Source organism: Giraffa tippelskirchi, chromosome 9 (genome assembly GCF_054371585.1).
Source record: "Giraffa tippelskirchi isolate mGirTip1 chromosome 9, T2T-mGirTip1v1.2.pri, whole genome shotgun sequence".
Taxonomy (NCBI): Eukaryota; Metazoa; Chordata; class Mammalia; order Artiodactyla; family Giraffidae; genus Giraffa; species Giraffa tippelskirchi.
The window spans coordinates 85268563-85340651 of record NC_137283.1 but is presented as its reverse complement, the minus strand read 5'-3'; positions in this window follow the sequence as shown (position 1 = coordinate 85340651).

Sequence of the window (72089 nt, the reverse complement as noted above, 5' to 3'; positions counted from 1 at the left end):
GGAGGTTTACCTACCTATGTGTAGGTAAATGGTTCAAGGGAAAGTGTGACGCCAGGAGAACGCTTCACATACACTTGAATAAAGTAAGTCAAATAGCTAGCTAAAGGGGAGAGTTTTTAAGGAAAGACATAAACGGCTTAAGTTAGTTTAGAACCACTGTGTAATGATTCATGTATGAAGATGATGCATGCATTTCTGAGGCACTATGCATTATCTGGTTTTCAGCTGTGGACATAAATTTCCCCTGATCCGGTGCTCTTCCATGTTACATTTTGAAGGTAAAATGGTTGGACCATTAAAAGTTTTCCAAATCCCAAGGTACTCTGACTCAATTGCATGTTTTGAACATGCCTGACTTAGATGAAGGACAGAGTCTGTTGCTATACATAAAAGGGTATTAACTAGTAGAAACAGCTATCAAAACTGTGTTCTTGATTTTATTAATAAAACTATTTAATTCAGATATCACCAAAGTGGGTTCACAAACTCCTCAGGAGTACACAGTATGAAGGCTGGTGTCAGAAAAATAGTCGTGCTTCTATTTCTGTTCATTTTAATCTCATATTTTGGTGAATATTCTGTAATATAAATAACATTAGCAATTATGTGCATATAATTATAAACAAATATATACTTATGAGATTACGTTTAAAGTATTTACTAACAGGGCTGTACAACATAAAAGTTTGAAGGCCATTGGTTTAATCAACTGTATTATTCTGTAGATGAAAGACTTGAATGATTTAAATGATCTTGAGTGGCATTTCTCAGGAGTTGAAGAGAGCTGAAGAGCTGAATGATAAAGTCAGACTATTTCTCAGAGATCTCATTCTAAAGACTCACTGGAAGACAGGTCTAAAAGGACAATGAAAAGCAGGGTGAGTACTTAGTTCCTCTCTCCAACTAATAGATAACGAGGGTTTGACCTGGAGAGGAGCTCAATAAAGACTGAGAGAAAAGGACTGAATCAAGAAGTAATTAACAGCCAAAGTGCGCTGGATGTGTTGCCAGATTGAATGGGAAGTGTGAAACAAAAAGGATGGAGGACTCTAAGATTTTTTGACCAGATAAAGTTATCTGCAATAGAAAATACAATTAAGAAATGTTAAGAGGTATTATATAATTTGTGCAGTTATAATGAGAAACTCATGTGTTTGGCAGGTGAAGCTACACAGAGAAGAGCTGGGATCTGAGGGTCAGAGGACAGGTCTGGTTTGATGCATGAATTTGAAAATCAGAAGAGGTAGAATGAAAGGGTCTAGAAATTAAAAAGTATGAGGATATAAAATGAAAAACCAACAGCAACAGGAACTAGCACACTGGAAATATTAAGAGTATTCATATGCCAGAGAGGCAAAGGCAAGGCACTTTTATTTATCTGAAAATGTAGTGGTTTGAATTTCTTTTTTTTTATATTTTCTATTTTTTAACTTTAAAATATTGTATTTGTTTTGCCATACATTGACATGAATCCACCATGGGTGTACATGTTTTCCCCTTCCAGAACCCGCCTTCCACCTCCCTCCCCATCCCATCCCTCCAGGTCATCCCAGTGCACCAGCCACGAGCACCCTGTATCATGCATTAAACCTGGACTGGTGATTTATTTCACATATGATAATTTACATGCTTCCATGCCATTCTCCCATATCATCCCACCCTCGCCCTCTCCCATAGAGTCCATAATACTGTTCTATTTATCTGTGTCCCTTTTGATGTCTTGCATACAGAGTTATCTTTACCGATTGACTAAATACCATATATATGTGTTAGTATACTGTATTGGTGTTTTTCTTTCTGGCTTACTTCACTCTGTATAATAGGCTCCAGTTTCATCCACCTCATTAGAACTGATTTGAATGTATTCTTTTTAATGGCTGAGCAGTATTCCATTGTGTGTATGTACCACAGCTTCCTTATCCATTCATCTGCTGCTGGGCATCTAGGCTGCTTCCATGTCCTGGCTATTATAAACAGTGCTGCGATGAACATTGGGGTACACGTGTCTCTTTCAAGTCTGGTTTCCTTGGTTTGTATGCCCAGCAGTGGGATTGCTGGGTCATATGACAGTTCTATTTCCAGTTTTTTGAGGAATCTCCACACTGTTCTCCATAGTGGCTGTACTAGTTTGCATTCCCACCGACAATGTAAGAGGGTTCCCTTTTCTCCACACCCTCTCCAGCATGTATTGCTTGTAGTCTTTTGGATACCAGCCATTCTGACGGGCGTGAAATGGTACCTCATTGTGGTTTTGATTTGCATTTCTCTGATAATGAGTGATGTTGAGCATCTTTTCATGTGTTTGTTAGCCATTTGTATGTCTTCTTTGGAGAAGTGTCTGTTTAGTTCTTTGGCCCACTTTTTGATTGGGTCGTTTATTTTTCTAGAATTGAGCTGCAGGAGTTGCTTGTATATTTTTGAGATTGTTTGTCCGTTGCTTCATTTGCTATTATTTTCTCCCATTCTGAAGGCTGTCTTTTCACCTTGCTTATAGTTTCCTTTGTTATGCGAAAGCTTTTAAGTTTAATTCGGTCCCATTTGTTTAATTTGAAAATCAGAAGAGGTAGATGAAAGCGTCTAGGAATTAAAAAGCGTGAAGATATAAAGTGAAAAACCAACAGCAACAGGAACAAGCACACTGGAAATATTAAGAGTATTCATATGCCAGAGAGGCAAAGGCAAGGCACTTTTATTTATCTGAAAATGTTGTGGTTTGAATTTCTTAAGTGAATGGTTGAGACAGAAAAATGAAGATTCACAAGTGGTGATATTTTTCAATCTTTGAAAGCATCTGCTATGCAACATGACATCATTGAGATGTGAAAGTAAACTTTTATTATGAAAAATTAATGGAGTGATAATTTAATTTGTATTTTACAAAGAATAATAACTTTAGAGTTGAATGTTGAAATTAAATTAATTATATGTGAATCTATCTTTCTTATAGAAAATATTGGCCATGCTTTGTTAAGATAAATGAAAAATAGCTTAATCTAAATTTTATCTTATCATATTCTGAGAAAAATATTATGTATTGAAAAAATAACAAATATGTTATTTCATCTCAACTAATTAATAAACACATCATTCTTTCACATTTTAAATCTTCTAATAGTCTTTTCCTTCATCTTGAATGTTCTCCATGAACGTTTCATCCTAGTGAGCTCAACCTGCAACACCCAATTAACAATTTCCTCAGAAAGCTTTATTGTCTTCCTTATATGTTATCTCTCATATCTATACTTTTATAGAGCATTTTCTTTTATATATTACCTAATTTATCATATTTTACTGTAACTATTGTTTTCTTTTATTGTAGACTGCATTTACTTGTTTACATTTAACAGAGTATTTTTTCCTTTAGACTCTTGGATACAGAGGATTGTCCTAATAATATTCTTGTTTAAGGTATATCATCATCATTTTCGGAGTTGACTCTCCTCTCCTTATGCACAGGTGATATTCTCAAGTATCTGTGACATGTATTTTCTTTATATTATTCCAAATACAATATAGCATAAAATATGCATATTGTAGCTGTTTCTTCTTTTTCCTCTAAGCACCATATTTTCAAAAAATTATATCCTTATTGTATTACATATATTGTTGAATCTGAAGCTTTTGAGAGTTCCAAGGATTCATAGCATGCTCCCTCTGCATTTTTCTGAAGGACTCCTGTCTTACCCCTAGTTTGGAGTTAACACGGAGACTGATGAAATATATTTTCTTGAATATAGCCTCTTACAGATATAGTTGAAATATTTTTCAACAGTTGGATTACTGGGCTCTAGAATATGTATAATTTTAATGTGAATAATTATTAGAATAGCCTCAAAAGGAAAACTGGAATAATAAATATCTTATATTGTTACATCTCTACTAATACATGGCAACATAGGACTCTAATTTTTGCCAAACATGTTAGCTATTTTGGTTTTATTCTTCTAATCATGAATGAATTTGAGGATGGCACTTGGATTATCTTGTGTTAATTGATTTATTTTAGAATTCTGTTGATTTGTAGGTGCTTAGATATATTTCAGATATTGTTTGTTTGTCAGTAATAGACACTGCATGTGTCCCATCAAGTATATTTCCTGTCTGTTAGCTTTGTTCATAATGTCCTTCATTGAAGAAGAAATCATTAATTTTATGTAACCATCATTAAATACTTTCCATTATATTTTCATATACAATAGAAAATGTATTCACTACATTTATTTTAGAAAATCCAGCCAGATTTCTGATTAGTACTTCCTGCAACAATCTTGTAACACTTGAATTGTTTATATTATGAACATTCGAAAATTCCCTATAAGGGAACATAGATTTTCTCTCCATTAATCTGGAAGCTCTTTTCTATAATAAAATTGAATTTTGTAATACTTTCCATATCTCTGTTATATTCTTTGTTAATTCCTAGGTACTTTAATATTTTTACTGCTATTACAAACTGTATCTTGCTCTTCGATATATTTTCTAGTTTGTTGTTGCCTGAGTATAGAAATGGTATTTATTTTTATACGTTGATCTTATTTCAGGAAATACACTGAAACTAATTCCAATATACTATTAAGGCTGTTAGATTTTTTAACTTTATCGTCTCTAAATAATAATATTATGTCTTCATTTTCAAAACTTACACATGTTATTTTCTTTTCCTATGATATTTTCCAGGACCTCAGTACTCTGTTAAACAATATAAGTAATAATGGTCATCCTTGTCTTGTTCTATCTTTTAATAAGGGTCTACATTTGAATGCCTTTTAAAAGTGAAGTGTATGTTATTGGGTTTTTTAGAGAGATTTACCAGATCAGTGAAATGCCCCTATGATTATAATCTCTGTTTCCCACTTTATACTATGTGCTGATCCATATCAGATGATTTTCTGCTTCTGTTAAAGTAATCATGAGTTCGCTGCTTATATCTGTGGCCAATTACATTGATATGTTTTCTGAATTATCCTTGAATTATTGAGACAAACAATACTTAATTCTGATGTATTTTAATGGCATGTTACAATCTGAAAACTTCAGATAACCAATATTTCTTAAGAATATGTGCTTCTGTGATCATACTGTAATTTACCCTTTTTGTATTAGCTCTATCCAGGATTGGAATAAAAGGTCCAGGAACCTCATGAAAAAACAGTGTTTAGCATATTCCTCTGTCTCCCTCTCTCTCTCACTTGGTACATAAATTAAAAGATATTGTTCTTCAGAATGATACTATCTGTATATCTGTATATGTAAAGTTTTGATATTGTTTGCTTTCCTAATATTATCTAGGGTCATTTTAAAGGTATCTTTTGAATGGTAATGGAATTTGTTGTTGTTCAGCTTCTCAGTCATATCTGACTCTTTGTGACCCCATGGTAATGTACTATTTCATAAAATAGGTCATATTTCAAAGATAATATATTTAATCTCTGACTTTTTGGGGAAATATTTCCTTCTAAATAAACCTATACTGCTAACTATGTGTTTTTGACAAGCAAAACTTCATACTAGATAGTGAGTTCCCTATGCCTCAAGGGTTATGATATCATAGACTTTCTATATTCAGTTTATGGAGCAGTGTAGGGCTCATAGGAAGTGCTCGATACATGTTAGATGAATGATTGAATGAGTGGAGAAATGGTCATTGTCCCCCAGAAGGATGTTGATTTGGCTAATGACATTTAGAGTGGAATAGGCACTGGCCAATAGATTGACTTAAAAAGCACAGAAACATGGAAACTCTAGAAGAAAAATTCTATCATTTCCCCCTCTCAACCCAAGTAAGACGATAGGTGTTGTGAGAGGGCATCAGAGGGCAGACACGCTGAAACTATAATCACAGAAAACTAGCCAATCTGATCACACAGACCACAGCCTTGTCTAACTCAATGAAACTAAGCCATGCTGTGTGGGGCCACCCGAGACAGACGGGTCGTGGTGGAGAGGTCTGACAGAATGTGGTCCACTGGAAAAGGGAATGGCAAATCACTTCAGTATTCTTGCCTTGAGAACCCCATGAACAGTATGAAAAGGCAAAATGATAGGATACTGAAAGAGGAACTCTCCAGATCGGTAGGCGCCCAATATGCTACTGGAGATCAGTGGAGAAATAACTCCAAGAAGAATGAAGGGACGGAGCCAAAGCAAAAACAATACCGAGTTGTGGATGGGACTGGTGATAGAAGCAAGGTTCGATACTGTAAAGAGCAATATTGCATAGGAACCTGGAATGTTAGGTCCATGAATCAAGGCAAAGTGGAAGTGGTCAAACAGGAGATGGCAAGAGTGAACATTGACATTATAGGAATCAGCGAACTAAGATGGACTGGAATGGGTGAATTTAACTCAGATGACCAGTATATCTACTACTGTAAGCGGAAATCCCTTAGAAGAAATGGAGTAGCCATCATGGTCAACAAAAGATTCCGAAATGCCGTACTTGGATACAATCTCAACAACGAAAGAATGATCTCTGTTCATTTCCAAGGCAAACCGTTCAATAGCACAGTAACCCAAGCCTGTGCCCCAACCAGTAACGCTGAAGAAGCTGAAGTTGAACAGTTCTATGAAGACCTACAAGATCTTTTAGAACTAACACCCCCAAAAGATGTCCTTTTCATTATAGGGGACTGGAAAGCAAAAGTAGGAAGTCAGGAAACACCTGGCCTAACAGGCAAATTTGGCCTTGGAGTACAGAATGAATCAAGGCAAAGGCTAGTGGAGTTTTGCCAAGAGAAGGCACTGGTCATAGCAAACACCCTCTTCCAGCAACACAAGACAAGACTTTACACATGGACATCACCAGATGGTCAACACTGAAATCAGATTGATTATATTCTTTACAGCCAAAGATGGAGAAGCTCTATACAGTCAGAAAAAAACAAGACTAGGAACTGACTGTGGCTCAGATCATGAGCTCCTTATTGCCAAATTCAGATTTAAATTGAGGAAAGTAGGAAAAACCTCTAGAACATTCAGGTATGACCTAAGTCAAATCCCTTATGATTATACAGTGGAAGTGACATATAGATTTAAGGGACTAGATCTGATAGACAGAGTGCCTGATGAACTATGGGTGGAAGTTCGTGACATTGTACAGGAGAAGGGATCAAGACCATCCCCATGAGAAGAAATGCAAAAAAGCAAAATGGCTGTCTGAGGAGGCCTTACAAATAGCTGTGAAAAGAAGAGCAGCAAAAAACAAAGGAGAAAAGTAAAGATATACTCATTTGAATGCAGAGTTCCAAAGAATAGCAAGGAGAGATAAGAAAGCCATCCTCAGTGATCAATGTAAAGAAATAGAGGAAAAAAACAGAGTAGGAAAGACTAGAGATCTCTTCAAGAAAATGAGAGATATCAAAGGAACATTTCATGCAAAGATGGTCTCGATAAAGGACAGAAATGGTATGGACCTAACAGAAGCAGAAGATATTAAGAAGAGGTGGCAAGAATACACAGAAGAACTGTACAAAAAGATCTTCACGACCCAGATAATCACGATGGTGTGATCACTCACCTAGAGTCAGACATCCTGGAATGTGAAGTCAAGTAGGCCTTAGGAAGCATCACTATGAAAAAAGCAAGTGGAGGTGACGGAATTCCAGTTGAGCTATTTCAAATCCTAAAAGATGATGCTGTGAAAGTGTTGCGCTCAATATGCCTGCAAATTTGGAAAACTTATCAGTGGCCACAGGACTGGAAAAGTCAGTTTTTATTCTAATCCTAAAGAAAGGCAATGCCAAAGAATGCTCAAACTACTGCACAATTGCACTCATCTCACACGCTGGTAAAGTAATGCTCAAAATTCTCCAAGCCAGGCTTCAGCAATACATGAACCGTGAACTTCTAGATGTTCAAGCTGGTTTTAGAAAAGGCAGAGGAATCAGATATCAAATTGCTAACATCTGCTGGATCATGAAAAAGCAAGAGAGTTTAAGAAAAACATCTATTTCTGCTTTATTGACTATGCCAAAACCTTTGACTGTGTGGAGCACAATAAGCTGTGAAAAATTCTGAAAGAGATGGGGATACTAGACCACCTGACCTGCCTCTTGAGAAACCTGTATGCAGGTCAGGAAGCAAGTTAGAACTGGACATGGAACAACAGACTGGTTCCAAATAGGAAAAGGAGTACGTCAAGGCTGTATATTGTCACCCTGCTTATTTAACTCATATGCAGAGTACATCATGAGAAACACTGACCTGGAAGAAGCCAAAGCTGGGATCAAGATTGCCAGAAGAAATATCAATAACCTCAGATATTCAGATGACACCACCTTTATGGCAAAAAGTCAAGGGGAACTAAAAAGGCTCTTGGTGAAAGTGAAAGAGGAAAGTGAAAATGTTGGCTTAAAGCTCAACCTTCAAAAAACTAAGCTCATGGCATCTAGTCCCATCATTTCATGGAAAATAGATGGGGAAACATTGCAAACAATGTCAGATTTTATTTTGGGGGGCTCCCAAATCACTGCAGATGGTGATTGCAGCCATGAAATTAAAAGACGCTTACTCCTTGGAAGGGAAGTTATGACCAACCTAGATAGCATATTAAAAAGCAGAGACATTACTTTGCCAACAAAGGTCCGTCTAGTCAAGGCTATGGTTTTTCCAGTAGTCATGTTTGAATATGAGAGTTGAACGGTGAAGAAAGCTGAGTGCAGAAGAATTGATGCTTTTGAACTGTGGTGTTGGAGAAGACTCTTGAGAGTCCCTTGGACTGCAAGGAGATCCAACCAGTCCATCCTAAAGGAGATCAGTCCTGGGTGTTCATTGGAAGGACTGATGTTGAAGTTGAAACTCCAATACTTTGGCCACCTCATGCAAAGGGTTGACCCATTGGAAAAGACCCTGATGCTGGGAAGGATTGGGGGCAGGAGGAGAAGGGGACGACAGAGGATGAGATGGCTGGATGGCATCACCAACTCGATGGACATGGGTTTGGGTAAACTCCGGGAGTTGGTGATGGACAGAGAGGCCTGGTGTGCTGCGATTCATGGGGTCGCAAAGAGTCAGAGACAACTGAGTGACTGAACTGAACTGATTAAGCTCCTCTTCTGAAACTGTGGCTATATTGACATCTGTCTGTGACTAATGACTGACCAGCCCCTGAAGAATGGGGTATTTAACAAAAATAATATTTTGCTTACCAGCAGAAAGTCTATTTTTTTTAAGGTTATGCTGTTTCTATTTACTTACTTATTGGCTGTGCTCGTTCTCCATTGGTTTGTGAAAGTTTTCTAATTATGGTGAGTGAGGATTATTCTTGGTTGTGGTGTTCAGGCTTCTTATTGTGATGACTTCTCTTGTTGCAGAGAACAGTCTCTAGGCAAGCAGGCTTTAGGAGTTGTAGCTTATGGGCTCAGTAGTTGTGGCTCATGGGCTTAGTTGCTTCATGGCATGTGGAATCTTTCTGGACCAGGGATTTCTTCTCCATGGCTTTTTCAATGATCATTATAATCTTTGTTCTATTGGTTGGATGACATGGAAATTTGCTTTCGCCGAAGTTTTTATGTTTTTTTTTTTTCCTTTTTCTCCTGTTAGCATTACTCATTAAGGGTCCTTTTTTGCTTCAGAGTAGTTGCCACTTCACAAGGCTGGCATTTCCATTTTGTAACATGACTTTCATGAGAGGGACTCTGTTACTTTTAGTCACTGATGAAATGTTTCATTAAATATTGTTAGACATAACTTCATACATTGTCCTAGCTGCAGGAAAGCAGTCATACTCCAGGGCTCTGAATCTGATTCGTTAGTGCATAAAGAGCAGGCTTCCTATGGAAGGACAGGTCTTTAGCTGAGCTTTTGCTGGCTGTTTTTTAAAAAGTTAAAGATTAAATTCAAATGAATTTTTATATCTACAAAACTCTTTCAGAGTTGTACTCGCAGGTTCTTTTCATGGATGAATTCACAAAAAAGACGTGAAGAAAGTATTTCAGAAGCTCCTAGCAAGTATAGACAGACATAGTGATGTCTGATATATATGTGGAGGCTTACATTTATCATTATAGTTAGAACAATTGAATCTTTCTGTAAAATTTGATGTCAATGAAAGGAAAAGGTATAAGAACCAGATATAGACATGTTTTTAGCTGAAAAACAGTAACTTCTATTTTACCTTGTAAATCCATTAATTTCCCAACTTTATTGAGATATAATTGACATATTGTGTAAGGTTAAAAGGTACAACATGATGAGTTGATGAATATACTCTTAAGGAACCTGGAATTATACCTACTGTATATGTGAGACCTGACACTTCCTTTTTTCCTCTCTCTTTCTGTTTTGTGCCCATATCCCTCTATGAGCTTGACAAAGAAGAAATAAATTTACAACCTCCACTCAGAGTAAGTTCACATCTCCCATATGGTGAAAACACTGTGTGGAACTGCAATGGGAATACATTTGAAATGACTTCCCTGGTGACTCGGTCAGCAGAGTCTGCCTGCAATGCAGGAGACCTGGGTTCAAACCCTGGGTCAGGAAAATCCCTTGGAGAAGGAAATGGCAACCCACTCCAGCATTCTTGCCTGGAGAATTCCACGGACAGAGGAGCCTGCTGGCTACAGTCCATGGGATTGCAAAGAGTAGGACACAGCTGAGTGACTAACACTTCCACTACATTTGAAGTAGGCTTTGTAAGAGTAGAACCAATTAGGAACAGGGAAACTTTTTTTTGCATTTTTGTATTTTATGTTTAATTTTCTAAAATTCAATCCAGAAATTTTAAATATTTTGTATATGTATCTATATATAAAGAGATATATAGGAACTTCCCTGGTGGCTCAGACTGCAAAGAATTGGCCTGTAGTACAGGAGATCTGGAGTCCATCCCTGGGTCAGAAAGATCTCCTAGGGAAGGGAGTGGCTATGCATGCATGCATACTAAGTGGCTTCAGTTGTGTCTGACTCTGAGACCCTTTGGACTGTACATTGCCAGGCTCCTCTATCCATGGGGATTCTCCAGGCAAGAATACTGGAATGGGTTGCCATGCCCTCCTCCAGGGGAACCTTCCCAACCTAGAGATTGAACTGATGTCTCTTGTGTTTCTTACATGGGCAGGCATGTTCTTTACCACTAGTGCCACCTGGAAAGCCTATACATATGTATATGGTGGTTCAGACAGAAAAGAATCTGCCTGCAATGCAGGAAATGCTGATTTGATTCCTGGGTTAGGAAGATCCTTTGGAGAAGGGAATGACTACTCACTCCAGTATACTTGCCAGAGAATAGGAACCCTATCCTATTGAAGTATTCAAAAAAGAAGCAACCAAGGTCCCCATCCTCCCCATGCTTTCTATGCAAAATATTAACAAATGTACAAGGTTTCTATTTTATGGATTTTGATCAATATCTCTATTAGCAATTTTATAGGCCGAGACACACAATGTCTAGAGAGAATATATACATTATAGTTAATATTAAAATGTGTCTGATAAATGATGAGGCTATGCATCAACTGGGCTTGCTGTTTATATTTTCAAGCAACAAAGGAATGAAACTATGCTGCTAAGTAGCATCTCCGTGAAGAATTTTACTCTATGGTCTAGAGACAAATCTTTTTTTCCTGGGGGTCCTAATCACTTTTTAAAAAATTAAAATGCAGTTAATATATAATATTGTATAAGTTACAGGTGTACAATATAGTGATTCATGATTTTTTAAGATGCTCCATTTATAGTTATTATAAAATTTTGATAACATTTCCCATTTTGTATAAGATATCCTTGTAGCTTAGTTTACATCTAATAGTTTTACCTCTTACTCCTGGTTACCAGTGCAGAGAGAGAAGTGTGGAGGGGCAATACAGAGCTAGGGAAGTAAGAGATATTTATTTATTCCCTTAATATCTATTTCTCCCTCATCTTACACACACAAATGCATACACATGCCACAAAACTCTAGGAGCACAGGGTCTTTGGTTCACTGCTCAATTAACAATGCCTGGTGCATGAAAAATGTGAAAGTGTTAGATGTTCAGTTGTGTCCAAATATTTGCAACCCCATGGACTGTAGCCCGTCAGGCTCCTCTGTGCATGGAATTCTCCAGGCAGGAATACTGGAGTGTATAATCATTCCCTTCTCCAGGGGATCTTCCCAAACCAGGAATGGAATTCAGGTCTTCCACATTGTGGCAGACTTATTACCATCCGAGGCACCAGGGGAGCCCAGATGATGAACAGTGAACACATTATTAAATTAACTGCTTGCATAATATTTCATTTCATAGATAAGTAAGCCTTGTACTGCTTAACTCTACGGTTGCACAATTATCTAATAAGTAATGTGATGTTTGGTGAGTTTTTGTTATCTATCAAGTTTATGTCCATAAATGTAGCAAAAAAAATTATTTGGATAACATTATCAAATTTTGAAAAATTCTCTTTAACAGGATAGTTATAATTAACCTCTTTATAAAAATTTGTAAGCAATTTATACAAATTTTCAAATTGCCATTGGAATCAGTTCAGTTCAGTCCCTCAGTCGCGTCTGACTCTTTGCGACCCTACGAATCGCAGCACACCAGGCCTCCCTGTCCATCACCAGCTCCCGGAGTTTACCCAAACCCATGTCCATCGAGTTGGTGATGCCATCCAGCCATCTCATCCTCTGTCGTCCCCTTCTTCTCTTGCCCCCAATCCTTCCCAGCATCAGGGTCTTTTCCAATGAGTCAACCCTTCGCATGAGGTGGCCAAAGTATTGGAGTTTCAACTTCAACATCAGTCCTTTCAATGAACACCCAGGACTGATCTCCTTTAGGATGGACTGGTTGGATCTCCTTGCAGTCCAAGGGACTTTCAAGAGTCTTCTCCAACACCACAGTTCAAAAGCATCAATTCTTCAGCACTCAGCTTTCTTCACCGTCCAACTCTCACATCCATACATGACTACTGGAAAAACCATAGCCTTGACTAGATAGACCTTTGTTGGCAAAGTAATGTCTCTGCTTTTTAATATGCTATCTAGGTTGGTCATAACTTTCCTTCCAAGGAGTAAGCGTCTTTTAATTTCATGGCTGCAATCACCATCAGCAGTGATTTCGGAGCCCCCAAAAATAAAGTCTGACACTGTTTCCACTGTTTCCCCATCTATTTCCCATGAAGTGAGGGGACCAGATGCCATGAGCTTAGTTTTCTGAACGTTGAGCTTTAAGCCAACTTTTTCACTCTCCTCTTTCACCTTCATCAAGAGGCTTTTTAGTTCCTCTTCACTTTCTTCACTTTAGTTCCTCTTCACTAAGTGTCATCTGCATATCTGAGGTTATTGATATTTCTTCCGGCAATCTTGATCCCAGCTTGTGCTTCTTCCAGCCCAGCGTTTCTCATGATGTACTCTGCATGGAAGTCAAATAAGCAAGGTGACAATATACAGCCTTTACGTACTCCTGTTTGGAACCAGTCTGTTGTTCCATGTCCAGTTCTAACTGTTGCTTCCTGACCTGCATACAGGTTTCTCAACAGGCAGGTCAGGTGGTCTAGTATTCCCATCTCTTTCAGAATTTTCCACAGTTTATTGTGATCCACACAGTCAAAATCACTGGAATACTCTATACTAATTAATACTTTTACTGTTTTGCATATAAATGGCTATTTTAGTAGAGTCTAGCCAGGAAGAATATTGATTTTTTTTAAAGCTAGAGTAGTTAAAAAAATTTTATTCTAAATAGGAAAATAGCAAAATGTGTTCTCATATGTTTTAATGATGTTTTGTAATTATTCTGCTTTCTCTATTGAAGCTTTATAGTTTAACTTCTGTTTTCTTCACAAAATATAAGTATATAGAGATGATATATGTATATATTTTCATAGTTAAAACAGATGAATGTTATCACAAAATATCCACCTATGTAAGTAATAAAATTAAAGGAATATCTGATATTTAAGAAACCCCTTTTATTTAAGTTGTGCAGTTTTTCTTGTATGTAATCTCTAACTGCTAAAATAGCATGGAAACTTGTATTTTATTATTGCTATTTTTTAGTGATATTTTTCATAAATTTATTTGTTTTTTCTTTTAAAAAATTGTTTTAAATTTTTATTGAAGGATAATTTCTTTACAAAATTTTGTTGTTTTCTGTCAAACCTCAACATGCATCAGCCATAGGAATACATATATCCCCTCCCTCTTGAAACTCCCTCCCATCTCCCTCCCTCTCCCATCCTTCTAGGTTGATACAGAGCCCCTGTTTGAGTTTCCTGAGCCATACAGCAAATTCCCGTTGGCTATTTTACATATGGTAATGTAAGTTTCCATGTTACTCTTTCCATACATCTCACCTTCTCCTCTCCTCTCCCCATGTCCATAAGTCTATTCTCTATGTCTGTTTCTCCATTGCTGCCCTGTAAATACATTCTTCAGTACCATTTTTGTAGATTCCATATATGTGCATTAGAATACAATATTTATCTTTCTCATTTTGACTTACTTCACTCTGTATAATAGTTTCTAGGTTCATCCACCTCATTAGAACTGACTCAAATGTGTTCCTTTTTATGGCGGAATAACATTCCATTGTGTATATGCACCACTTCTTCATCCATTCATCTGTCGATGGACGTCTAGGTTGCTTCCATGTTCTAGCTATTGTAAATAGTGCTGCAATGAACAATGGGATACACGCGTCTTTTTCAGTTTTGGTTTCCTCAGGGTGTATGCCTAGGAGTGAGATTGCTGGGTCTTATGGTGGTTTTATTCCTAGTGTTTTAAGGAACCTCCATGCTGTCTTCCATAATGTCTGTAACAATTTACATTCCCACCAACAGTCCAAGACTGTTTTTTTCTTCACACCCTCTCCAGCATTTATTGTTTGTAGACATTTTCGTGATGGCCGTTCTGACCAATGTGAGGTGATATCCATTGTAGTTATTGTGTTGTTTGCCTCTAGGTGTTTATTCTTTAATTCTTCTAGGTCTTTGTTAATTGATTCTTGCATTTTCTCCATTTTGTTTTCAAGGTTTTTTTTTTTTTTAAATCATCTTTACTATTGTTCTGAATTCTTTTTCAGGTAGTTTGCTTATTTCCTCTTCATTTATTTGTACTTATCTTTGACTTTGAGCTTTTAAATCAGGAATGACTATTTCAGTTTAACATGTAATTTTAAATTTTACGTATATAATTCATTGTATCACATAATAAACCTACTCATAGGATACATGGAATTTTACCATAAAATTCTACCTCCTGTGGAATTGCTTTATCCTAAACAAATGCCATTGATTGTGAAATCCTGCTTTTGATCAGAGTACCTGAGTTATATGATGATTTGCTAAGAAGTTTAAAAGTACTATTCAGGAAAATTCAGCTGTATATCTTTCTTAAATACAAAAAAAATCAACACTTTGTCACAGGTCTTAGAAAGATTACATTTTGTTTTATATAAATTATAGCTCAATAAAGACAATTTAAGAAAAACACAGAAAATCATCATGTTTAAACTTTTTGGTATTAATTGATTAATTTAATTGTGGATACTACACTAGGCATTGGGACACAAAGGTGAGCTATCAATATTAGCAATGAAAAAGACACTTTCTCTTTCTTTTCCTGGGATATTTATTTTGTTGGGGGAGAGGTGTTGCACACATCAAACACTGACATTATGAAAAAGCAGTTTATAAATCCTATAAATAATTTAATGGCAAAGAGAGGTATGTAGAAACAGAGGCATAATGAATTGATGAATTAGGGGTGGTCTGGGGAGATTTTCAGATTATTCTTAAATGAATGCTAAGAGCTGACTCACTGGAAAAGACCCTGATGTTGGGAAAGATTGGGGGCAGGAGGAGAAGGGGACGACAGAGGATGAGATGGCTGGATGGCATCACCGACTCGATGGACACGGCTTTGGGTGGACTCAGGGAGCTGGTGATGGACAGGGAGGCCTAGCATAGTGTGGTTCACGGGGTCGCAAAGAGTCAGACAAGACTGAGTGATTGAACTGAGCTGAACTGATGCCTCTATGTGTGTTGTTCAAAATAATCTGATATCCTACTCTCCATTTGCATCTGTTAAATTACTACACATTTATCAAGATCTTTCTCAGGTAGCTCCCTTTATAAGGCCACTATATAAGTTCAGCTTTGGTTATCCTACTGATAATAATATATTTAGTCTTTGAATCCCCATAGCATTTTATGCTTTCTGGCTATATCATACTCTGATTTTAACGTAGCTATTTATTTTATTTATTAAACAATTTAGTGAGCATAAAATTATACTGCAAATAGAATTTCAAAGTAAATGTAAGACTTCATTTTGCCATTATTATTATCGATATTAATCTTCTTGTCTTGCCGCTCGCTGCAAGTCTGAAAGTTCATTAAACATGCGTTATAATGTACTCTTTATCTGTTTGAGGTAGTTATGGTGACACAGATATAACTAGCCAATTAATAGATGTGCTTTTAATTGAATTAATACCACCTCTTATGTTGAAATAAAAAATACATACTGAGGTATAAGTGATTTACAGTATTTTATGTTTCAGGTATGCAAAATATTGATTCACAATTTTGTATAAAATATGTTTACATATGAAAATTACTTACTTCAGAGTCTAACTTCATCATCAGAAGTATGTTTTATAGGTTCTATTTATAATTCATTTATAACAGCAAGTGAAGCTCTTTCCAACAGATTAGCTCTCTTCCCTTGACTATAAAACACATAAATCAAAAAACTTCTTTGCATAAAAGCTAGGTTAAGCAGTGGCTCAAAACTAGTAGTTACTGCATTGAAATAACATTATCATTCCCTGGGGAACTGTTGAAACTCTCAATGCCCAGGATATATCTCAAACCAATTAAATCAGAATCTCTGTGGATTGTACCGAGGTATTAGTGTTATTTAGATCATATCCATCAATGTATAAAAAGAATAATGTGCCATGACCAAGTGAGATTTACTCCAGATATGCACAACTGGTTCAATATTAGAAAATCAATAAATATACTTTACTATTTTCATAGTCTAGTGAAGAAAAAACACATGAACCTATCAATTGATTCAGAATAAATCATTTGATGAAATCTAATGCACATTCAAGACAAAAACTCTAAGTCAATTAGAAAGAGGAGGTAACATCTTCAAAATGAAAAAAATAAAAAGTGTCTACAAAAAAGTCCTAAATGAAATGATCGTGAAATCAAAATGCTTTCTTTTAAAATTAAAAAAAAAGGTGAGGACAAGAATATTTTGTTTCATCACTTTTATATAATACTGGAAGTCTTAGTCTGTGTACTAGGGCAAATATAAAAATAAAAAGCATACAACTTGAAAAAGAATAAATATTTCCAGATGACAGAATTATCTATGTAGTAAATCTCAAGCAATCTATAACAAAATTAGAACTAATAAAACAGTTAAATAGTGTAGTATGATACAAGATGAACACACAGAAATCAATAAGTATATTAGTAGTGAAAAAATGAAATAAAATTTTACATTGTTGTAATTGTTTAGTTACTAAGTTATGTCCAGTTCTTTTGTGATCCATGGACTTTAGCCCTCAAGGGGATCTTCCCCATCCAGGGACTGAACCCCTATTTCCTGCAGTGGCATGTGGATTCTCTACCACTGAGTCACCAGGGAAATCCCAAATTTTAAATACAATATAATTTAAAATCACTCCAAAAAATAAAATGATGTATAGGTTTAAAAATTCATAGTAGCCATATACTAAAAATTTTAAGTGCTGAGGAAATAAACTATATTTAAACAAGTGTAAAGGCATATCATGATTATGTATTAGAAGAATCAGCATAGTAAAGATGTTAATTACACCTATAAATTTATATATGTGTATATATATATATATATGCTCAATGAATTTCTATTTAAATTCCAGCAACTATCTTTTTGAAATATAGACAAGTTAATTCTAAAACTCATATGAAAAGGCAAAGGGAGTAGAATAGCTTAAATAATTCTTTAAAAAAGAATAAAGCTGAAAGACTCATACTACCCAATTTTAAGGCCATATATAGCCATAGTAATTAAGGTAGTATTGTATTGGAGGAGTGACAGACACAGTAATTGATTATATAGAAATAGACCCACACAAATGTACTGAACTGATTTTTGACAAAGGAACAACAGTAATTCAATGAAGAAAGCGTGGTATTTTAATAAATTATTTAAAAATAAATTTTCATAGACATATATGAATTTGACTTAAATTTCACTCCATATAAAAAATTAACACAAAATGAATAAAATATTTAAAATATAAAATCCTAAATAATTTAGAATAAAATGCAGGAGAAAATCTTTGTGATGTAGAGTTAGGTGAGGAGTTATTGAACATGACACCAAAGATGCAATCTAGAAAAAAAATGATAAAGTACATTTTTTCAAAATTAAAAATATATTTTCTTTAAAATATCCCATTAAGAAGACGAAAAGTTAAGCTACAGACTGGAAATAATACTTGCAAAACACATAAGAAATCAAAAGAATTCTATCCTAAATACAAAAGAATAATATATGTTATCCAAAAGCATATGCAGATGTGAAATAAGTAAATAAATAATGATCAACATCATAAGCCAAACCAGAGCACAAATTTAAGCCACGACAAGATAATACATCCACCAAATAAAATGTCTGAACCAAAAATACTGACAATACCAAATGCTAACAATGATGCAGAGAAACTAGTGCCTTCTTAAGCTAGTGGGGATGGAAAATGATATGGCCACTCTGCAAAACACTTTGACAAGTTTCTCGTGAAGTTATATATGCACTTGACATACTACCTAAGAATCACTTCTGTGTGTATATTTATTCTAGAAAAATAAAAACAGCCATTTATTCAAAGCTCAGGAGACCCAGTTCGATTCCTGGGTCAGGAAGATCTACTGGAGAAGGGATAGGCTACCCACTCCAGCATTCTTGAGCTTTCTTTGTGGCTCAGCTGGTAAAGAATCCACTGGCAATGCGGGAGATCTGGGTTAAATCCCTGGGTTGGGAAGATCCCCTGGAGAAGGGAAAGGCTACTCACTCCAGTAATCTGGCCTGGAGAATTCCACGGACTGTAGTTCATGGGGTCGCAAAGAGTCGGACACGACTGAGTGACTTTCACTTTTTCATTCAAAGCTCTGTATACCAACGTTCACAGGAGCTTTGTAAGAGACAAAAACTGGAAACAACCCAATTGTCTCTCAGTGGGTGAATGGATGCACAAACTGTGACATGTACATACCATGAAATAGTATTCAGCTATTAAAGAAATAAACTTGGTATATAAAACACCAACCAGGATGAACCTAAAGGGCTTTGTGTGAGTGAAAAAAAAAAATCAAAAGGTTACACACTGTATGATTATACTTATATAATTATTTCAAAATTAAAAAATATCCTGATGGAGAGAAAGTAGCCAGGGCCAGGTTAAGGATTGGAGAAGGGTCTGATTATGCCCTGGTCATAGCAAACAGCCTCTTCCAACAACACAAGAGAAGACTTTACACATGGACCTCACCAGATGGCCAACACTGAAATCAGATTGATTACATTCTTTCCAACCAAAGATGGAGAAGCTCTATACAGTCAGCATAAACAAGACTGGGCGTTGACTGTGGCTCATATCATGAACTCCTTATTGCCAAATTCAGACTTAAATTGAAGAAAGTGGGGAAAACCACTAGACAATTCAGGTATGACCTAAGTCAAATCCCTTATGATTATACAGTGGAAGTGAGAAATAGATTTAAGGGACTAGATCTGATAGACAAAGTGCTTGAGGAACTATGGACAGAGGTTCATGACATTGTACAGGAGACAGGGATCGAGGCCATCCCCAGGGAAAAGAAATGCAAAAAAGTCAATTGGTTGACTGAAGAGGCCTTACAAATAGCTGTGAAAACAAGAGCAGCGAAAAGCAAAGAAGAAAAGGAAAGATATACCCATTTGAATACAGAGCTCCAAAGAATAGCAGGGAAGCTTTCCTTAGTGATCAATGCAAAGAAATAGAGGAAAACAACAGAATAGGAAAGACAAGAGATCTCGTCAAGAAAATTAGAGATACCAAGGGAACAGTTCATGCAAAGATGGGCTCAATAAAGGACAGAAATGGTATGGACCTAACAGAAGCAGAAGATATTAAGAAGAGGTGGTAAGAATACACAGAAGAACTGTACAAAAAAGATCTTTATGACCCAGATAATCACAATGGTGTGATCACTCACCTAGAGCCAGACATCCTGGAATGTGAAGTTTAGCGGGCCTTAGGAAGCATCACTATATGAACAAAGCTAGTGGTGATGGAATTCCAGTTGAGCTATTTCAAATCCTAAAAGATGACGCTGTGAAAGTGCTGTATTCAATATGGCAACAAATTTGGAAAACTCAGCAGTGACCATATGACTGGAAAATATCAGTTTTCATTCCAATCCCAAAGAAAGCCAATTCCAAATAATGTGCAAACTACTGCACAATTGCACTCATCTCACATGCTAGTAAAGTAATGCTCAAAATTCTCCAAGCCAGGCTTCAGCAATATGTGAACCGTGAACCATGAATTTCCAGATATTTAAGCTGGTTTTAGAAAAGGCAGAGGAACCAGAGATCAAATTGCCACATCCGATGGATCATCGAAAAAGCAAGAGAGTTTCAGGAAAACATCTATTTCTGCTTTATTGACTATGCCAAAGCCTTTGACTGTGTGGATCACAATAAAATGTGGAAAATTCTGAAAAAGATGGGAGTACCAGACCACCTGACCTGCCTCTTGAGAAACCTGTATGCAGGTCAGGAAGCAACATTTAGAACTGGACATGGAACAACAGACTGGTTCCAAATAGGAAAAGGAGTACGTCAAGGCTGTATATTGTCACCCTGCTTATTTAACTTATATGCAGAGTACATCATGAGAAACGCTGGGCTGGAGGAAGCACAAGCTGGAATCAAGATTGCTGGGAGAAATACCAATAACCTCAGATATGCAGATGACACCACCCTTATGGCAGAAAGTGAAGAACTAAAAAGCCTTTTGATGAAAGTGAAATAGGAGAGTGAAAAAGCTGGCTTAAAACTCAACATTCAGAAAACTATGATCATATTATCTGGTCCCATCACTTCATGGGAAATAGATGGGGAAACAGTGGAAACAGTGACAGGCTTTATTTTTTTGGGCTCCAAAATCAGTGCAGATGGTGACTGTAGCCATGAAATTAAAAGACACTTGCTCCTTAGAAGGAAAGTTATGACCAACCTAGACAGCATATTAAAAAGAAGAGACATTACTTTATCAGCAAAGGTCTATCTAGTCAAGGCTACGGTTTTCCCAGTAGTCATGTGTGGATGTGAGAGTTGGACTATAAAGAAAGCTGAGCACCAAAGAATTGGTGCTTTTGAACTATTGTGTTGTGGAAGAGTTTTGAGAGTCCCTTGGACTGCCAGAGGATCCAACCAATCCATCCTAAAGGAAATCAGTCCTGTGTGTTCATTGGAAGGACTGATATTGAAGCTGAAACTCCAATACTTTGTCCACCTGATGCGAAGAGCTGACTCTCTGGAAAAGACCCTGATACTGGGAAAGATTGAGGGCAGGAGGAGAAGGGGACGGCAGAGGAGGAGATGGTTGGATGGCGTCACTGACTCAATTGACATGAGTTTGGGTGAACTCAGGGAGTTGGTGATGGACAGGGAGGTCTAGCATTCTGCAGTTCAAGGGGTCACAAAGAGTCGGACATGACTAGCGACTGAACTGAACTGAATACAAAGGGAAACAAAAGAAAATTTCTTTTTGGCAATGGAACAGATTTGTGTCATGGTTACGGCGGTGGCTGTATAATTCTATTCATGTGATACAATTTCATTTCACTGCACTCTAAAAAACAGCAAAAATGAGAGTATGTAGAAGTTGCTGAACTACATGTGAAGTTTTCAGTTTAGTTAATAGTGTTATACCAATGTCGATATCTATGATTTAAAAACGTATTTTGGCCAACTAAGATGTTATCGCAGGGGAAAGATGGATAAAAACTGAATGAAAATTCTACTAGTTTTGTAGCTTATTATGAGTCAACTATCTTCAGAAAGAAAAGTTAAAAACAAAAATGAAGATTCCATTATTTCCAAAGTTAGGTTTTATGGCTAGAGAGAACAGCGGTATCCTTCCCATTAAGGGGCTCACAGTAAAACAGTGTTGGAATTTTAACTAAAGTAGTAAACACAGGAGGGGAAGCAGGTTTGAGAGTGGGATTTTGGAAATGCTTGTAAAATCTAAGTGTAAGTACAGGAGATAGTTGGATGGAAGTAAAATTCAGAAGAGAGCATGAATATACAGGTGGGAGTCATCAGCATAGGATGAGAGTATCAGGAGAGCCTGTTTTATGAAAGATGACATGGAAAGGCACCCTCATAATAGCTGGCCTGTTCTCTTCAACTGCACAGCCACACAAGCTTGAGGTGGTGTCACCTCTCCTTCCATTAGCATACTGATGCTGTGGCAGATGTCACAAACTCAAATGCCAAGAAATGACATAAATATGTGGTTTGAGTGCAGCAGGAAGAAGACAGAAGACCAGAGGGCCACTGGAGAATGGTCAGAAGCCTGCCTGTTTAAAATCTTTAAACTCAAATTTTGTGCAAATGTGTTTATACTAGCCAAACAAAAAAGACTGCAGCCAGATTCTGCCAAGAGCTGCTGATTTGCTAATTCTGTCAGGCACGTAGCTGCCTGGCTTACTAATCTCTGATTTATTGATGATACATTCACGGCTTAATATGTTAACTGTCTAGGATGCTTACATTTCAGCAAATTGTTTCATGAGATGCAATTATTTTAGCTCTTGGGAATTTCACATCAAGAAGCACTATAAGATGGCATAGGAGAGTTCTTTAAAGCAACGCTCTCTAAATTACAAAGCAAAGAGCAAATAGTGTGGAAAAAATAAGCCCATATAACACAAAGTAAAAGTGACCCTTGGAAATTCTCTGTTTATCTGATCAAGATCAGTTATTTTTTCTAGGCATCTATTTGTTGACTGATTTATCAGAAATGCTGTGTAAGCACAGGCAAACCTTATTCCTCGCATGTATTAATTTTTAAAGCCGAGATTTCCATTTATCAATTCAGATAGCAAGCTAATCAACTAAAAAGAATTTGACACATGGAATATGAATCAATCAATTTTACAATTATGATTGGAATCAGATACTTCACATTTTATGCTAATATTAGTGTTTCAGGTGACAGTAATTAGAAATAAATTATTTTCTGCAAAGATTCATCTCAACAGATAGCAAATCAGGGGCTAGGAATAAGCTAATTTGTTTAAGGAAATCAGATTGTAGCAAATATCTAATGAGAAGCATAATAATGTATAATATATTAAGAAAGAAAATGTGATGTAAGATGAAGTCTGAACATAAGCATGGGTCTTCGTAAAAGCTCCTTACCCTGGTTTACAAAGTCCTGTCTGAGTTGGTTCATGTCTGCATTGCTAAGCATATCTGCTTTTTTTCATCTATTATGCTCTAGCTATGTGATTTTCTTTTTCTATTATTATTAGACATCTTTTTATTGACTGACTTATTAGAAATGCTGTGTTAGAACAGGCACACCTTCTTCCTTGCACATGTTGGTTTTTAAGACAGAGATTTCCATTTATCAATTCAGATAGCAAGCTAATCAACTAAAAAGAATTAATATTCTTTTTGGTAAAATTGTTTTAGCTTTAGAGCCTTTACATCAGCTGCTTCCTTTGCCTGGGACCCTCATTCTCCAGATACTTAAACTTTTAACTCCTTTTTTGTCATTCAGATTGTTAATATTATTAAGATATTACTAACTCAGAGAGTTGCATCTAGAACAATTAATTTAAAATAGTCACCTGATAGCCCTCTATAACATTATTTTATTTTAATTATCTGCATGCACTGGTCACTAGCTGATATTTTTTAATTTCTTCATTTGTGGTTTTTCTTCCATTTGAACCCATCCCTAGACTTTATGAGTGCTGGCATATAATACAAGCTCTATGTAGATGGCTGAATGGTGTCTTAAAAAAAGATAAGTTCTAATCTCCAGAATCTGTCAATGTGACTTTATATAGCAAAAGATACAAAAAGTTAAGGATGTTGAGAGGAGGAATTTACCCTAATCTATCTTGGTTGGCCCTAACCACATAGAGAGAAGAAGGTGATATGGAGGTAAAGGCAGGAATTGGAAAGATGAATCCATGAGCCAAGGAATGCCAAGGCAAGTCTGAAGCCACTAGAATCCAGAAGAGGACAAGAATTCTTTTCTAGACCCTCCAACAGCAGCACTGCCTTGATGCAAACTTGATTTCAGACTTCTGGCCTCCAGAACTCAAGTTCAGTTCAGTTCAGTCACTCACTCATGTCTGACTCTTTGCGACCTCATGGATTGCAGCATGCCAGGCTGCCCTGTCCATCAACAACTCCTGGAGCTTGCTCAAACTCAAGTCCATTGAGTCAGTGATGCCATTCAACCATCTCATCCTCTGTAGTTCCCTTCTCCTCCTGCCTTCTATCTTTCTCAGCATCAGAGACTTTTCCAATGAGTCAGTTCTCATCAGGTGGCCAAAGTACTAAAGTTTCAGTTTCGGCATCAGTCCTTCCAATGAATATTCAGGACTGATTTCTCTTAAGGATTGACTGGTTTGATCTCCTTGCAGCCCAAGAGATTCTCAAGAGTCTTCAACACCATAGTTCAAAAGCATCAAATCTTCAGGTCTCAGCTTTCTTTATAGTCCAACCCTCACATCCTATATGACTACTGGAATAAATTTCTGTTATCTTAAGTCACACAACGTGTGGTTACTACAACTGTAATAAGAAGCTAATTTACCTTAAAAAATACCTCAAAGTAAATAAATTAAGGCAGAGAGTTGTTTAGAAAAAGTTAAAAATAATGGAACAATAGCTCAAAGAATGACTGGAAATATTGCAAGGAAGCAGTATTAAAAGCAATGAAAATTAAATTAAAAAGCGACTGAAAACACAGAGACCTAAGGGACAGATAAAAGCAAGTCTTGCAAAAAGGAACTGTAAAGTGAAAACATTTAAATGATTATGGAGACCATACTTAATAAGGAAAATGGCAATGAAGATAAAATGCACACTTGTTTTGGAGTCCATAATAAGAGATAAGAAAAATAGCATTCAAGGAAATGCAATGCAAATGTCTCTGAGTAAAAAAAATATATAAATATATAAGTTTATCTAGCAAAGGAAATACTACTGTCCCCCAAAATAATATAATATGATTAATGAAGAAATATTAAGCTATACTTTATCTATTTCTCTAAAATTAAAGGCATATCATTATAGAAGTAGCAAAAATAAGAATTGTCCAACATCAGAGGCAGAAGAAAGGTAACTTACTTAGTCTCAGACTTCCTCTGAACCACACACAAGCTCCAAAAATAAGAAAGTGTTTGTACAAATCACTAAATTCAGAAACTAAACAAGTACAGCATCCATGAACCCTTATTGGAATATTATATTTGAGGGTGAAGTCCAACTAATCAAGAGATTAATGATAATAATACAAATGTTAGGAATTTAAATAATAAATGTTTTGGTATAAGAAAAGATTTCTAACTATGGCTCAAAATCCTGAATCAACAAAATAAAGATTGGTTTGAATAACATTAAAATGAATCTCTGATTAGCCAATAACAAGATAAATTACTTTCTGTGAGAATTATTTGCACTTTTATCACAAACAAGACCAAATATTCAAATCTGTGAAGAGTTTCCAAGTGTTGATAAGGATAAAATCAATAACCTCATAAATAAATGGGCAAATTATGTGACTAGGCAGCACACAAAAAGGCAGAAGCAACTTGTCCATACACATAATTAAAGATGCCCAAACTTGTTAAAAACAGAGATGGACAGCAAAATTGCACTGAAATATTAATTTCTTCTATTAATAAAGTGAAAATCCAAAAATTTGATAGTACTCCCCATTTGTAATATTTTGGATATCAGGAACTTTTGTACATTGCTGTCTTGGGAAAAAAAAATGTTCACACTCCAAGGAAAAACATTTATAAGAAAATTTATCAGAAATATATTAATGTACTCTTTGCACACCAATTTCACTTTGGGGAATTTATTTTACAGATGTACTTCCAGAGGAAGAGAAGCAAATATTGCCATATTGTTTGTAAAACCAAAATATTTTAAACTTCCTACTTGTCCATTAATAGGGAACTGGTTAAAAGAGTTAAGACACAGCAATAAAAGAGAAAATTGTGCAGTTATAGAAAATTATGACTTCACATTCGTGACAGGTTGTGAAATAATAGACATATTTTCCCATATATATTGTAAAATGATAAACATAAAATGAAATAAAAGTGAGTATAATGCATTATCTTTGACATTTTAAATATAATGTGTAGTGATGTGGACCTCTTTGTCTTATTTGTGACTCTCTGGGCTCCTTAAATCTGGGTGTCTATTTCCTTTCCCAAGTTAAGGAAGTTTTCAGCTGTTACTCCTTCAAAAGAGTTATCTGCCTCTTTGTTTCTTACTCCTTCTTCTAGAACCCCTAGAATATGAGTGTTTGTATGCTTGATGTTTTCCCAGAAGTCACTTAAAAAGTATCCTCATTTTAATTTTGTTTCTTTTCTTGCTAAAGAAAAAAACAAAAGCTAAGGTTATGTACACTACTCTGTCTTCCTTTTCACAGATCCATTCTTGCGTTTCGTCTAATCTACTGTTGATTCCTTCTAACATATTTTTAACTTTAGTTAATGTATCTCTCGGGTGTGTTTGTTCTTTATATTTTTGGGTGGTAGTTTAGTCGCTAAGTCGTGTCTGACTCTTGCGACCCCATGGACTGTAGCACACCAGGCTCCTCTGTCCATGGGATTCTCCAGGCAAGAATACTGCAGTGGGTTGCCATGCCCTCCTCCAGGGGTCTTCCCAGGCCAGGGATAAAACCTGCATCTCTTATACCTCCTGCATTGGCAATCTGGTCCCATGAAATGATGGGACCAGATGCCATGATCTTAGTTTTTTTAATGTTGAGTTTTAAGCTAACTTTTTCACTCTCCTCTTTCACTTTCATCAAAAGGCTCTTTAGACCCTCTTTACTTCCTGCCCTAAGGGTGGTGTCATCTGCATATCTGAGGCTATTGATATTTCTCCTAGCAATCTTGATTCCAGCTTGTGCTACATCCAGTACGGCGTTTCACATGATGTACTCTGCATATAAGTTAAATAAGCAGGGTGACAATATACAGCCTTGTCATACTCCTTTCCCAATTTGGAACCAGTTCATTGTTCCATGTCCAGTTCTAACTGTTGTTTCTTGACCTGCATACAGAATTCTCAGGAGGCAGGTAAGGTGGTCTGCATTTCCATCTCTTTAAGGATTTTCCACAGTTTGTTGTGATCCACACAGTCAAAGAGTTTTGCATAGTCAATGAAGCAGAAGTAGATGTTTTTCTGGAATTCCCTTGCTTATTCTATGAAACAACAAATGCTGGCAATTTAATCTCTGGTTTCTCTGTCTTTTCTGTATCGAGCCTGAACATATGTAAGTTCTCAGTTCATGTACTTTTGAAGCCTAGCCAGAAGGATTTTGAGCATTACCTTGCTAGCATGTGAAATGAGTGCAATTGAGTGGTAGTTTGAACATTCTTTGAGATTGTCTTTCTTTGGGATTTGAATGAAAACTTAGCTTTTCCAGTCCTGTGGCCACTGCTCAGTTTTCTAAATTTGCTGGTATATTGAGTGCAGCATTTTCACAGCATCATATTTAAGGATTTGAAATAGCTTGGTTTAAATTCCATCACCTCCACTAGCTTTGTTTGTAGTGATGCTTCCTAGGGCACACTTGACTTTGTACTCCAGGATGTCTGGCTCTAGCTGAGTGATCACACGACCATGGTTATCTGGGTCATTAATATCTTTTTTGTTTAGTTCTTCTGTGTATTCTTGCCACTTCTTCTTAATATCTTCTGCTTCTGTTAGGCCTAAACTGTTTCTGTCCTTTATTGTGCCCATCTTTGCAAGAAATGTACAATGGCATCTCTAATTTTCTTGAAGAGATGTCTTGTCTTTCGCATTGTATTGTTTTCCTCTATTTCTTTGCATTGTTCTCATAGGATGGCTTTCTTATCTCTCCTTGCTATTCTTTAGAACTTTGCTTTCAGAAAGATATATCTTTCATTTTCTCCTTTGATTTTTGCTTCTCTTCTTCTCTTAGCTATTTGTAACACCTCCTCAGAACAACCATTTTGTCTTTTTTGCATTTCTTTTTCTTGGGGGTGGTTTTGATCACTGACTCGTATACAATGTTATGAACCTCTGTCCGTAGTTCTTCAGACACTCTACCAGATCTAATCTGTTGAATCTATTTGTCACTTACAATGTATAATCATAAGAAATTTGATTTAGGTCATACCTGAATGGCCTAGTGGTTTTGCCTACTTTCTTCAAGTCTGAATTTTGCAATAATGATTCATTATCTGAGCCACAGTCAGGTCCAGGTATTGTTTCTGCTGACTGTATAGAGCTTCTCCATTTTGGCTCCAGAGAATACAAGCAATATGATTTAAGTATTGACTACCTGGTGATGTCCATATATAGAGTCATCTCTTGTGTTACTGGAAGAGGGTTTTGCTATGACCATTGCATTCTCTTAGCAAGTGTAGTTCTCTTAGTTCAGTTCAGTTGTTCAGTCATGTCTGACTCTTTGCGACCCCATGGACTGCCGCATGCCAGGCCTCCCTGCCCATTGCAAACTCCCAGAGTTTACTCAAACTCATGTCCATTGAGTCGGTGAAGCCGTCCAACCATCTCATCCTCTGTCGTTCCCTTCTCCTCCTGCCCTCAATCTTTCCCAGCATCAGGGTCTTTTCAAAAGAATCAGTTTCTCACATCAGGTAGCCAAAGTATTAGAGTTGCAGCTTCAACATCATTCTTTCCAATGAATATTCAGGATGGATTTTCTTTAGGATGGACTGGTTAGATCTCCTTGCAGTCCAAGGGACTCTCAAGAGTCTTCTCCAACACCACAGTTCAAAAGTATCAATTCTTTGGCACTCAGCTTTCTCTATAGTCCAACTCTCATATCCATAAGTGATTACTGGAAAAACTACTGCTTTGACTAGATGGAACTTTGTTGGCAAAGGAATGTCTCTGCTTTTTAATATGCTGTCTAGGTTGGTCATAACTTTTCTTCCAAGGAGCAAGTGTCTTTTAATTTCATTGCTGCAGTTACCATCTATAGTGATTTTGGAGCCCCCCTCCCAAATAAAGTCTGCCACTGTTTACCCATCTATTTGCCGTGAAGTGATGGGACCAGATGCCATGATCTTAGTTTTCTGAATGTTGAGTTTTAAGTCAACTTTTTCACTCTCCTCTTTCACTTTCATCAAGAGGCTCTTTAGTTCTTCTTCACTTTCCACCATAAGTGTGGTGTCATCTGCATATCTGAGGTCATTGATATTTCTCCCGGCAATCTTGATTCCAGTTTGTGCTTCATCCAGCCCAGTGTGTCTCAGATGTACTCTGCATATAAGTTAAACAAGCAGGGTCACAATATATGGCCTTGACAGATTCCTTTCCCGATTTGGATCCAGTCTGTTGTTCCATTTTCAGTTCTAACTGTTGCTTCTTGACCTGCACACAGATTTCTCAAGAGGCAGGTCAAGTGTTCTGGTATTCCCATCTCTTTCAGAATTTTACAGAGTTTGTTGTGACCCACACAGTCAAAGACTTTGGCATAGTCATTAAAGCAAGAGTAGATGTTTTTCTGGAACTCTTTTGCTTTCTTGATGATCCAACAGATGTTGGCAATTTGATCTCTGGTTCCTCTGCCTTTTCTAAATCCAGCTTGAACATCTGGAATTCATGGTCCACGTACTGTTGAAGCCTGGCTTGGAGAATTTTGAGCATCACTTTATTAGTGCATGAGATGAGTGCAATTGTGTGGTAGTTTGCACAGTCTTTGGCATTGCCTTTCTCTGGGATTGGAATGAAATCTAACCTTTTCCAGTCCTGTGGCCACTGCTGAGTTTTCCAAATTTTCTGGCATATTGAGTGCAGCACTTTCACAGCATCCTCTTTTAACAAGTGTAAGATGTCAGGACAAATGTCTTTTATTCCCTTGACTGGATATATATCATTATACCTTTGTCTAAACCCATAAAATTTATAGCACCAATCTGAATCCTTATATAAAACTGTGAATTTTGGGTGATAATAATGTGTCAGTGTAGTCTTATCAATTGCAAAAAGATATACCATTCTGGTAGAGAATGTTGGTAATGGAAGAAGTCATGCATGACTTGGGAAGGGAGGTATATAGGAAATCTCTGTGACTTTGACTCAATTTTGTCAGAAATTTAAATTTACCCTAAATAAAGTCTATTTTTTTTTTAAAAAGGATATGCTTTGTAGGTAAGTTCAAAAACAGAAATACAATTACAGATCTGGAAAATAAATTTATGGTTACTGGGAGCTGAGGGGGAGGAGATGGATAAATTGGAAGATTGAGATTGAAATATACATTATATATAAGATGGATAGCTGGTAAGAAACTACAATATAGCACAGGGAATGCTTCTCAATACCCTGTAATGGTCCATATGTGAATAGAATAAAAAAAAGAGTGGATATATGTATATGTATAACAGATTCACTTTGCTATATACCTGAAACTAATACTACATTGCAAATCAATTATACCCCAATATAAATTTGAAAAGAAAAAGATAAGACTGAGTATGCTGTTTCCTACTTGTGAGTCATGCAAGATGTGATATTTTGTCCAATACTTTAGATTACACATCCCAGTATGACCAGGATTTCTAGGTCCATAAAATTTCACTTACATGGCTGATATTTGAATCTTTATTCAGTTTATCTCCCACAGTCTGTAGCCTGAGTTTCTTGCTAAGCCCTGTGTGTCCTTTGCCATTTCTTGTTCATCTCTCTGTCAAGGAGTTATAAATACTAAACTGGACCAAAATGATGATCTCAGGAATAATCAGAAAGTCAAGTTATTTCTGAAAGTTAATGTAGCTCTGGGACAAAAACATAATATATACTGTTTTCCATATTTTGTGAAGTAAACAATTTCTCATCATCCTTCTGAGTAGCAAGAAAAGTAATGTTAGCCAAATCAGTACCTGCATATGCTGGAAGTTAAATTCATGTGTCCTAGGAAAGATACCCTAGTTGCACAAATTCTACAATTGAAACTACTACTTAGTAGTTTGCCCTAATATTAGGTTACTCTCATCCATAAATGTTTCCATATTTTAAGGGGTTATACTGCTGGTAAGAGTGAACATCGACATTCTAGAAATCAGCAAACTAAAATGGACTGGAAAGGGTGAATTTAAATTAGATGACCATTTGATCTAATACTGTGGGCAGGAATCCCTTAGAAGAAATGGAGTAGCCATCATAGTCAACAAAAGAGTCCAAAATGCAGTACTTGGATGCAATCTCAACAACAAAAGAATGATCTCTGTTCGTTTCCAAGGCAAACCATTAAATATCACGATAATCCAAGTCTATGCCCCGACCAGTAACGCTGAAGAAGCTGACGTTGAATGGTTCTATGAAGATCTACAAGTCCTTTTAGAACTAACACCCAAAAAAGATGTCCTTTTCATTATAGGGTGCTTGAATGCAAAAGTAGGAAGTCAGGAATCACCTGGAGTAACAGGCAAATTTGGCCTTGGAGTACAGAATGAATCAAGGCAAAGGCTAAAAGAAGTTTGCCAAGAGAAGACACCGGTATTAGCAAACACCCTCTTCCAACAACACAAGAGAAGACTCTACACATGGACATCACCAGATGGTCAATATCAAAATCAGATTGATTATACTCTTTACAGCCAAAGATGAAGAAGCTCTATACAGTCAGCAAAAACAAGACTGGGCACTGATTGTGGCTCAGATCATGAACTCCTTATTGCCAAATTCAGACTTAAGTTGAAGAAAGTGGGGAAAATCACTAAATCATTCAGGTATGACTTAAATTAAACCCCTTATGATTATACAGTGGAAATGACAAATAGATTTAAGGGACTAGATCTGATATACAGAGTGCCTGATTGAACTATGGACAGAGGTTCATGACATTGTACAAGAGACAGGGATCAAGACCATCCCCAGGAAAAAGAAATGCAAAAACGTAAAATGGCTGTCTGAGGAGGCCTTACAAATAGCTGGGAAAAGAAGAGAAGTGAAAAGCAAAGGAGAAAAGGAAAGATATACCCATTTGAATGCAGAGATCCAAAGAATAGTAAAGAGAGATAAGAAAGCCTTCCTCAGCAATCAATGCAAAGAAATAGAGGAAAACAACAGAATGGGAAAGACTAGAGATCTCTTCAAGAAAATTAGAGATACCAAGGGAACATTTCATGCAAAGATGGGCACAATAAAGGACAGAAATGGTATGGACCTAGCAGAAGCAGAAGATATTAAGAAGAGGTGGCAAGAATACACAGAAGAACTATACAAAAAAGATCTTCAAGACCCAGTTAATTATGATGGTGTGATCACTCACCTAGAGCCAGACTTCCTGGAATGTGAAGTCAACTGGGCCTTAGGAAGCATCACTACAAACAAAGCTAGTGGAGGTGATGGAATTCCAGTTGAGCTATTTCAAATCCTAAAAGATGATGCTGTGAAAGTGTTGCGCTCAATATGCCTGCAAATTTGGAAAACTCAGCAGTGGCCACAGGACTGGAAAAGGTCAGTTTTCATTCCAATCCCAGAGAAAGGCAATGCAAAAAATGTGCAAACTACTGTACAATTACACTCATCTCACACGCTACTAAAGTAATGCTTAAAATTCTCCAAGCCAGGCTTCAGCAATATGTGAACCGTGAACTTCCAGATGTTCAAGCTGGTTTTAGAAAAGGCAGAGGAACCAGAGATCAAATTGCCAACATCTGTTGGATCATGGAAAAAAGCAAGAGAGTTCCAGAAAAACGTCTATTTCTGCTTTATTGATTATGCCAAAGCTTTTGACTGTGTAGATCACAATAAACTGTGGAAAATTCTGAAAAAGATGGGAATACCAGACCACCCGACCTGCCTCTTGAGAAACCTGTATGCAGGTCAGGATTCCACAGTTAGAACTGGACATGGAAAAACAACGTGGTTCCAAATAGGAAAAGGAGTACATCAAGGCTGTATATTGTCACCCTGCTTATTTAACTTATATGCAGAGTACATCATGAGAAACGCTGGGCTGGAGGAAGCACAAGCTGGAATCAAGATTGCCGGGAGAAATATCAATGACCTAAGATATGCAGATGACACCACCCTTATGGCAGAAGGTGAAGAAGAACTAAAGAGCCTCTTGATGAAAGTGAAAGAGGCGAGTGAAAAAGTTGGCCTAAAAGTCAACATTCAGAAAACTATGATCATGGCATCTGGTCCCATCACTCATGGCAAATTGATGGGGAAACAGTAAGAAACTTTATTTGGGGGGGCTTCAAAATCACTGCAGTTGGTGATTGCAGCCATGAAATTAGAAGACATTTTCTCCTTGAAAGGAAAGTTATGACCAACACAGATAGCATATTTAAAAGCAGAGACATTACTTTGCCAACAAAGGTCTGTCTAGTTAAGGCTATGGTTTTTCCAGTGGTCACGTATGGATTGAGAGTTGGACTACAAAGAAAGCTGAGCACCAAAGAATTGATGCTTTTGAACTGTGGTGTTGGAGAAGACTCTTGAGAGTCCCTTGGACTGCAAGGAGATCCAACCAATCCATCCTAAAGGAAATCAGTTCTGGGTGTTCATTGGAAGGACTGATGTTGAAGCTGAAACTCCAATATTTTGGCCACCTGATGTGAAGAGCTGACTCATTTGAAAAGACCTGATGCTAGAAAAGATTGAGGGCAGAAGGAGAAGGGGATGACGGAGGATGAGATGGTTGTATGGTATCACTGACTCAATGGACACAAGTTTGGGTCAACTCCGTGAGTTGGTGATGGACAGGGAGTCCTGGCATGCTGTGGTTCATTGGGTTGCAAAGAGTTGGACACGACTGAGTGACTGAACTGAACTGGTTCGTCTATTTTATTTTCCCAGATGGCACTAGTGGTAAAGAAAGTCCCGGCCAGTGCAGGAGACATAAGAGATGCGGTTAGATTCCTGGATTGAGAAGATCCCCTGGAGAAGGAAATGGCAACCCACTCCAGTATTCTTGTCTAGAAAATCCATGGACAGAGGAGCCTGGTGAGCTACAGTCCATGGTGTCACAAAGAGTCAGACAGGACTTACATGACTTAGCACAAGCACATTAGTCTGTTTACTTGAAGGGAGATAAGGGTTGATCCTTGGGATGTAGGGTGCACAGGTGGAAATACTGACTTTGAAAGCACCTACGTCATTTGAATCCTCTGCATGATCTCTAAGCAGAGTCTCCTTTAAAACAGAACTACAGTCTTCAAAGGAGTGTGACTTACTTCCAGTACTAACTGAGTTTGGGGGAAAATGGAACTTCAAGGTTCTCAACTTCATCTAATCAATTATCTTTATTCCAAATCTCAGTAGTATACGCCTTTATTATTAGAACTCTGACCTTAGTCTAGGAGATCTGCTGGGCTGAAAATTCAATTTTCTTTGACGCTTCAGTAGTTTTATGATTAAGTTTTGAACCTAGTCTTCTATTCTGTCTACTCTCTAGTGACAGGCAATTAAATACTTCTTAAATGCTGCCAACTGTCACTCTGGTATTCAGATTTTGCCTTGGATTGATAATTAATCACCTTAACTTGTCATTATCTCTCTTCAAGTAAAACAAAATGGCTCTAAGTAAAGCCTTCTCAATTCATAGTTCTTACACTTACTATTTCCCTTTTGCCACTAAGTTACATATATAATTACATAGTTAGTGTATCCTCTTTCACCAGCACTATGCCCAGTTCACTACTGGTGACAATTTTAACAATTCAAATAGCAAAGACTTTGTATTCCAGTTACCACCAGCGATGGAGTCCTTAATGCTAGATAGTCTTTATAAACAAATTGCCAGAATAATAGCCACTTCATACTAGTGTTTTCTTCTGAGCCCTTGTTTCATCTTAATTTGATAGGCAACTACATATTTAATACTCAGTGCCAGCTCTTCTGTTTATGCATCTTTTTTTTTATTAATTTATTTATTTTAGTTGGAGGCTAATTACTTTACAATATTGTAGTATTTTTTGCCATACATTGACATGAATCAGCCATGGGTGTACATGTGTTCCCCATCCTGAACCCCCCTCCCGCCTCCCTCCCCATCCCATCCCTCTGGGTCATCCCGTTGCACCAGCCCTGAGCACTTGTCTCATGTATCAAACCTGGACTGCCGTTCTGTTCTTTTCATGAATCTTAAGTTATTCAGTTGTCTGTAGTTTATTCTAATAGGTTTCTTAGGTAACACTCATGGGAACAGTATTCTTTGAATTCTTACACATTAATAACAGCTTGTCTGTGCCCTTTATAATTGAAAGTCACTTTTCTTAGAAATAAAATCATTAGCTTACAATTTTTTCCCTGAATACATTAAATATTTTTCTCCATTTTCTTGTTGCTTAAGTATACAGCTCTTGAAATACTTGTGATAATTTATGCTTACTTATATGAAACAAATACTAAATTTTCTTGATGGAAAATTGATTTTTATTATAATTACTAACAATCCAGTAATTTTATTTGAATATGTAATGTGGTATCAATAACTCTGGAGCAAACATGTTTAGGTTTATGATATGCTATCTCAATTTGTAATTTCAAATATATTTTTAAATATTATTTAGGGAAAGTTATTTTATTACTTTGCTTTGATCTTCAGCTCCAAAGCTCTTATTTTTTAATTTAGACTTTCTCTTCCTATCTTTCATGTTTTCCTTTCTTCCTAATACTTTTATTTTTCTTCAAGCTTTTATTTTATCTAAAAAAGTTACTCCTTTACAACTTCTATGTCTTTTGAGGTGTCAGTGTTTATTCACTTTTGTATTCTTTCTAGTTCATTGCTATTTTCTAAATAATAATAATTTTTGTTTCTCATTTTTCCTGAGAACTGATACCTCATTTCAAATTTTTCTAATTTTTATTTTATGTTATATTTTTTCATGTTTTGTATCATTTTTAAATGTAGCTTAGCTTAGATTAAGGGCATATCTCCATGGCATACTTTCATTGTAAGATTGCTGTTTGCATTTTTTTCTTGTAGTCATTTTATACTGTTTATTTTTACACAAATATTAGACTTCACAAGCTTTTAGGACGAAAGCATATTTAAAGAAAGCTTTGATCAGTTCACAGACTCCGCCTCTGTTGGTTTCTCGAACGAACAAAAGTATGACAGCTTATTTTCTGTGATGTTCTGACTGTAGGCTTCTCCCACACTTTGGTTTAAATCTTTTTTTTTTTTTTTTTTGCCTTTTCTTTTCCTTTCATCCTCAGTTTTGATTCTGTTCTCAGAAGCTTTCCTTCACTCTTAGGCCCTGTCCAAATGGAGTGCTAGTGGATCAGTTTTCAAGTTTACAGGGGCTGCACTGCTCCAGCAGTTAAATATCCCATTCTTAGAACAATTTGAAGCATCTCTTCGATTCTTCTGGGAGACATTGGTAAATGGGGTTAATGGATTAAATTGTGGATATATTAAACATTTTTAAATGTATTTACATATAATGATAAATTTATTTCCAGATATTTTGTACCAGTCTAGACCAGTCTATGAGCATGGAATAGCAATTTCCATGTCACCACACCCTTGCATGGACTGAATGTTGTTCTTTTCCTGTCTTGACAATTTAATTAAGGGTCATTTTTCAGTGTCTTAATCTGCATCTCAAATTCAATCTCACTCTATTAAAACACAAACAAATGTGCTTATATGCCCAAGTTAAATGATGAGCATGAGTGGCTTGTTTTTAATAATAAAAAAGTAGTATGGGTGGTTTGAAAACTTGAGAGGAATTGTATTATAGGAACCCTTAGACATTAGATGAAGCGTCAAAACCCAAGTTGGCTGTGACTGGTTTTCTCTCTTTTTCAGATATAGGAAAGGAATTCTTTCAGGCTACGGTTTTGCTCTCTGCTTTTTTGCTCTCCTACTGGTCCCTTCTCTTCCTAATGATGCTTTTCAATTCTTCCATATAGTTTCAATAGAAACTTCATCTTTTATGCCACATAATCATTTTTTATATTAACTGCCGTTCCTCTATTATTTCACTTCACCTCCTACATACAAATGTGTATGTGCACACACACACATTCACAGATATCTTTTCTCACAGGAAAATTTTTTTTAATTTCAACTCTGAACCCCACAATCCTAGGACAGATGCTGAAGTTTCATTTTACAGGTTAGAAGAAAGAAAATACAATGATTTTTCTGAAATAATAAAAATAGGAGTTTTGAATATAGTTCCTGTTCTGCTTGCTACAAGCAAACCAACAGGAAGAAAATTAGAAATTTCCTTTTAAATTTTCTAATTAGAAATTAGAAGCAAATTAGAATACGCTGCTGCTGCTGCTGCTGCTAAGTCACTTCAGTTGTGTCCGACTCTGTGCGACCCCATAGATGGCAGCCCACCAGGCCCCCCCATCCCTGGGATTCTCCAGGCAAGAACACTGGAGTGGGTTGCCATTTCCTTCTCCAGTGCATGAAAGTGAAAAGTGAAAGTGAAGCCACTCAGTCGTGTCCAGCTCTTAGCGACCCCATGGACTGCAGCCTACCAGGCTCCTCCGTCCATGGGATTTTCCAGGCAAGAGTACTGGAGTGGGTTGCCATTGCCTTCTCCAATTAGAATATACTCAGAAAATTATTTTCCTGACATTGTGATTGTCATTTTTCATGCTATGTTGCTATCTGTTTTTATTCAGTGAAATAGAAATCATTATCCTCAATTTGTGCTCACTCACTCAGTCATGTCTGACTCTTTGTGATGCCATGGACTGTAGCTTGTCAAGCTCCTCTGTCCATGAGATTTCCCAGGCAAGAATACTGGAGTGAGTTACCATTTCCTTCTCCAGGGAATCTTCCGGACACAGGGATCCAATTCATGTCTCCTGCCATTAGCAAGTGGATTCTTTTACCACTGAACCACCTAGGAAGCCCATCTCCAGTTTACCAGAAAGGAAACAGACTTGAAAGCATGTTAAATTCCCAAAGACACAAGTATCAAATCACTCTTACACATTTTGAATTATAATTTTAGACCTGTCCGACTTCACAGTCTATGACTTTTTCTCATACTATCAAACTACAGAGAACATTTTTCTATGAGATCTTTATTAATGATGTTATTTGGGCCATGGTAAGACAGCGTCTCTGTTTTAGCTTACTGCGTTTTGTATTGGATTGTCTAAAAATTTAGTTCAGATTTTTCCATAACATCTTACAGAAAACCTGAATGAAGTTTTTTGGCCAATGCAATAGTAGGAAACAAACTCAATCTCTATTTCCTCCCATGGGCATACTTCTCTAATCATCTCGTATGAAAAAGGAGCTTTCAAATACTGCTCATGGAGATAATTGAGACAGTCCCTAAGTAAGAGGATTTATAAACCGAAGTCTTGTGTTTCACACTTAAAATTTACAAGGATTTAGGGTCTGTGGACTTCAAATATTACTTAAATTACATGCCTTATTAAAATGCATGTTAAACTACATATTAAAAAGTAGAGTGATTCATAAGTATAATAATAACTTGATATTTTAAAAATCTGATATAAACAGGTCATGTCTTGCTTTAATTTAAATCTGTTCTGTTCTCAAGTCCATGAGTATTGCCTGTGAAGAGCAAGGAGGAGTAATTGAGTAGGTGTGTGTTGGGGTGGGCTTTGTGCTCCTTCTGCAAACTTGGTCTCTCTTCCAGAAGTCTGGTTAACTTTTATGCTCTGTCTACTTCTAAACTAGGCCTAGAGAGTTTATCATGACATTTTGATGAGACATTGCATAAAATCTGCTAAATTTACCATTAGTTGAAGATGTTCCTCTTAAAACACTCCTCCATTCTGCAACACAAAGGCTTCACTTTAATAATTTAATTAATGTCAGTGTATAGTAACAGGGGAAAGGAGGAAGTTTTTTCATATTATTATGATGAATGCTTGTAGATTTATGTTATTTTAATTGTTAAAGCTAAGTTTTATTCCGTCCATTCAATAAAAAATACCTAATAAAAGAAATTACCCAGTTTGAGACTACTAGTTTGAAACTATGACAATAAGCAAAGAAGAAAACCAAAATGCCTGCTAGCTTTATTCTTTCCCCACATTTTGCTTACATGGGTTGGATTATGGAATTCATCATTTGTTTCTTTTTGAAATTAATTTTAGAAGAATTAAAATGATAATTTTTATGAATATATTATTGTATTTAAGACCACTAACTCTTTTTTCCCTGCATTGCAACTAGTATCATAACTTTGTTCAACCAGTATTTTGATGAAAAGAGCGCTTAAGTCACCCCTGTTACGTACTGGTCATTTAACCAAAAAATAATACAACAAATTTAAAATTCTCAATTACTGTAATTTAGTGTTGCCTCTCCAAGTAATTATATTTAGCTTCTTAAATCTACATAGATGAGGAAACCAGACTGACTAGAAATTATCCTTTATTCTAATGTCCCTGAAATCAGCCAAGCATTCCTGACTTAAATCTTAATAGTTTAGATACTCAGCCAAATTAAAATTTTGAAACTCACTTTTTTAACACAGAAAATTTTGCTTTGACTTACCCCAGCTTTTGTCTGATATACCAACTCCTTCTGATTTTTCCTTCATTAGAAGACATGAGTTTATTTTCAATGGATATTTTAATTGTTAAATTATATATACATCATATCAAATGTTTTAAAATTATGTAATATTATACTATTATTACTATAATAGTACATATAAAATTACATAAAATTCCAACAAATTTATAATTTAAATAATATCATTTATATTCTGCTATATCATATATCCATGTGTGTATATGTGTGTAATATGTATTTATGTATAGTATTCTTCAAATGAAAAGAAGAAGGTTAACATATATTATTAGATATTAAAACCCTTGACATAAAGTGAATAAATGAAAGACTTCGAAGAACAAATTTCATAATCTGCTTTTCAGATGAAGAAACTGAAGCTTATAGAAACTGAAACACATGAACAGGATCATTTAGCTAGTTGGAATAAGAACCTCACTTATAGAAACAACGGAGAAGGCAATGGCACCCCACTCCAGTACTCTTGCCTGGAAAATCCCATGGATGGAAGAGCCTGGTAGGCTACAGTTCATGGGGTCGCACAGAGTCAGACATGACAGAAGCGACTTAACAGTAGCAGCAGCAGTATAGAAACAAATCAGTTTGATTTAAAAAACTTATGCTTTACCAAACCAAGTCATATAATAACATAGTGGGTTGGATTAACAAAAAATTAATAAAATGAGCTGTGTATAATACATTGCTCATTCTGCATTAGAGTTTTATTTAAAATGAAACCAGCATTAATTCTGTTTTCATCTAATTATAAAATTCTCTAATCAGAAGATTTGGAGTGTGAATTAGCTAGTACTACTTGAAAAACAGAAAAGAATATCAAAGCAAGATTTTTTTTGCCACCTCCTATAATAATGAAAATAAAGAAACAAATTAAGCAAATGGAACCTAATTAAACTTTAAAGCTTTTGTGCAACAAAGGAAACCATAAACAAAATAAAAAGGCAACTCAGAGAAGGAGAGGATTTGCAAAGGACACGACCAAAAAGATTGCTCCAAAATATACAAACAGCTCATGCGGCTCAATAACACAATAACACCTAAAACCCAGCTGAAAAATATGCAAAGATCTAAATAAGCATTTCACCAAAGAAGACATACAGATGGCCAACACCCACATGAAAGTTGCTCAACATCACTAATCAGTAGATAAGTGGAAATCAAAACTACAATGAGGTATTACCTCATATCAGTCAGAAGAACCACTGTCAAAAAAATCTATAAAAAAAATAAATGCTGGAGAGGATGTGGAGAATAAGGAACACTTCTAATTTGTTAGTATAAATGTAAATTGGTACAGCCACTATGGAGAACAGTATGGAAGCTCCTTAAAAAATTAAATATAGAGCTACCATATGATCCAACAATCCCATTCCTGAGTATATACCTTCAGAAAACTGCAATTTAAAAAGCTACATAGACCTCAATGTTCATTGCAGCACTATTTACAATAGTCAGGACATGAAAGCAATCTAAATGTCCATTGACAGAGGAATAGATAAAGAAGATGTGGTATATATATGTGTATATATATATATATATATATATATATATATATAATGAAATATCCAGTTCAGTTCAGTTCAGTCACTCAGTTGTGTCCGACTCTTTGCGACCCCACGAATCGCAGCATGCCAGGCCTCCCTGTCCATCACCAACTCCCTGAGTCCACCCAAACCCATGTCCATTGAGTCGGTGATGCCATCCAGCCATCCCATCCTCCGTCGTCCCCTTCTCCTCCTGCCCCCAATCCTTCCCAGCATTAGGGTCTTTTCCAATGAGTCAACACTTCGCGTGAGATGGCCAAAGTATTGGAGTTTCAGCTTCAACATCAGTCCTTCCAATGAACACCCAGGACTGATCTCCTTTAGGATGGACTGGTTGGATCTCCTTGCAGTCCAAGGGACTCCCAAGAGTCTTCTCCAACACCACAGTTCAAAAGCATCAATTCTTCGGCGCTCAGCTTTCTTCACCATTCAACTCTCACATCCATACGTGACCCCTGGAAAAACCATAGCCTTGACTAGATGGACCTTTGTTGGCAAAGTAATGTCTCTGCTTTTAAATATGCTATCTAGGTTGGTCATAACCTTCCTTCCAAGGAATAAGCGTCTTCTAATTTCATGGCTGCAATCACCATCTGCAGTTATTACTTAGCCATAGAAAAGAGCAAAATAATTCCATTTGCAGTACATGAATGAACCTAGATGAACCTAGAGATTGTCATACTGCGTGAAACTGTCAGACAGAGAAGGACAAATATCATATAATATTGCTTAGATGTGGAACCTAAAAAAATGGTACAAATTAATTTACTTACAAAACAGAAATAGTGTCACAGGTGCAGAAAATATCCTTATGGTTACCAAGGGTGAAAGGGGGGAGAAGGATAAATTGGGAAATGGAGAGTAACATATGCATACCATTATATATAAAATAGATAACTAATAAGGACCTACTGTGTGGCAAGGGTTCATTTTGTTACAGAGAATGACTAACATTGTTGGTAAAAGACAAAACATCAGTAAAATGTAAAAATATCTTAAAATAAAAAAAAATAATGTGAAGAGTGACAAAATATATAGAGATAAAAATTAGAAATAATGTACTGGGATAACATCAGCACAAGTCTGTGTTAATGTCAATCAATCATTCCCAGTTTCTTTGGGGTTGAAGCCTCTTTGTTAGGAGGAAGTAGAATTGTGACCTTCATGTCAGTCTAGATAAACCGCTTGTATCATCACATTTCTGTGGCTCTGAACTTTATTCTCCTTTTTCACCGTCTCATGCTTCCAGCCTATTGCTAATAGCATAGACTTCTGCTCATGCAAAGATTGTTAGTTTTCTTTGACGTAGAGGACATCTGTTCTGTTTCCAAAAGGAATCAACAACTCTATTTCTGTTGTCCTGTTTTGGTTTCTAATTTTAAGTTCTTGAACCCTTGCTATAGCATGCATTTTCAGGAAAGGAAGCTTTCTTGTACAATTTATTTGGAAGGTGGATGTACAGTGTTGGGCTGAATGATTGACTTTGACTATTTATAAAAGGTATATTGTGAAACATTCTGTTTGTTATAGTGAACATTTCCCATGAAGTTCTGCCCTGCTATTTTTTGAATACCCGTCCTTCACTGATTCTCCACCACAGATATTTGTTAGATACTCAATCCTGAGACTGAATTTATTTTAGCCTTCTAGGATTTGGCTGTTTTACTTCTTGATAGCAAGTTACACCAAGGTTTGGGTTGCCTTAACTTTCAAGTGTCTACCAAAATTCTAGAGATAAAATAATGCTGAAATGATTTAGTGCAAATTCTTTTTTGTTTCCATGATTAATACTTGACATTCAGTAGACCAGGTTAGGAATACTTGGCTGATTTCAGGTGACATTTGTACATTAGGGAAAAGAATGGTTTCTCTCTTTTTCTGTCTCTTTCTTTTTTTCTGCAAATATTTTCCCATGTGTTCTAATGTGGTAGTTGAGAAGTCCAATGCTAGCCTGTTTTCTTTTCTTATCGAAAACCAATTTTTTCTATATGGGAGCTTGCAAGGTATGCTTTTAATTTGGGAGCTGTAGAAATGTTACCAGGATCTATTTAGGTGAAGCCTGGGTGTGTGACTTTTTTTCATTAGCCCTATATAAAATTGTGTATCCATTTCCATTAGGATAACTAGCATTCCTATTTATACAAAATGTCTTTATCATTTCTTTAATTTGATATCTCATCATCTTTTACTACTTTTCTTCCTGAAAACTATTACTTGAATGTTAGTGTTTATGAATCTGTCCTTGATATAAGTTATGGGAATTTCAAAAGTTTTAAAATTTATTGTGAAATTTCCTAGGATATGCCTTTCAGTTTTATTTTCCAGTTTATTCTATTACACTTTTAAATGTAGAAATTAGTTTTCATCCCATGCAATGTTTTTATGTCTTAAAAACATTGCTTCTTTCCTTGGGAGCTCTTCATATCACTTATGCATTTTTTCTAGTGCCTCACTAATATCTAACAATTATAATATTTAGTTTTATTTTCCTCCGTCGTATCCACAAGTCCTTGCAAATGGATATGCCGGCCATGCTAAGTCGCTTCAGTAGTGTCCGACTCTTTGTGACCCTATGGACTGCAGCCTGCCAGGCTGCTCTGTCCCATGGTTTGTCTGGGCAAGAGTACTGGAGCCGGCTGCCAGTGCCCTCCTCCAGGGCGTCTTCCCGACCCAAGGATCAAACCCAGGTCTCCTGCAGCTGGCTCCCGCTTTGTAGGCAGAGTCTTTACCGCTGAGTCACTAGGGAAGCCCCGCGAAAGGGTAATCTTAACTTTTATATTCATCGATATTGTTTCCTACTAGGTATGCTGTCAAGTATCACATATGGAGGCCACTGGCAGAAAATGATAGGTCAGTTGCAGAACCAGAACTTCTCAATGGTTCTCTGGCTGACATGGGGACAGCGGGTGGCTTCCCTGCTTCCAGGCTTTTTCATGTGTAAATGAGGGTGGTGTGATCCTGTAAGACAGAAGGAGGCAATTAAGTTCACGTAGATAGGTCCTCTCCAGGGTTTCCATCATCAGCTCCATCAGGCAGAATCCTATAGCCAAGTACCCACCAGTGTGGCAGATTCAAACTTTTACTTCATACCATCAAAGCAATGCTCTGACACATGCGACAACTGAGTATTCCTTGAGTTTTTCTCCAGATTTTACTGGAAACTTAGGATCTTTGATTTTCTTAGACATTCCAAATAATTTTCCTCTGGGTACTTCCATGTTCTGTAATACACTAAGGTCCACCTCTTTCTGATTTATTTTACTTTCCAGTACTTTCAGATTTAGAAGACAGGGGAGTTAAAAATGTAAATTTCTAATACTTTCTCCTCTAAATAAGCTTTGAGGATCCCATTTCCTTTACATACTATAAAACCACTTAACAGCCAGTATATGAGAAATTACAAAAGAATGGCTTATTCTGTGGAAGGAGGCCTTCTTGAAACAATAATCATGATGATAATGACAGTAAAGACACATATTGTCAAAGAGTCCAAAAAAAGATACACACAAAATATCTGTAGAAAATAGACCTTGTAATCACGTTCACTCATGTATTTATTTATTCAATAAATGTTTCTTTATATCCATTATGTACTAGGCACTTCTTTTTTTTTGCTGAGGATATAAAGATAAATAAGACAAAACCACTTCTCTTAAATGTCTAATAGTTTAAAAGTTTTGATGGTATTAATTGTAGCAATAGGTAGTAACAGTAAGCAGCAATTTTTGTGCAGCTAAAACATTCAATGGTCTCTTATAAGTGTTCTGCATGTGTTTTCTCATTTCACATTATCTCATTTAATGTTCAAAATATTTCTATGATATAGGACTGTTATCACCCTCATTTTTCTGCTTAGAAAACAAAGGCATTTAGAAATCAAGCAGCAAGATCACACTTGTATAGGTAGGTATGAGAATTCAAATTCAAGTAGTCTAGTTCCAGAATCACCTTATTAGTTACTATGACATCTAGCAGATAGGTAACTAATAAAAACATTAAACTAAGAAAAAAGTAATAAAAGAGACTTGAAAAATCATCTAGGTGACACGGAGTATCTAAGAAAGACCTCTGCTATGGAACAGACACCTATGAGAGGCCTCAGTAATTCCTGCAATGATCACCACAATGTTCATCCCACTGGGTTAGCTGGGAAGGTTTCTATTGAAAGGAGTACACTTTGAAAAAAAAAAAAATTAACAGAAAAAAATTGTCCCATTGGAGAAGATCACAATAAAACATGGAAAGGAAAAACTTACTCTTTTAGACAGATCACTAACTTTGAATCCTCAAACATATGGACAATTACTTTTTAAAAACCCTTTCAAATGATAAGGGTTAATACAATTCTTATGAATTACAGATCAGGCTGATGAAAATACAAATTAGTTTTAGTTAAAAGGAGAAAATTTTCTATTGTATGGAATCATAAAAATCATTAGGAATCCTTGACCAACATCTTATTTCTATTTTAGTGAAAAGAGAAAATGTATTATTGTAGTTTAAACATTTGTCCACTTAAGCAAATATGGATAGCATGAGCTAGCAAGTCTTAGGTATGTTTAATAGTTTAGTGTTCTGTTATTGCCAACAAAATAAATTTTTGTTAACTTTCCTAATCGGAACCATGTTTCTTTTACATCTATTCAATACAACATGTAGCAGAATAAATTGTTGTCAAAACAAATGGACTCAACAAGCCATGTCTGTTATAAATCATGTTTGTAGAAAATCCTGGGATTTACTTTCATATATTGCCTTTCCTATGGGAAAAACATTGATAGAGAATGTAAGAAAATTGAACTTCCTTTTGGGAGAGGGCTTTTAAGACTCTCAGGCTTGATGTTTTAAATTTTTCTTACTAAAAAGAACTAAAATGAATCAAAAAATTAGGTTTATTCTTAACTGTTTTCTTGGATGGTGAAAATGAAATCACTCCAACTTAAGTATCCATAGCTCTTTATTCCTATGTTCACCTCTATATAGATTTATTTATAATTATCATGGAATGGTACAGCAACCCACTCCAGTATTCTTGCCTGGAGAATCTCTATGGACAGAGGAGCCTGAAGGGCTACAGTCCATAGGATTGCAGAGTCAGACATGACTGAAGCGACTTAGCACACATGCATATATATTATGTATATATTTATGTTTACTTCTTTCCTTCCAACTTTTGTGCAAGTTTTGCATTCCCTTAGTGTTCTAAGTTTTTCAACACAGTGTTGAAGTAGTTGAGAAGAGATGACCTTGCCTTATTCCCAATCTTAATATGTTGTCATTAAGTATGATATTAGATGTGTTTTCCCACTAGACATTCTTTACTAAATGGAGGAAATTTTCACCTATTGCATATTTGCTGAGATTTTAGGATTGTGAATGAGTGTTGAAATAGGTCAAATGCTTTTTCTATGGCTACTGAAATGTATACATACACACTTAATTCTGTTAAAGTAGTGTGAGTTACAAGAATTATTTAATGTTGAATCAGCTTTGTATTATTGGACATTTTAAGAACATTGTTGAATTTGCTTTGCTAAATTTTTGGCAATTTATTTTACTTTTATTGTTAAGAGTAAAGTTAGTATGTAACTTTTTTTATAATGTTCCTATATCAGAATTATATGGGACTCATTAATACATTGGTAAGTATTTACTTCTGCTTTATTTTCTAAAGCAAAATTATATAAGATCTGTCTCATTTTCTCCTTAAATATATAATAGAATGTATCAGTGAAGAGATCTGGGGCCAGAGTTACTATCGTAAGAAGATTTAGTTATGAACTCAATTTATTTAATTTATTCAATATATTTTAAAGTGTTCAATAAATACATGTCTGTTTTATTTAATGAATTTAATAATAATTCCATTCAATAAGTATAAAACTGTTCTTTTGTTTATTTTGAAAAATTGTTTTACAAAATTTGCCCATTGCATTTAAATTGTCAATTTTGTTACAATAAAGCTATACAAAATATTTCTACAGTATTATTTTAATTTTAAATTTTAATGACATTTAAAAAATTTCTAACATTAGTACTTTGTGATTTTGACTTTTTTATTTTATAAATTTTAATAGATATTTAAATGATTAGAATAATCATCTAGAAAATGAACTTTTGACTTTGCTAACTTTCCTTATTGAAAGTACATTTTAAATTTCATCAACTCTGCACTTGTTTTTTTATTATTTTCTTTCTCCTAATAACATGAAAAAAATTATTTAGTTTTTTAAATCCTAACTAAAATCTTTTTTATTCTATCTATATTTATTTTAATTAGTGAAATCAATGTTTTTAAGTCTTTCATTATGTGTTTTAATTTGTCCTTTACATTTTGTGTTGCTTCATTTTTCTCTTCTTGATTTTTTTAATCTAATATATGTTTTGTATTGATCTATTAATGCTATATGTTTTAAAATTTTCCACTTTTATCTTCTCTACTAGCTTTTTATTTTTGGTTATGTCCTTAGTATCATTAACTTACAGGTTACCTTGGAAATTGCAAAATACAATCTTGAATTGTTGGCAAGATAGCAGTGTAAAAGGACATGAGCTAAATCCTATATGAAAACACAAAAATTATAACTACCATCAACATCAACAACAATAAAAATGTTGGAACTTACCAAAAAGACACCCTACAACTAAAGACAAAAAAGAAACCACAATAGAATGGTAGATAGGGAGTAATCATGATAAAATCAAATCTCATATCTGCATATCTCACAAACTGGAAAATAATTATACCATAGAAGTTCTAGGGAGTGAAAGTCCTGAGCCCCACATCAGGCTTCCCAGCTTGGGCTCTGGCAATGGGAGGAGACCCCAGAGAATCTGACTTTGAAAGCCAGCAGGGTTTGATCACAGAAATTCCACAGGACTGGGGGAAACAGAAATTCTTGGAAGGTAGACACAAGGTCCTGTGTGCACCAGAACCCAGGGTAAAAGCAGTGACTTCATAAGAGACTGGTCCAGACCTGCTAGTGGGTGTGGAGAGAAGGGAATCTTCCTACACTGTTGATAGAATCTAGATTTGTACAACCACTATGGAGAACAGTATGAAGATTCCTCAAAAGAACTAAAATAGAACTACCATATGATCCAGCATTCCCACTCCTGGCCATGTACCCAAAGGAAAACATAATTCAAAAGAATACGTGCTCCCCAATGTTCATTTCAGTACTGTTTACAATAGCCAAGATATGGAGACAATCTAAATGTCCATTGACAGAAAATGATAAAAGGTGCAGTACATATACAAAATGGAATATTAATCAGCCGTAAAAAGAATGAAATAATGCCATTTGCTATTTCAAATCCTCAAAGGTGATGCTGTGAAAGTGCTGCACTCAATATGCCAGCAAATTTGGAAAACTCAGCAGTGGCCACAGGACTGGAAGAGGTCAGTCTTCGTTCTAATCCCAAAGAAAGGCAATGCCAAAGAATGCTCAAACTACCGCACAATTGCACTCATCTCACATGCTAGTAAAGTAATGTTCAAAATTCTCCAAGCCAGGCTTCAGCAATATGTGAACCGTGAACTTCCAGATGTTCAAGTTGGTTTTAGAAAAGGCAGAGGAACCAGAGATCAAATTGCCAATATCCGCTGGATCATCAAAAAAGCAAGAGAGTTCCAGAAAAACATCTATTTCTGCTTTATTGACTATGCTAAAGCCTTTGACTGTGTGCATCACAATAAACTGTGGAAAACTGTGAAAGAGATGGGAATACCAGACCATCTGACCTGTCTCTTGAGAAACCTGTATGCAGGTCAGGAAGCAACAGTTAGAACTGGACATGGAACAACAGACTGGTTCCAAATAGGAAAAGGAGTACGTCAAGGCTGTATATTGTCACCCTGCTTATTTAACTTATATGCAGAAAACATCATGAGAAATGCTGGGCTGGAAGAAACACAAGCTGGAATCAAGATTGCCAGGAGAAATATCAATATCCTCAGATATGCGGATGACACCACCCTTATGGCAGAAAGTGAAGAAGAACTAAAGAGCCTCTTGATGAAAGTGAAAGAGGAGAGTGAAAAAGTTGGCCTAAAGCTCAACGTTCAGAAAACTAAGATCATGGCATCTGGTCCCATCACTTCATGGAAAATAGATGGGGAAACAGTGCAAACAGTGTCAGACTTTATTTTTTTGGGCTCCAGAATCACTGCTGATGGTGGTTGCAGCCATGAAATTAAAAGACGCTTACTCCTTGGAAGGAAGGTTATGGCCAACCTAGATAGCATATTTAAAAGCAGAGACATTACTTTGCCAACAAAAGTACATCTAGTCAAGGCTATGGTTTTTCCAGTGGTCATGTATGGATGTGAGAGTTGGACGGTGAAGAAAGCTGAGCGCCGAAGAATTGATGCTTTTGAACTGTGGTGTTGGAGAAGACTCTTGAGAGTCCCTTGGACTGCAAGGAGATCCAATCAATCCATCCTAAAAGAGATCAATCCTGGGTGTTCATTGGAAGGTCTGATGTTGAAGATGAAACTCCAGTACTTTGGGCACCTCATGCAAAGAGTTGACTCATTGGAAAAGACCCTAATGCTGGGTAGGATTGGGGGCAGGAGGAGAAGGGGACGACAGAGGATGAGATGGTTGGATGGCATCACCGACTCGATGGACATGGGTTTGGGTAGACTCCGGGAGTTGGTGATGGACAGAGAGGCCTGGCGTGCTGCAATTCATGTGGTCGCAAAGAGTCAGACACGACCGAGCGACTGAACTGAACTGAACTGAACTTATGATTACCAAGGGGGAAAGGTAGGAGGAAGGGATAGACTGGGAGTTTGAAATTGACATATACACAGTATTATATTTAAAATAGATAACCAACAAGGACCTACTGTATAGCACAGAGAACTCTGCTCAATATTCTGTAATAACCTAAATAGGAAAAGAATTTGGAAAAATAATTTGTTGCTGTTTAGTTGCTAAGTCAAGTCTGACTCTGCAACCCCATGGACTGCAGCACACCAGGCATCTCTGTCCTCCACTATCTCCCGGAGTTTGCTCAGACTCACATCCATTGAGTCAATGATGCCATCCAACCATCTCATCCTCTATCGTCCCCTTGTCCTCCTGCCCTCAATCTTTCCCAGCATTAGGGTCTATTCCAATGAGTCGACTCTTCACATCTGGTGTAAGATGCATGTTGTGGGGAAATTAACAAGATGGCACCAGTCAGGCTCTCTTGCTCCACGCTCTCTTGACCTCTCGCCCCATGTTCTATAAACAATGACTTTGCATGGTTATGTAACGGCGGAGATTACTTATAGCACTGTGCATGTGTATGACAAGGTGCTTGCTTGGTCGCAGGCTACTTTGTGCCATATGCCTGTATGAGCTTCACCACGAAGGCCCTGGGTGCTGCTGTACTGGGGCTACATTGGAGAGACATGGCTATGTTATATGAGGTTATGTCCTGGCTAGGTTATGGCTGCTGCTATGGCTGCTGCATCAGCCAGGAGAGAGGCTGTGCTATGGCTATTGTGCCAGCCAGGAGATGATAAACATGTCTGCAGTTCCTACGGCTCCTCAAGCCTCCTTCTAGCCTCTTAATTCACACCTTGCCTACCTTGGGTTCAGGGTATTTTTTATCTGAGAGTTTGGTAACATAAGAACTTTGTTATTACTAATACTATCTAAAGGAAGACTATTTCCTATTTAACAATGAAACAAGTTACTCACCAATCAACATAATTATAGCAATGCCTATGTTTTTCACAATGTGATTTTAATATCCCAAATTCTTTGGAATAAATTTTATTAATAATTACCTCATTTTGATGAGGGGAAAAGCGTACTCCAACAATTTCTGGCTCAGAAAAAAATACAAATGCTTTAAAAAAAAGGAAACACCATGGTTATTTTTGCAATCATATGATGTTACTGAGATATGCTGATTTGGGTTATTGCTTTGTGAGGTTTTACCGTGTATGTTAGAAGGTCTTTGTTCTCCTGATCTATAGAAAGCACATGACCTGCTAAATTATAAGACTCAGGATATCCTTGAAACATATAAATGAGGGTCCTTCAGTTTTTCTTTGTCCTTCTTAAAGATCCTTTTGGAAAGGAAGGAACTAGTCAGGGTTTCTCAGCCTCAGCACTATTGATGTTTTGGATGGAATAATTACTTTTTGTGATAGGCTGTCCTGTACATCATTAGATGTTTAGCAGCATCCCTGGCTTCTACCCACTACATGCCAGATGTGTCTTTCCATCCCAGTACATCAACTAAAAATGTCTCCAGACATTGCTAAATGTCTCTTAGAAGGTGACATAGCTATAAAATTGTCTTATGTTTTGTCAAGTCAGAAAACACTATGCTAGAGGATATAACACGGTTCCCATTAGAGAAAACATTGCTGGAGGATGTAGATTCATAGCAGCAGAGTGGTAGGGCAGGTATGGCATAGAGGAGTAACAGGAGCAAGAATTTAATATGTGCAGTACTTAGTACAGGGTAAGCATTTCTATAAGTTTTTCAGTTCAGTTCAATCACTCAGTTGTGTCCGACTCTTTGCGACCCCATGAACCACAGCATGCCATGCCTCCCTGTCCATCAGCAACTCCCTGAGTCCACCCAAATCCATGTCCATTGAGTAGGTGATGCCATCCAGCCATCTCATCCTCTGTCATCCCCTTCTCCTCCTGCCCTCAATCCTTCCCAGCATCAGGGTCTTTTCCAATGAGTCAGCTGTTCGCATCAGGTGGCCAAGGTATTGGAGTTTCAGCTTCAACATCAGTCCTTTCAATGAACACCCAGGACTGATATCCTTTAGAATGGACTGGTTGGATCTCTTTGCAGTCCAAGGGACTCTCAAGAGTCTTCTCCAACACCACAGTTCAAAAGCATCAATTCTTCGGCACTCAGCTTTCATTATACTCCAACTCTCACATCCATACATGACCGGTAGAAAAACCATAGCCTTGACTAGATGGACATTTTTTGACAAAGTAATGTCTCTGCTTTTTAGTATGCTGTCTAAGTTGGTCATGACTTTCCTTCCAAGGAGTAAGCATCTTTTAATGCCATTGCTGCAATCATCATCTGCCGTGATTTTGGAGCCCAGAAAAATATAATCAGCCACTGTTTCCACTATTTCCCCATCTATCTGCCATGAAGTGATGGGACCGGATGCCATGATTTTGGTTTTCTGAATGTTGAGCTCTAACCCAAATTTTTCACTCTCCTCTTTCACTTTTATCAAGAGGCTCTTTAGTTCTTCACTTTCTACGATAAGGGTGGTGTCATCTGCATATCTGTGATTATTGATATTTCTCTTGGCAATCTTGATTCCAGCTTGTCCTTCCTCCAGCCCAGTGTTTCTCATGATGTACTCTGCATATAAGTTAAATAAGCAGGGTGACAATATACAGCCTTGACGTACTCCTTTTCCTATTTGGAACCAGTCTGTTGTTCCATGTCCAGTTCTAACTGTTACTTCCTGACCTGCATACAGGTTTCTCAAGAGTCAGGTCAGGTGGTCTGGTATTCCCATCTCTTTCAGAATTTTCCACAGTTTATTGTGATCCACACAGTCAAAGGTTTTGGCATAGTCAATAAAGCAGAAATAGATGCTTTTCTGGTACTCTCTTGCTTTTTTGATGATCCATCAGATGCTGGCAAATTGGTCTCTGGTTCCTCTGCCTGTTCTAAAATCAGCTTGAACATCTGCAAATTCACAGTTCACGTATTGCTGAAGCCTGGCTTGGAGAATTTTAAGCATTACTTTACTAGCGTGTGAGATGAGTGTAATTGTGTGGTAGTTTCAGCATTCTTTGACATTGCCTTTCTTTGGGATTGGAATGAAAACTGACCTTTTCCAGTCCTGTGGCCACTGCTGAGTTTTCCAAATTTGCTGGCATATTGAGTGCAGCACTTTCAGAGCGTCATCTTTCAGGATTTGAAATAGCTCAACTGGAATTCCATCACCTCCACTGGTTTTGTTTGCAGTGATGCTTCCTAAGGCCCACTTGACTTCACATTCCAGGATGTCTGGCTCTAGGTGAGTGATCACACCATCGTGATTATCTGGGTCGTGAAGATCTTTTTTGTACAGTTCTTCTGTGTATTCATGCCATCTCTTCGTAATATCTTCTGCTTCTCTTAGGTGCATACCAATTCTGTCTTTTATCTATCCAATCTTTGCATGAAATGTTCCCTTGGTATCTGTAATTTTCTTGAAGAGATCTGTAGTCTTTCCCATTCTATTGTTTTCCTCTATTTCTTTGCATCGGTCCTTGAGGAAGGCTTTCTTATCTTTCCTTCCTATTCTTTGGAACTCTAGTTTTTACCTATATTAAATTACTTAACACTCTCAACCAGCTTATTGATTAGGTCCTATTATCTGCATTTTACAGTTGAGGAAACTGAGGAATCAAAATTCATTTGTCCAAAGTCACACAACTAGTAAGTGCTTTCAGTCCTTAGAAACTTATTTCCAGCATAGGAGATTTTTTGTTTTTAATATATTTTTGTTTAGAATAGTTTGAGATTCACAGAAGAGTTGCAGTGATAGTACAAAGAGTTCCCATATGCTTCATATAATTCTTTCTACTGTTTCCCTAATTTACTTTAGTGTGGTATATTCATTCTAAGTAATGACTACATATTATTATACAATGAGCGAGAGTCCATATATTATTCGGTCACTTTTTATTTTACCTAATGTACTTTTTCTCTTCCAGAATCTCACTCAGATGCTACATTACATTTAGCCATAATCTTGTATTAAAGTTCCCTACACTGTGGCAGTTTCTCAGATTTCTTTGTTTTTTGTGGGTTTTTTTTTTTTTTATGTTTTTATGTTTTTTATGTTTTGTGTGTGTGTGTGTGTGTGTGTGTTGTGTTTTTCCCGGATAAGGAAATGGCAACTTACTCCTATAATACTCTTGCCTGAAAACTCCCATGGACAGAGGAGCCTGGTAGGCTACACTGGCCAGGTTTTTGTAGAACATAGAAGGTCTTTATGCTTTCTCGGTAGTAATTGAGATCCAGAACTTTGGGGATGGGGAACACAGAGGCAAACTGACCATTTTGTCATACCATATCAAGAGCTGTAAATATGCATTATCAATGTTAATAACATTGCTCACATGGTTGAGACAGTGCTTGTCAGACTTCTGTAAAGATATTTTTTTGTTTGTTTGTTTGTTTGTTTTTTAAGTGTAAAATTAATCTATATCAGACTAAAATTACAGAGTGGGAAGTTATGCTCCACCATAAATTTATGAAGTTCATGTATATAAATTACTTGGAATTCTACATGTGGCATTAATCTTCCAATTCTTTATTTTTTCCATCATTTAGCTGTATGAATATGAACTCATGTTTATTTATTTTATATTTGGGTTTTAATCCAATATTATTTTACTTCTTTTGTTACTCAAATTGCTCCAGCTTTGACCATTGAGAGCTTTTTTAGTTGGCTCCTATTTCCCTTTGATATGAACTCCCATCACTCTGCATGTATGTTTGTGTGTGTGTTAAACACTTCCTTAATTTGTAGCATTATAAGATGTCCCCCAGGCTCATCATGCATAGTCATTGACTCAGACTAGAATCAGCCAATTCTCCTTTTTTAATTTAGCTGGAGAATGATATTAGAAAGAAAGATCTGGGTACTGGGTTTGCTCATTGCTACTAGGGAATTCTAGGGAATGCTTTCTTCTAGGCCCTGTCAACTAATAGAGAATGGGAATATATATGTGTGTACTAACCCATGCAAGCACACTGTTTTATGCCAGTATCAGCATTTTGATAATGATTCTCTGACTTAAGAGTGCCTGACGGCACTGGGTCATTGATGATTGATTTTGATTTTATCTCTCAGTTGTGTCCTACTCTTTGTGACCCCATGGACTGTATGTAGCCAGCCAGGCTCTTCTGCCCATGGAATTTTCTAGGCAAGAATACTAAAGCAGGTTGCCATTTCCTCCTCCAAGGGATATTCCTCACCCAAGGGTAGAACTTGCATCTCTTATGTCTCCTGCATTGGCAGGCGAGTTCTTTAATGCTAGCACCACCTGAACCTTTCCCATGCTACCTGTGATGAAAAGACACAGACACATTCCCAATCAGAGACAACACTGTAACTGGACCAGCCCTTGTGGGTCGTCTTATGATTGCAGGTGCACCTCAGCAGCAACCATCAGAGGACCTTGAAAACCCAAAGATCACAGATCCTAGAGAACATGGCATGCCTGGGACCACACAGTGAGGAAAATGAGGCTACTGGGAGAGACAGAGAGAAGGAGAGGGACAGAGAGTGGGGAGAGGGGCGTGAACCTAGGGCTCTGCCTTCACTGAGGTTAAGAGTGAGGTGCCTAGGGTTTCACAGGTTCACTCAAGCTTAATGTATTAAAGCTCAACATTTCATGACAAAATAATCTTTGGGTGGTTAACTTAATGGAAGCTCAATTGTTTAAAAGCTCGTGGTGTGCACTTGAATCAAGGTAAAGAAGTACAGGGAAAATACCACATAAGTAAACAGAACATCATGGCCTTCCTTTTCAGTTCTGCTCTGCAAAATTTTGGTCATTCTGTCTCACAAACCCTAGCCTTTTTAGGGAAAGTGGGGCACAATCCAAAACCTACCTTCTAGAAACAATTGCATTAAATGCCTACTTAAGTCAAAATACAGAAAAAAAATCTAAAGCTTAAGAGTCAATATTGATTATCATATAAATCATAGGTGTCATCTTTATTGCTATCTTGGAAAAAAAGTGTATAATTAAGAAGACTTTTTTCAAGATTTGATAAAGACCATAACTTAGCTCATAGACAGAAAGAAAATTAAGTCTGATATGTAGTCTGATTGTTTCTTCTAGTGCAAGTAACTGAGCCAACGGTAGATCACAAATAGAATCAGTTTACCAAAGAAACACTGTGGCCTGAGAAGAACAGGGGCCAGGATCAGCCTTTGCGAATAAACGTATTTAGCAATCAGAGATTAACTCAATATATTATATTATACCTCTTCTTTGGACCCAGTGTTTTAAGAGGAATATTTTAATTATTTTTATTTTAAAAATTATTTGTAGCTATTGGTACAATCAAATGACAAAAATGCATGATTCCTCTTCTATATTGATATTTATTAATATATTAATAGCAATAAAATTAGCAATAAAGATCAAAATGACTGTAACACAAACTTTCACAGGTAGCGTATCCATGACTCATGGGTTTTTTAGGCAAAAAAGGATACGGAATGTGTTAGTTATCTTGGGTGAGGAGACTACAGAGATAGGGGATTGGTTAGAAGATTTATCTGGAGGAACCTATTGTTGATCTGTGAATCTACTCTGTGTGTGTGTGTCCTCCATATTAAGCCTTGTGATAGGTGTTCCTGTGTGACATCTTAGCATATATAAAATATAATCCTTATAGTTGGAATACTGAGAAGACTGGTAAGAAAGAGAACTGATCCTGTTTGGAGCCACAGTATAGAGGTGACTGCCCTGTAATCAGCCTTTGAAATAAGATTGAAGGTTGATTAGTAGATTTGATTGAATGTTTGAATTTCCAAATTGGGCTTTGTTTGCAAACAATTGACTATACACACATTCATCACCTAGAAGACAACAGTGAAGTCATGAGATTATTGGAATTTTCATTCAATTACAGGGGAGCATTAATTCACAAGAATGACTTTTAAAGGGCAATGAGTGACAAAATAAGTTTAAAAAGTAAATGTTTCAGCGGTTTCTTTCTGTTTTTCTTCCACTTTATGAGAGATTCTTATCCTACAGCTCAACATACAATTATAAACATTAGTTGGAAGTATTACAAATTTTATATAGTTTCAATTAAATAAAATTTTAATATTATTTTTCAATTAACATTTTAACTTTGGAAATGTGTCTTTATGTAATTTAGCTCTGAGGTGATAAGTTCATTTACCTCAATCTCTGTTATTTAAATATGGTATAAATTCTTTTTATTCACTTTTTAGATAAGAAGCTGAGAAAGGAACATACTCTCTTCATAAACAAGAAAAAATTATTGACAGTGTAATATTGAAGCTATATCATCATTTTAAAGTCTATGGTACCTTAAAAATGATAAACACAAATCTACTATAGACATTAGGCAATCAGTCCTCATAAATGTTCCTAAAATGAGGTTGGCTTCATAACTATAAAAAGGTAAAATGGTAATAATTCATGAAAATTGGGATGATGAAAATATAAAAAATGAAATTGACCATTCAATAACAAATAATTATAAAGAAGAATAAGACAAGAGAACGAAAATGCTGAAGCCAAAGCTCTTTTCTGAGATAATTTTTTTAAAAAAGATATGTGTAAGAGATAAAAAGAAAGATAAATGTAAAACAGTGATATGATATCTGTAATATAATCTCAGAGAGACAAAACTAAACAAAAACAGGAAAATCCTTATTTTGTGTACTTATGTTTTAGTTACAAAAACAGAAGTAAATGGGACCTAGTTTTAGAGAAAAAGGAGAAGGACCAATGAAAAGGCTGCATGACTGTTTCATCTAGGGCCAGGACCATGGCCAGCTTCAGACAAGGAAGGATACACAAGGAACTGAAATGATATCCACATTTTCTCTCTGCCCTTCATCCTTACTTTTTCATCACATCTTCTTCCTCTCTGTCTTTGGGGCCACCAGTTCTCTCTGTTTCTTAGGTTTTGGGGTAAAGTAAAAGGTATGGAATCAAGATTGCCAAGAGAAATATCAATAACCTGAGATATGCAGATGACACCACCCTTATGGCAGAAAGCGAAGACGACCTAAAGAGCCTCTTGATGAAAGTGAAAGAGGAGAGTGAAAAAGTTGGCTTAAAGCTCAACATTCAGAAAACTAAGATCATGGCATCTGGTCCCATTGCTTCATGGGAAATAGGGAAACAGTGCAAACAGTGTCAGACTTTATTTTTGGGGGCTCCAAAATCACTGCTGATGGTGATTGCAGCCATGAAATTAAAAGATGCTTAACCCTTGAAAGAAAAGTTATGACCAACCTAGACAGCGTATTAAAAAGCAGAGACATTACTTTGCCAACAAAGGTCTGTCTAGTCAAGGCTATGGTTTTTCCAGTGGTCATGTATAGATGAGAGAGTTGGACGGTGAAGAAAACTGAACGCCAAAGAATTGATGCTTTTGAAGTGTGGTGTTGGAGAAGACTCTTGAGAATCCCTTGGACTGCAAGGAGATCCAACCAGTCCATCCGAAAGGAATCAGTCCTGGGTGTTCATTGGAAGGACTGATGTTGAAGCTGAAACTCCAATGCTTTGGCCACCTCATGCAAAGAGTTGACTCATTGGAAAAGACCCTGATGCTGGGAACGACTGGGGGCAGGAGGAGAAGGGGACGACAGAGGATGAGATGGTTGGATGGCATCACCGACTCGATGGACATGGGTTTGGGTAGACTCTGGGAGTTGGTGATGGACAGGGAGGCCTGGCGTGCTGCGATTCACGGGGTCTCAAAGAGTTGGACAAGACTGAGAGACTCAACTGAACTGAACTGAAAAAGTATGGTCACCATTATCTCTCAAGTTTACATTTTACAGGTCAGCTACCTGTGGGAGATGAAATTTCTCTCTTCATATGAATTCAAAACTCTTAGGAAAGGAATTCTGAATGGACTACTGATTTTGGATACATGCAGCTTGACCCATCAACTGCGGTCAAACGGATATGGTTGCAGTCAATAAAAACATGGTGAGTGTTAATCCCAGCGCAAACTTGGTCCCCATTACTGTGGATTAGAGATGTGGTAGGCATCAGAGAAGAGGAAGCTGTGACCTGGAGGGACTGCACAACAAGTGCCTATAATCAGCTGAGAAAACATGCTCGTCATGCGCATGATTGCCTTAAGGGAAAGTTTTCCCTCCTTGACTCCTCTCTCTTCATATTCACTCTAAGATGGCTTCCTTATCTTCCTGACCAATGTTCATTGGATTATACTTGGGATCCTGCCTCAAGGCTTCTGTCCTTCTACTCAGGAATGATGCTAATTAGCTATACCAACTCAGTTCTTTTATTCAGGACTTTTTTTTCCTCAAGAACAATGAAAAAGCAATCACAATAATTAAAAACAAAACAAAAAGCCCCCGCAAAGAATTTAATAAGAATACAGCAGAAGAAATCTGTAGTAATAACATTTCTGATGAGCTAACTGTGGGACATGGCCACCTAGAAAACGAATGCAAACCTAGATTACATTAATTGACACAAACCCAGGTCAGTTTTCAGAAGATGAAAGGTTATGTCATCACAAGCTCCACAGGTCAGAAGACAGGGACGTATGACGCCTGGTTCTGAGCACAACTTGATACGAGAGATCTCTACCAAAAGAAGCATGATTAGAATGATATGGTTTGAATACTGAAGGCTTCTAAAAGCATGTGATATAAGGCATTTTGAAAAGAGGTTTAGGAAGTTAAGCCTGGAATAAAGCATTTGAGAGGGGAGGGAAAATATACCCATTGGCTTTGTGTACTTTAAAGTCTATCAGCTGAAAGAGCAATTAACATATTTTCAGTAACTATGGAGGGAAGGATCAAACCAATGTGTGTAAGAATGGAAACAACCTCACTTTCAACTATGATCATGTGTAATAGGGCTGATTGACAAAGGAGTGGGCCACTTTAGTAGTGGTCTCTCAGTATGCAGATGAGAGACAAAATAACTATCTTCATTGATGCTGTGAAATAAAGTACCTTTTGATTGCAGTTAGGATCTAACATTAAAAACAAAAAGTGTGAGTGCTGCTGGGAGACCAGAGAGATCAACTAGTAATAGTACAGACTGCAATGCTGCTAGAAGGGAGAAAGGTCATCTGTGGCCTCATTTCCAGAGCATGAAGAAAGACCCATGTTCTCAGGATGCACACTGGGTGAGTAGCCGGTATAACCTTAGAAAAATCCTGTTTCCTTATTTTAGAGTGAGAGAATTGGACTGGATGATATTTAAAATCCACTTTGCCCCTAAATTTTTTTAAATGCAGTTTATTTATATTGCAAATCTCCCCCAAACAATAGAAACTCATCAACATCCTCATGTTAGTTGGCTATGCACTCACTGATGCATTCTCAGAGTCTTTTTTATGGCTAGGCCGGCACATTCTCCTTGTTTGGGGGAGCTCTGCTTGAGAAACTGAGCTATTATAAAAATGAATGTAGAGCAATATACTCACATTTATGGAACTGTTTTTTCACAACTCAAAAGAGTATATTTGGAAAGGAATTTTGTGAGCATTTGTTTTAACTCTTTCACTTAATAAATTGCCAACATCCACTGGATCATTGAAAAAGCAAGAGAGTTCCAGAAAAACATTTACTTCTGCTTTATTGACTACGCCAGTCTTTGACTGTGTGGATCAAAACAAACTGGAAAATTCTTCAAGAGATGAGAATATCAGACCACCTGACCCCCTGAGAAATCTGTGTGCAGTTCAAGAAACAACAGTTGGAAATGGACATGGAACAACAGACTGGTTCCAAATAGGAAAAGGAGAACATCAAGGCTGTATATTGTCACCTTGCTTATTTAACTTATATGCAGAGTACATCATGAGAAATGCCAGGCTGAATGAAGCACAAGCTGGAATCAAGATTGCCAGGAGAAATATCAATAACCTCAGATAAGCAGATGACACCTCCCTCATGGCGGAAAGTGAAGAAGAACTAAAGAGCTTCTTGATAAAAGTGAAAGAAGAGAGTGAAAAAGTTGGCTTAAAGCTCAACATTCAGAAAACTAAGATCATGGCATCTGGTCCCATCACTTCATGGCAAATAGATGGGAAGACAATGGAAACAGTGGCAGACTTTATTTTATGGGCTCCAAAATCACTGAACATGGTGTATGCAGCCATGAAATTAAAAGACACTTGCTCCTTGAAAGAAAAGTTATGACCAACCTAGACAGCTTATTAAAAAGCAGAGACATTACTTTGCCAGCAAATGTCTATCTAGTCAAAGCTATGGTTTTTCCATTAGTCATGTACGGATGTGAGAGTTGGACTATAAAGAAAGCTGAGCACCAAAGAATTGATGCCTTTGAACTGTGGTGTTGGAGAAGACTCTTGAGAGTCCTTTAGGACTGCCAGGAGATCCAACCAGTCCATCCTAAAGAAAAACAGTTCTGAATATCCATTGGAAGGACTGATGCTGAAGCTGAAACTCCAATACTTTGGCCACCTGATACAAAGAACAGACTCATTTGAAAAGACCCTGATGCTGCGAAAGGTTGAAGGCCAGAGGAGAAGGGGACAAGAGAGGATGAGATGGTTGATGGCATCACCAACTCAATGGACATGAGTTTAAGTAAGCTCCAGGACTTGGTGATGAACAGGGAAGCCTGATGTGCTGCAGTCCATGGGGTCACAAAGAGTCGGACACAACTGAACAACTGAACTGAACTGAATAAATAAGAAAACTAAGGCATAGATCCAGAGAAGGCAATGGCAACCTACTCCAGTACTCTCACCTGGAAAATCCCATGGACAGAGGAGCCTGGTGGGCTGCAGTCCATGGGGTCGCTAAGGGTCGGACACGACTGAGAGACTTTACTTTCACTTTTCACTTTCATGCGTTCAAGAAGGAAATGACAACCCACTCCAGTATTCTTGCCTGGAGAATCCCAGGGACGGGGGAGCCTGGTGGACTGCCATCTATGGGGTCGCACAGAGTCGGACACGACTGAAGCGACTTCTCAGCAGCAGCAGCAGCAAGGCACAGATCATCAACCAAAATCAAAGATTAGTGAATTTCATTTTGGCTATATTTAGAAACAAACTGAAAGCAGGGCTTTTTATAAGAATAAGCAGAATATATCATAGTCCATAGGGCTGCAAAGAGTAGGACACAACTGAAGCAGCTTAACACACACTCATCCTACTCTCACCTAGGACGCCACCACTTGTCAGTCAACTCTCTCCTTGCTAAGCCCACGATATTCATGCGTAGTACAATCATGTTCAGTGGCATCCAATCCTCTGCTTTTTCTGGGGCTCAGCAAAGTCCACACATCCCAACACTTCTGCAGCCAGGCAGCAAGTGGCAGTAACACTTCTCCTGCTGAGACAATGAAATCACTCATGACTCTGTAGTTCTCTCTGTCCCTAAGGGAAGGCAGCGCGTTTGGAATTATCACTTTGCACTTATTTAATAAGCAATTAATAAATGAAAACTTCGCTTAGGTTCCAGTCACTTTGAAATATGTTACTTAAACTTTAGCCTGTTGGCACATTTCTGGAAAATTATCACTTTAAGCAGTTTGTCATGCTTTTAATATAAGTGGTAATGTGCTCACATTACCTGATGTATTCTTGATAGCAAGGAAATATATAATGGGCAGGGACTTTTGACCATCATGCCTTATAAAAAGGCATTGTGATTATATAAAGCAGCTTAGATTATATAAACTGGCTTAAGAACTGGATGGCTGAATGGTCTTATATAAGCCTGTGCCCATCTAAAACCCCTGGCGATGTCTTGCATCACTATGGCATTGTATCTGAGCTGATGGACTTGTTTAATTGATTATGGAACTTCTATTCTTCACTGATTGCTTCATCCAATTTTTTTTCCTCACCTTTTCTCATTGTAATAATCATCAGGCATAACACTACCCCTTAAATTAGCCAAAGAAAGTGGAAGGCAACACTGTGTATTGTTTCTGGGCTTTTAGAACCACTGTGAGATTTATTTCCATATCTTTTTTTCCTGCCCTGGTGCTGTGGGAAGCACATACATCAAGGTGGATTCTCCATCAGTCTGGGCTGAGACTAAAAACAACAGAGCCTGCCTCCAACACATTAAACATGTTGTGTAAGCAAGAAACAAACATTGATTGATGTAAGGCATTGATATTTTAGAATTGTTTGTTACCACAGCAAAACCTAGACTATCCTGAACAAAATGTTTCCAGATATATTTAGATACAGTAGACAATTCCACAGATGAAACTTTTAACTCTTTCATTGTTCTTTTTCTTTCCCAAGCAGATTTTAGTCTCTCAGACAATAGGAATTGAATCTTTTCTTTGTAGTACTTCTGTTGTGCCCAGTAAAAAGCTTAAATCTTTTTATGTAATCCACTGCTTGTACTATTACTACTAGTATCAAATTGAGTGGCATTTGTAGCAGAGTGGCTGTGTTCTGGAGATTTTAAGAGATTCTAGAGATGAAGGCGAAACTGGATAATGAAAATACTTGCTATTAAAAGAGAAATACCTCTTAGTAGCATAAAGCTTTCATTTCTTGAGGGGATTTGGTTGTCTAGAGTCTAGATTTAACTTGCTAGGGAAGTGGAGCCTATTTATAAATTGAGGAGAATTCCATGGAAGCAATTCAATCCTGATGGAAGAGTTTCCAATGCACTTGAAAATGGGAACAGCTAACCTAGAGAACAAGGAGGGGACATGGCAACCCACTCCAGTATTCTTGCCTGGAGAATCCCCAAGGACAGAGGAGCCTGGTGGGTTACAGTCCATGCGGTCACAAAGAGTCAGACACAACTGAGCAACTAGGCACAGCACAGCGCAAACTACAATGTGGAAGCTGGTGACAAGGATTTTTAAATGGATACATTCAGGCAAAGTGAGAAGAGATTCTACACACATACACCATCATCCTTATGTAAATAACTAGGTAACATCATATCTTAATTACATCACAGAAAGTGTTGCTTTGAAGAATTCACCTGTTGATAGCTCTGGGGAAAGTGTAATTGCTTTAAATTACTTCAAAGTGCATTTGGTAAAGTTTCAATGGAAAATTAAATTTTTTGCTCAAAGTAGTATTTTGTATTAGGCATAGTTTCACATTTTCATTCAGGGATAGATTTGACACTAAAAAAACTGAAATAATTAATACATACATTCATTGTGACTCTAGAGCTGGAATCTGCGAGCACCTAAGGATTACATAAAATGATGAGAACTGACTGATATTACAGAACACTGTTTGTTCTAATGTATTCCATCCAGATTATATCAGAATCTTCCAAAATAAACAAGATGTGGATCGCTTCTAAAGATCAGAAAAAAATAGAAGGATGCTTTCAGCTAACGTGATGAAGATACAGTAAAAACTAATTCTGTTCAAAAGCAAATATGTGGATATTGTGTTGTCAAAATGGACAATACATGCATGTTATCTTGTTAGAGCCCAGAGTTAGGCAGAGAGCAGAAAGACCACAGTGTAATATGTGCTATAGTGGAGGTGAGTGTTCAGTACTATCAGTACAGTGATGTGGAAAGAAACAGATGTTACAAGATATTACAAGGTGGGATGAGGAGAAGAGAATAGAACAGATAAAATAAGGTTTTGGTTGTCCATTCATTGTCCAATAATTTAATGTGCAACTCAGATTCTGATTATACTAATAACTAAGATCAATAATCCCAACATTATGTAACAATAACAATAAAAAACAAGAAAAATAGATTGTTTTCTATCAATGATGACATGATCTTGGCGATGCCTAACACCAAATTGGGATGATAAAATGCCAGGGTTCTTGTAAGTCTCTATTTTTTGGAATAAAAGACTTCTGGGAAAAAATATCACATTACATATTTCCCTACAAGAAGAAATCTAAGATATCAAGTAGGAAACTAGAGGCTATTTGAAGAAAAAAAGGTAGGATTGGAATTTGTTTTACCCAAGGAAACAAAAAAAATGTTTCCATGTTCCATCAGGATTAAAGAAATAAGCTGTGCATCTGTCACAATAATTTGAATTACACATTTTAAATATTAGGTTAAAAAATTAACAAAATAGGAATAGAAGATAAGGGCAGTATGTTGCAGCCTCAGAGCTTGGAAATGAGGAAAATTAATTTTTCTTTAAAGTAAGTATAAAGGATGAGTTGATATAATGAACATTACTAAAAGAGAAAAAAAAATGATTCTTGAGGGTCATTGAATGGTTGAGAGGTATGTGAACATATACAAGAATAGGGAAGGAAGACAATATCCATGCAACGATGATTCAGGGAAGAATCAAATTTTAAAGTGGTTTAATATTAAAGTGCGCAGATTGGTTCCATCATGAAGAGCAAGGCATTAAGTGACTGACGTCATTAGCATCGAAAAAACACAAGAGCCCAAAGTGTGCAAGTGACCCTGTTTATTCTTGTTCCACACATACTAAGAGCACATTTTAATCTGACTTCAACATGAGCTGCCCATTAAAAGAGAATGTCCGTCAAGCTAATGTGAGGTAGTTATATTTTTTGACAGCTCTATTTCTCATTGTAAGGTATCATGCCATCTTTTTAAAACTTTTTCAGGAATGTTTCATATTCCATGCAATGCTAACTTCAAGGCAGTTGCAGTTCAAGGATAAACATATAGGGAGAACTATAAGTTATGCTTCTCAAAAAACAGTTAACATTTCTTTAGCATTTGGGCAAAAAGCCAAAAAAAAAAAAAGAAAGGCGAATTGATAGCTATCTCAAGGAAACAACAACCCATTTTGATATCCCTTCTGTTAACTAGAGAGACAAGGAGGGAATGTTCTTGTAATAAAGAGACACTCCAGCTAGGAAAGATTAAACATAGGACATAAAATCTACTGCTATTTACTTTGATACCTATTCCAGAAATAGATGTTTGAAAAGTAAACATATTAGAATTCGGAGACTCCTCTCAGTTTCCCATTAGACCTGTATTCAAGGTTTATTTCAAACTCCGATGTGCAAATAAAACCCTGGGGTCCTCTGTGATCACAGAGAGAGCAGGAATGGGGGGTGTGGAAAGAGCTTCTCCACTACCGAGTGGGTTGAGAACTGCATGAGGTCTCCATTCTGCCAGCATTGAGCCCGCCTCTTGGATAGCTTAGCTTGCTGTGCATCTGATGTAAAACCTGGGGCCCTACTCCTACAAGACCACTGCCATAGGCTTCTGAACTCAGTATTCTGAAAACAGTTTTCATCAGAGAGACTGCCTTGTCTACTGAAATGAGAAATATCCTAGGAAGCACGAGGTGGGGTGGGCAGTTAAGAATGGTTGTTTCAGTTCTGCTGTATGGATCCCTGGGTAGCCCTGGCCACTCTCATTGGACTTACGCAAGGCAATGATGCCTGGAGATCTGAACATAACCTAAACTGGTAACACTCTTTTGATGGTATCTTACCTCTTCCCTGGTGATTCAGATGATAAAGGATCTGCCTGCAGTGCAAGAGACCTGGTTCAATCCCTGGGTTGGGAAGATCCCCTGGAGAAGGGAATGGCTACCCACTTCAGTATTCTTGACTGGAAAATTCCATGGACAGAGGAGTCCGGGGGGCTACAGTCCATGGAGTCGCAAAGAGTTGGACATGACTGAGCCACTAACATTTTCACTTTCAAGTAAAGGGAAGTAATTGGGGCTTCCCTAATGGTTCAGACAATAAAGAATCTGACCGCAGTGTAGGAGACTTTGGTTCGATCCCTGAGTTGGGAAGATTCCCTGGAAAAGGGAATGGCTACCCAGTCCAGTATTCTTGCCTGGGGAATCCCATGGACAGAGGAACCTGGCCGGCCACAGTCCATGGAGTCACAGAATCATATATGACTGAGCAACTATCACTTTCACTGCTTTACCTCTTCTCAGTCTCTGGTCTCACAGTAATTTATGAAAATGCTCAGCTTGCTTTATTTGGTGAGATAAAAAATGTGAACCATATGTCATTAACACAGGAAAAAAAAAAAAAGTAATGATCTTAATGTTCTAGAGCCTTGTAAAGCCATTAGCAATGAACTGAGAACTGCCCAGCAAATTATAGCTGCAGAGCTGGAAGGGCCCTTTGAGAGCCTCTTAGTTCAAATTCCCCATTTTGCACATGAAGAAATGGATCTTCAGTAGCTGAGCCTTAAAAGAGAAGATAGGAAAAAACAACTTAATTCATTATTGGCTGTATTAAATTTGAGTGGATAGTAAGATGTTTAGTGAAAGTGAAAGTTGTTCAGTCATGTTCGACTCTTTGCAACCCCATGGACTATACGGTCCATGGAATTCTCCAGGCCAGAATACTGGAGTAGGTAGCCTATCTCTTCTCCTGGGGATCTTCCTCATCCAGGAATCGAGCTGGGGTCTCCTGAATTGCAGGCGGATTCTTTACCAGCTGAGCTACCAAGGAAGATGCCTAAGGGGCAATATTAACTGGATATTAGGCAATGTGGTCACAGGAATAGACTTTCTTCTAGTTCTATATGGTATGTGTTCTGAAACAATTTTCCCAAGATGTGATAACTTTAAATATCACATATTTGTGCTGTCAAGAAAGATTGTATCTCTTTATTATATATTGGAGACAAGAAAGTTAAAACAATATCACTCCTAAATTTTCCATTGGATTTTCTTCTTAGGATTGTATATATGAATCTGTAGTAATCCTACCTCATCTATGAGCTACCCTACACGCTGTGAGAGGTTATTTACTCTCTAGAGCTTTTGAGAAAATCCTGTTTGTGAAAGCCTACATCCTTCACATGGGAAGTCAGTAGCTTTGGATATACAGCATGCTGGGGGTCTGTGACTCCAACAGACAAATCTGTATTGGTACTTAGGGTTTTGGAGTTACAAAAGATAATTACAATACAGGGGAGAAAAATAAAACCACGTATTTGTGTCTTTTACCAGTGCTCAAGGAAAAGCTTCCTAAAATAAAGTGCTCTTGAAACATCTTTTTATGGAAATTTCCTGGCGTCTGGTGCACCTTGGTTGTAAATACCCAATGGTTCCCAGGCAGTGCAGTGTTTCTGCTTGCCAATGCAGGAGATGTGGGTTTGATTCCTAGGTCTGGAAGATCTGCTGGAGAAGGAAATGGCAAGTCATTCCAGTATTCTTGCCTAGAAAATCCCGGGGAGAGAGGAACCTGGCAGGCTACAGTCCATGGGGTCGCAGAAGTCAGACATGACGGAGCGCACACACACATTCAATGGCTCCCAACTCTGGCTGCCCATTAAAAAGCCTTGAGTTTGTTTGTATGTGTTTTGCTTTGATTTTTGTTTATTTTTTTTTAGTTGATTTACAATATTGTGTTAGTTTCAAGTGTATAGCATAGTAATCCAGAGGGGTTTTTTTGCAGATTATATTCCATTATAGGTTATTATAAGAATTGGGTATAATTCCCAACACTACTTGTTGCTACTAATTCCTTATCAGTTTTTAGTTGTTTGTATCCATTAATCCCATGCTCCTAAATTGTTCCTTCATTGACCTCCCCTTTGGTAACCATAAGTTTGTTTTCTATGCCTGTGAATCTGTTTCTGTTGTGTTTGTACATTCATTTGTATTATTGTTTAAGTTCCACATATAAGTTGTATCATATAATAGTTTTCTTTCTCTGTTTGACTTGTTTCACCAAGCATAAATATTCTGTAGGTCCATCCACATTGCTGTAACTGGCAATAGTTCATTCTTTTTATGACTAATATTCCATAATATGCATATGTATGTGTCTGTATATGTGTATGTATGCAAGTGTGTATATATTTATAATTTTATATATATATATATATATATCTCACATCTTAAACCAATTTTCTGTTGATGAGCATTTGGTTTTCTATCACATCTTAGTTATTGTAAATAGTGCTGCTATGAACATTGGGGTATGTCTCTTTTTGAATTAGAGTTTTTGTTTTTTCCAAATATATACCTGAGTAGAATTCTTGAGTCATATGGTTTGATAGCTCTATTTTTAGTTTTTTAAAGAACCTCCATACCATTTTCCATAGTGACTGTACCAGTGTACATTACCACACCCTCTCTATCATTTATCAATTGCAGAGTTTTTGATGATAGCCATTCTGACCAACGTGATGTGATATCTCATTCTGGTTTTGACTTGCTTTTCTCTAACAATTATCAAGCATCATTTCATGTGACTGTTGGCCCTATTTGTACAAATATCTCTTCAGGTCTTCTTCATGTTTTGACTGAGTTGTTTTTTCTTTTTTTTTTGATACTGAGTTGTATGAAGTTTATATTTTGTATAATGTATATTTTGGATATTAACCCCCTGTTGGTCATATAATTTGCAAATTCATTTTGTTTGAAACCCTCTGTTTTCTGTACCTCATTATCTGTTTCCTTATTTAGGATTGGAAAATTTTCAGCAATAATTTCTTCAAATACACTTTAGGTCCCCTTCTCTCTCTACTCTTTCTGAAACCCCTATTATGAATAGGTTGGCACAATTTTTATTATAAAAAATATCTCATAGGTTTTCATTTTTCCCACTTGTTTTTCCTTCTGCCATTTTGATTTGTGATTTTCATTATTCTATCTTCCAGGTTATTTATTTATTCTTCTGTATCATTTAATCAGCTATTCATTGCTTCTAGATTGCTTTTTATCTCAGAAATTGAATTGTCTATTTTTGATTTGTTCGTCTTTATAGTGTCTAGCTCCTTTTTGCGGTGATCTGCATTCATACCGATAATATGGCTTAATTTAGTTAGCATTTTTATTAGCACTCTTTTGAACTCACTAGTCCAGTAGACTGGTGGTCTCTGCTTCATTATTTATTCTTTGAGGGGATTTCTCTTGCTCTTTTAATTGGGAGTAGTTCCTCTGCCTTTTCATTTTACTTAACTCTGTCCCTATGAATGTAGGAACAATTCTAAGTTATCTATTCTGGTCTCAAAGGGATGTTTTATGTAGGAGTCCTTGTGTATACTGTGTATATTCAGTGTTATTAGTGTAAGGACGGGTTTTGATGTGGGCCATGTCTTTCCTCAGGGTGTGCTGACTGCCATCACCTTTAGAGAAGGTGTGGTTATTACTGGGGTATCTAAAACCTGTGCAAGTGTGAGGCAAAACTTCCTCTCTGCTCCCTGGCTATTGCTTCTGTTAAGGGCTGGGTCTGTCCCCTAGTTGGAGTAGTACCCATGAGGGTCAATATCAATCAGGCTCAATCCCTCTTGAATGGGTTCCCTGTACTAAGAAAGTGGAGTGATGAAACAAGGGATGTCCGTTCTCTCACAGAAGTCTGATGCAAGACATGAGTAGGTGTTTGAGGCTCATTCCCCCTGCTATGGCTGTCCCAGGTCCACTGCATGGCTATGGTGTGTTGTGGGCAGAGCCAAAGTGCATGTGAGGCTGGACCTGGTTGTCATGGCAGGGCACTGTGGCTTTAACAATTGAGGCAGCACACTGCTGCCAAAGATCTGGACTTCCATGATGATGTCAATCTCTGATGCATCATCAAGCTGCGGCTGGTGAGCCGACCTGGATTACTTGCTCAGCTGGGAAATGGACCATGCCATGCTAGTCACTCCTGAGGCACTGCCAGAGCAAGCACCTTCAATGGCCACCGTCCACCTACTTGGACCACACCCCAGGCCTCTGGGCCATCTCTGCATCCCTAGATCGAGTCTTCTGCCAGGGTCTATTTGCTACAGATCCAGCATCAAACTCTGTCATGGGAATGGGCAGTAAAGAACCCATCTGTTATTGCAGGAGATGTAAGAGATGTGGGTTTGTTCCCTGGGTTGGGAAGATCCCCTGGAGGAAGACATGACAACACACTCCAGTATTCTTGCCTGGAGAATCCCATTGGCAGAGGAGCCTGGTGGTCTACAGTCCATAGGGTCACAAAAAGTAGGAAAAGACTCAAGTGACTGAGCATGCATGCACAGGAGGTGGTCAGCTGCCATCTTGAACTGATCTCTGGTTTTGTTTTATAACACAAAGGCCCAATTTGCATCCACATAATTTGAGGAGGTTTTGTTGTTGTTCAGTTGCTAAGTTGTGTCCCACTCTTTATGAGGTCGATCAAGCAATTAAAGGTTTTAAAAATTCTTCTCAGGTGATTCTTAGCTACAGACAGGTTGAGAAACACAGCCTTGACATGTCTTGGAAATGAGACAAGGCTGGATGATTGTTCTAACAAAATAATAAGTAGGAGACCTAGATTTGATCCCGGGTTGTGAAGATCCCCTGGAGGAGGGCATGGAAAGCCACTCGAGTATTCTTGCCTGGAGAATCCCCATGGACAGAGGAGCCTGGTGGGCTACAATCCATGGCATCACTAAGAGTCAGACAGGACTGAGTGACTAACCACAGAACAGTCACTTTTAGCAATCCAATATCTGAGAACAATGAGGAATTTGGGGGCTGTGGGTCCCACAACACAGTTTATCTTGTACATGGGAACACCAAACAAATGCTCTCAAAGGCTTCCCACCCAACTGCATGCACTGATCAGCATGGGTTGTAAACTTATTTCAATATTTTTCAGATTTTCCAAGGGGTAAAGTTGCATAAATCAAATTTGTAAACATTCCTCACCCAGCCCCATCCCATACACACACATCTTTGAACATTAAATCTCAGCGACCAGATCATCTCACGAGACTACTTTGAAGCCCACATAAATAATGTATATTTCAGAATGAAATTCATGTAAAACAACGAAAAGTGGTGAAGTCCACAGTCACCAGAGAGAATGTGTCAGAATCATTTTTAAAAAATCATTAGACTGGTCAACTAAAGCAGAGTCCATGGCAATATTCATGACCCTTAGCTCTTGATCTGGTTTTCTAACTAGTTTATACTTATGAAATCATCTCTTTTCCCAAAATGGAGTTGGTCTGTCCCATTATGAAGCCTTGAAGTGCTAGTTCTTTACTTTTTAAAGTCCATGTCCCCTTGCACCTCTACACTGTGCTTCCTTAGCCCTGTGGGGAGTAAATAAACAAGCTCATTGCTAAGCCAAATGTCTCTTACTGGCTACTACATAAAGAGACACCCACATTTTGCAATGGCCTTTCTCCATTAATTTCTTGTCCAAGAGCCATTTTTATCTCCGGTCTCTGTCTCAATG